The sequence below is a fragment of the Mangifera indica genome, chromosome 11, assembly GCF_011075055.1.
Source record: "Mangifera indica cultivar Alphonso chromosome 11, CATAS_Mindica_2.1, whole genome shotgun sequence".
Lineage (NCBI taxonomy): Eukaryota > Viridiplantae > Streptophyta > Magnoliopsida > Sapindales > Anacardiaceae > Mangifera > Mangifera indica.
Window position 1 is genome coordinate 16,366,454 of NC_058147.1, and position 61,167 is coordinate 16,427,620.

Sequence of the window (61,167 nt, forward strand, 5' to 3'; positions counted from 1 at the left end):
CATATACATCATAACATTTAAATCACAAAATTTTTTTTTCTTTGCTGTCCACACAGTACAGCTAATATTTTTCATTGCTGTCCACACAATACAGCTGATATTTTTCTTTTACTGTCCACACAGTACAGCTGATATTTTTCTTTTCTTTGCTGTCCACACAATACAGCTGGTTGTCCACACAGTACAACCGATTATTTTATTTGTTGTCCACACAGTACAGCTGGCGTGTAAGGATTTTAAGTATGTTTTCTGCTTTCCTGTATCATATGAGTCATTATGAAAGCATGCATGACTTAGAAAATATTTTTCCTCTTTCTTTATTTTTTTCTAAATCATGCATATGTTATGATTCCTCATGTATGCATATATAACCATATTATGAAATATGCGCATTTGTTATTTTCCCTTATTCTTTTCATTCATTCTCAAACATCATATTATTTTCTCATGCATTTATATATCTTATACATTTAATTAATTTCAAATATACAATGTAGGCTTAATATAAGGGTTATTACACATATTATGCATATAATTAAGCAAAATTAACCTATATCACATAAAATGACATTTTGGCCCTTATGGCCAAAATTTACCTTTTTACCCTTATGGCCAAAAATTACATCATGAATCCTAATGAATTTCTTTATCCTTTTAAGCATAAATCACCTTAATTCTAATACCTTACACACTTATATAAGTAAAGGTTATTTAAATAACCTAACTCAAATTTACTTCAAGTATGTAAAGTATGAAATTCTTACCTTTTATTTGCTAAATAGATGATTTAAGCTTATTCACCTTATTTTCTTCTTTCTGGCAACCTTAATCAACCAAAAATATCAGCATCCATCAAAACCCTAAACTTAATATATCTTAAAAATTAAATTTCTTATCTTAGAACTGATCAGAATTGACAGATCTACACTTTTTATAACTGGAGGCACTGGAAATTAGGTGGTTTAGCTAGGTTTTTGGATGAATTTTGGTTAAGGGAAAAAGCTTAGCTAAAACCATGGAGTTCTCGGCAAAAATGAAAGAGAAAATGAATAGCATAAGTTTATAAGCCTTTTGGACCATTTTGCCCTTAATCTTTTCCATAAATTACTATTTTATCCTTAGCCAATTACCAAAAACCCTTAGCACCACCATATAATTTCAAGTGTGCCCTTCAATTTTAATTCCCACTTTGTCCCTTGAATCTTTATAAAATGACCATTTTACCCCCTTTGAAAAATATTGCTCCTTTAGTAGTTTTCTATAATTCTTTTGCAATTTCTTTACACAACAAGTTATAAAATCAACTCTAGGGGTAATTTTGAAAGTGGAGTTTACTGATACACCTGAATTCGGATGTTACACCATCTCTCCCTCTTTTACATTAATAAAAAATAATAGTAAAGAAGTATAAATCAAATCTCAATTTTCATGTGACTTCTAAATCAAGAGAAAATAATACCGACTTTAAAAAAAATGCTCCTCCTTACTTAATGTTTATATGCTCCCCCTCACTCTAATAAGTACTATTACCTAGTTTTAGTATTAAAATAATCCATTTAATAAGATTTTGAAAAAATTTTGGCATAGTCTCCCCTATATTTTTTATAAATCCATTTTTCAAACAATAACAAATATACAAAAAAAAACACTCCAATGTTATTCATTCAAACCATCCAAACTCTTTTCCAAACACCAGATTAATCTCAAGATATCATCTTAACGTCAATTCACAATTAAAACACACAAAAATTTAATCACATCAAATCAAATTGTATCAACTTCAATATTTTCAACTCAAGCTAGTAAACATCACCCATGTAATAGAGCTCAATATCAATATTGCTTATAACACATAAAACATTATTTATTCAACCTTAAATCTATTCATCAATCATGTAATACTCAAATGACTCATAACTCAATATCATCAAACAACTCAATGTCCAAAATTATTATTCCAAAAGCTATTCAATTAACTATTATAGACAAATATATCATCTCGTATCAATGAAGTTCAAAGGATAATATCCTGACTTAGAACATCAATAAGATAATCAATAACAATATTAAAAGAAATGTCAAAAGCATTATCAATAAGTTAGTTCAACTAAGACTAGGTATCTATTCAAAGTTTCAAAATTGATACCTAGACGACAACAACAACAATAAGCAAGATGATTAACAAAATGAACAAAATACCAAGATAAGCATGATTAGTCAAAATAATAAATATGATATTAAGTTTGAGCACAAAAAGAAAAATATGTTTCTTGTAAGCATAAATCAAACTAATTCCAGGATCACAGAAAGCATACCCAGTTGCCTGAATCTGACAATTGATGATGATTCAGTGATTCGATGCACTCCTGAAACTATCCACAACACAATTTGCTGATTATCTCTCGTTTCTGTAAGAATTCTTCCAGAGAATTGATTTGGAAGAGTATTGTAATTCTGTATCTGCTTTGCTTCAGTTTTTGCTTCTGTTTCAGTTACTGTTAACTTCCCAATGGAAGTTACATGTTTTTAAATAAGAGGGGGAGTGACAGTTATTAAAAATAACTGCCAAGGGCAATATTGTAATATCGTTTATCATGGGTTAACCTTATAACCCTAATGGATCGGGTCAACCCATCATGGGTGGACCGGATCCAATATCTCCCACTCACACATGATGGGTGATCCGAATCACAATATTCTTCTACAGAAATCTTACAGAACAAAGCATTTCATACTAGCAAATGTGTCGTGCGACCTTGCGAGCAACCTGCACTTGGGAGCTAATTTACTGTGCATCTGTTAGGAATAACATAGTCGCTTGAACCCAAAATAAAATAAAATGTTAGTCTCGCAGCACCCCAGACTTACTCGATAACACTAGCTCCTTTTAATCCCTCATTTATTATTGTGTTATATTCCTATGTATCCATGATCAAGTCTAATCTCCTATATGAGTGACTTGACCGGTCGACCAATGGACACATGTAATATACAAGTCTTCCTCATCTACTTAGAATTCTCAATTTAAACTTAACTGCTTTTCTAGTCATGTTCCATAGACTGAATCATTCATAGCCATAGGTTTCAAGCTAAGATAGCAACACTAAGAATAAACATCAAATAACAGTAAAGAGTCAAAGGGTACCATCATGAGGTAATCTTTATAAAGTCTCACACAGTGAAGGAGCAGGGATTCATCCTTCCACTACTTCAAGTGGTCGTCTTATTTATGCACACATGGTATGAATCATGTGCTACAATGTGTATCTTTTCAAAATGTCATTACCAACATTGTACAGATCTTAGTTCAATCGCTGCACTCAGCGCCTAACCTGAGTTCTTAATCATTTCTCTAATCTTGTAGGTGTCTTTATCTATTAAGAACTCACATCTGACATTCACAAGTTATTTGGACGTGGGGAATCCAAATCGGTCATTTTCAAATCTATCAAGTCATGACCTCATCTTGATTAATCATCAAGGCGACATATCAAATAATTCATTTCTTGAACAATTCTTATTTTCTAAGTGCGTTCTTCAAGCCACATCAACCTCAAGAAATATGTCTCATATTTGCACACTCTCCTCAGCATCAAAGGCGATTGCTCGTGTGAGAAGGCCAATCAAACTTGTGTGACATTATCATCTTGTTGAGATTTCAAAAATAAACAATGTGTATATCCATAAACACCATGAATTCAAACACATAAAATAAATTCAAACTCTTTGATGTTCTAACGTTGTGTTACAAGTACAATATATACTCAACAAGTCATCTATCATATTCTACGTAAGCCAAGGGACTAACATGTGCAAGATATACATCTTTTGAGATCGGTTTAGTTAGAGGATCAGCAATCATGTTATGCGTAGAAATATATTGTACGATCACTTCCTTCTTCGAAATGATGTCTCTAACAAAGTTATATTTGGTGTCGATATGTTTGGTTCTATTGTGGAATTTGGCATAACTATAGGACCAACTGATGCACCATTACCCAAATTCTCAAAAAATCTTTTCAACCAAACAACTTCTTGCACAGCAGCAAAACATGCTACAAATTGTGCTTCCATTGTGGATAAGGCTATGCACGTTTGTTTCTTACTGCTCCAAGATATAGCGTCATTTTGGAGTAAGAAAGCATAACCTGAAGTTGATTTGCGTTGGTCCAAGTCACCACCACGTCAGCATCCGAATAGCCAACGATACGCAAATCCTTTCCTTGGTAGCATAAACAATAATCCACAGTGCCTTTCAGATATCTTAATATCCTCTTTGCAGCCTTCCAGTGTTCCCTTCCTGGATTTGATTGATATCGACTAACCAATCCGACAGCGAAGCATATATCAGGACGAGTACACATCATCGTGTACATGAGACTTCCAATCGTATTTGAATAAGGTACTAGAGACATTTCATTTCTTTCGTTTTGAGTCTTTGGACACAAGTTTTGGCTCAATGAATCGCCTTTTGACACTGGATTATCTATGGGCTTACAGTTTCCCATATTGAATCTATCTAGAATCTTTTGGATATAATGCTCTTGTGACAAAGCCAAAAGTCTCTTTGAATGATCTCTTTTGATTTTTATACCTAAAATATAATCTGCTTCACCCATATCCTTCATGTCAAAATTTGCAGATAACCAATTTTTAATGATCATCACATATTTCAAATCACTCCCAGCTATCAGCACATCATCCACATAAAGAGATAGAATTACGAATTTGTCATCAGATCTTTTCACATAAACACAATGATCTTGTTCTAACATCTTAAAATTATAATACAATACTGCCTTATGAAATTTTAAGTACTATTGTCTTGATGACTATTTTAGGCCATATATAGATTTTTGGAGCTTGCATACTTTGCGCTCTTGCCCTTTTACCACAAAACCTACAGGCTGATCCATGTAGATTTCTTCGTCAAGCTCTCTATTAAGAAAATCTGTTTTGACATCCATCTGATGCAATTCTAGATCTAAGTGTGCTACTATAGCTATAATGACACGGATTGAAGTAAATCTCACAACGGGCGAAAAGGTTTCTTCATAATCTATACCTTCTTGTTAAGTATATCCTTTTGCCACTAGGCGAGCTTTGTATCTATCTATTGAGCCATCCGCTTTTCGTTTAATTTCGAGAATCCATTTATTCCCAATGGGTTTTCGAACCGACGATAAGTCCACTAGACTCTAAACTTGGTTAAGTTCCATGGATTTCATTTCTTCCTCTAATGCTTTTTGCCACTTTTCCTTATTAAGGGATGATAGAGCTTCTTTGATATTTTTAGGCTCATCGTCTTCCGGAGGAACAGTTATGAAAACTTCATTTTTAATTTCGAAACATCTCTTAGGGATTCGAGAACGTTTGCTCCTATGTAATTGAAGATCTTCGCTCCCACTATCTGAAATAGATTGGAGCATAATCTCATTACTCCCACTATCTGGAACAAGTAGAGACATCGTCTCTTGTGACACAACTAATGGTCGCTGGGACGAACCTTCTCCACATTCCTCTTCTGTTTTATACAGATGAAGACTTTTATCGATATCACCCTTTTCAAGAAATTCATTTTCTATGAACGTCATATCTCGAGATTCTATTTCAGTCATTCTTCCATCAGAGTCCTCTCCTATGAACACATACCCTTTGGAGTGTTCAGAGTATCTTATAAATATACATTTCTTACCTCTTAGACCTAATTTTCTGAATTTATGGAATGTGTCATGGATATATGTAGCAGACCCCTAAGGGCACATCATATTTAATTCAGGTTTCCTTCTTATCCATAACTCATAAGGTGTAGAAATTATTGACTTAGTAGGCACACAGTTAAGTATATAAGTCACAGTCATTAAAGTATCTCCCCAATACGAAATTGGAAGATTTGCTTGCGCCATTATAGACCTAACCATTTCCAACAGTGTTCGATTTCGTCTCTCCGCTACACCATTTTGTTGCGGAGTTCTGGGAATTGTCAATTGCCTCATAATTCTTTTTTCACTACATAATTCCTTAAATTTGGTAGATAAATATTCACGACCTCGATCAGTTCTCGAGGCTTTTATTCTTTTGTCTAACTGATTATCAACCTCATTCATATAATGTCTAAAACAATCTATTGCTTCTGACTTATGGGAGATCAAATAGACATAACCAAAACGTGAATAATCATCTATGAAAGTGATGAAATAGAATGCTCCTTTTCTAGCTCTAACATTCATAGGTCCACAAATATCTGAGTGTATAAGTTGCAGAGGAACTTCAGCTCTAATAGCTTTGCCAAAAGGTTTTCTAGTAGTTTTTCCTGCTAGATAATGCTCACAAATAGGCAAATCTATTTTCGTGACAGGTCCTAATAAACCTTCACGGGCCAATCTGTTCATTCTCCCTTGGCCAGTAAGCCCTAATCTAGCATACCATTTATTTGCATCCACATCTAGACTATTAGGAGTTGCAAATAAAGAAAAACTAACAGTATTATCATTAATACAATTTAAGGTGTCCAACACCATAAAACCTTCAGACATAAATCCACATCCATAAAATATATCGTTATAAAAAAGTTTAACCAAGTTTTCAGAGAAAATAAAACAATATCCTAGTTTTAACAGAACCATTACAGAGACCAGATTTCATCGAATTTCTGGAGCATATAAAATATCATATAGGTACAAGGTTTGACCACTGCGTAAAACTAATTTGCATGTGCCCATTCTTTTTACTTCAACTTTGGTATTATTACCTACATATATCCACCGTGTTTCCCTGGGTATTCGATGAAATTCTACGAAAGTGTCTCTGTCACGAGCTACATGGTCTGTGGCTCCTGAGTCTACAGTCCACATAGGATAAGATTCAGTTAAGAAAACGGTATTGGAAACATAAATCTCACAATTTGAGACAAGATAAAACAATACCTTTTTCGACTCCGTGCATTCACGGGCGAAATGACCCTTGTTACCACAATTATAACAGGTCAGTTTAGACTTATCTCTTTTCCCATAACGCTTGCCTCTTTTACGCTTGAACCGTTTGTTCTTGTTCACAGGTCCTTGGACGATCTCTTTTCCTTTTCTAGATTTTCGCCATTTTCTTTTATAGCCAGAAAACTTCTTCGAACTGGACTCAGCAACATATGCTTGAACATTTAGTCCAGCAGCCTCTAGACACTCAGCTTCCAATTCAAGATGGCGAGCAATATCATCAAAAGTCCTGATATTGTCATTATGGGTCATGTTCACTTTCATGTGCTCCCAACTATCAGGAAGAGATCGTATAATAGCCTGCACTTGCTGTTCATCAGTCAGTTCATGCCCAGCTTTCTTCAGCTCAATTATCATGTTCGACATTTCCCTCAGATGTTGCTTCATTGGCTTATTGGGAACTTTCTTATATGTGTCGAACTTGATGGTCAACTGCCACAGTTTAGAGACGGTCGTTCCTCCAAACTTTTCTGTCAATGCTACCCACATAGCATTTGCAGTTTCAAATTGCTCATACTGATAAGCAATATCATCATTCATTGAGCTTATGAGTATTCCTTTGGCAGTCGAATCTTTCTTTTTCCAAGAATTATAAGCGTTCATATTACGCTTATGTTAGGCATTATTAGGATTTTGCCCCTCAGCCAGTTGGGGCTCATCCATAACCTGATTAACAGCTTCCAAGGCATCCTGTTCATCTAGGATATAGTGCATTCTCATTCTCCATATTTTATAATTGTCTCCATTCAATCTTTCTCCCTTATTCAAATCGGCAATTATGTTTTTCGAAGCCATTTCAATATATAACTATAGAGATTCGCAACACAACACCAACAATAAGATATATACACATTTTATTGTCGTAATTGTGCATTAAAGTTTACTATGTTCCCAATCATCGTCCATGACACAAATGTTTCATATTTTAACAATTAATCCAATCGCGTCAATGTATATTCCAGACGAGAATAATTTAATTCTACCAGTCTCAAAATTCCTACAAATAATCCATAAAACATATATATTATATCAACATTGAAAGTTCCACATAACAATAATTCAAAATTAAACAAATATGCATGAAATAAATATGGACATGAAATTCAATGACTATGACTAACTTTTGAACAATCCTTGGCTTGAGATTTGTGCAATTTAAAACATGGCATCTTGTTAATTAAACGCTCTCCATATTTATAGGGATTTGATCTCCACCAATCAGATTGAGAAAAAATATGGAGTAACTTTATCTAAGATAAAGTTATTATTATGCTTGCGATAGCCTACATGCCTCATACTACGTTGATTTGGGAAAATGGAGAGTGATGTAGATTTTCTTATATTCATTACAATTTTGCGTTCTTCAGCGAGTTGTAATTCATCCACACATTGCCAATAATTCTCGAATTTCTTGCCCCGAACAAGATTAGAAATTATTGAAGTCCAATAATCTGACAATGATCTTAGTAATCCAGATATCCTCTCCTTTTCAGTTAACTTTATGCCCTTCTCTTTTAAATCATTATATCTCTCATACATGACACCAAGGTGAGTGTAAAGATTGTGCACTAGATTCATCTTATAGTTCAGATAGTAGTCCCTAGTCAACATGTTCACCCTATATATATGACCAACAAATGGACAATAATAAATTATACATGCATAACAATATAAACAACACATGTTCACATGTTTAGCAAAGTATAATTCAAAACCATGATCAAAATAACACCAATAAGTGTTTAATTCATGCATAAATAGATCACACATAACTGAATCTAAGCTAATATAAGCTGTTGAGCATTAATAGAAGCATGCACGCGCTTCCACTCGCCAAAATAATGTCTCACACGCTTCCACGCGTTGAACAACTCAACCCACGTGCTGTCACGTGCCTCCACGCATCGAGACCAGATCCTCACGTGCTTCCACGTGCACTCACGCATGGTCAAAGCGCTGACCATTGACTGGTCAATAATTTGACTGTTGACCGATCAAAGTTGACCCCAGTTGACCGTGTTGCCATGGGTTAGGATTCAGGTTGGATCAATCCGGTTGACCAAACGGGTTGAATCGTTACCATCGGGTTTGACCAACCTATTGACCATTCGGGTCGGGCAATTGGGTTTTCCCAACCCGATTACGACCCGCGATGCAGTATGAACCCTAACATTTTGACTACAAAATTGGCCGTCTTCCGGCCATCCTCCGACGACAATTTCATAGGGCTTTTGAAGCTCGTGACACGACGATGAAGATACATCAAAGTTCAGGCGACGAAGTCATCGGATTTTGGCAAATTAAAAGCATGAATGTCACGGTTTTTTGGGTGATGCATAGTCCACTGAATTTCGTCTAATTTCATGCGATTTCGTGCAATTTTTTTCTAATTAATCATGAAACTAATATCCAACATGATTCTAAGCATCAATTTCACAAAATTGCAACAAATCCATCAATAAGCATAATCATCCGTACGCATTATTTAATAAATAAATTACTGTTCACGTAATTCAATCCCTAAACATGCTTCCTAATCATGTTTATATCACCAGCATCATAATTGCACAGATATAAGTAGCTCTGATACCAATGTAAGCATAAATCAAACTAATTCCAGGATCATAGAAAACATACCCGGTTGCCTGAATCTGACAATTGATGATGATTCGGTGATTCGATACACTCCTGAAACTATCCACAACACAATTTGCTGATTATCTCTCGTTTCTGCAAGAATTCTTCTAGAGAATTGATTTGGAAGAGTATTATAATTCTGTATCTGCTTTGCTTCAGTTTTTGCTTTTGTTTCAGTTACTGTTAACTTCCCAATGGAAGTTACATGCTCTTAAATAAGAGGGGGAGTGGCAGTTACTAAAAATAACTGCCAAGGGCAATATTGTAATATTGCCTATCATGGGTTAACCTTATAGCCTTAATGGATCGGGTCAACCCATCATGGGTGGACCGGATCCAATATTTCTTAACATGTTATGATATGCAATGTGAGTAAAAGACAAAATGACATGCATGGAAGGGTGTCATAGATGAGGTGAGGGAAAGTCATCTCTCACTGGATGCCCGATAACTGTAGAAATTCTCTCTTAGACTAGTGAGTTGTCCCTGCATGTCTCTTATTACGTTGTGCATAACAAGTTGGGACTCCTCAATTACCTCAAATCTTGCCTTATGAGAAGACTCCGTAATGTTAAATTTGCCCTCTATATACTGAATCAGTTGATCCACACTACTAGGAGGCATATCCTTATCAATCTCATCAATCCTTGACCTCTTATTCTATCTAGAGCTAGATTTAGGCATTGTGGGAATAATGGGCATAACCAACATCTCTTGTTCTTCCCCAATTTGCTTTTTATCTAACTGCTCATCTCCCAATTGATTTTCTTCATTATTTCCTATAGCCATGATTAAATGCCACCTACCATTTTGATCTTTTTCAATCATCCTTATTTTTTAAAGTGCATTGGTGTTTATCCAATGGTTTACTTTGAATTTCCTTAGGTGTGCTCTATCATTATCCTCAAAAGAAATTTCCAAATTCAAAACAATGAATGTGGCAATCATGGTGAACTGAATCTTTACCTTTTCATCCCGAATCTTAAGTAATTTATAAATTAACCATTTCACAATATCCATTTGTCTTCCATCCATGACAACCTTTAACAAAACCATATCTTGCACCGATACATGTTCGTCTATACTTTTTCTTGCATTCAATGTATGGGTTAACATCCAGTGTAAGATCTTCACCATAGGATAGTTAAACCTTGTCGATTTAGTTATATTCACATGATATGGTCCAATGCCACCAAGATCATGCCACAAAAAATCTAAAGGTTAACCCGACGAAGTGTTCAAAATACTTTTATTATCACAATCCAACCACTTAACAAATTTTCAAGTGTTACCTCATAATTATCACCTTTCATTCTAAAACTCATAATATATCCAATCATATTCCTATTTTCATTCATAGGCATTGACAATAAGCTATAAAATTCATAAACTAAGTCTTCACACACATCTAAATAAACATGTCAATTGGTCAGGTCAGGCTGGGCTAGCTCTGACTCGACCCATTAGGCTCATGGGCTAGGCTAGGTTGGGCCCTAAACCCATACAGTAATGGACCTTTGGGCCAGGTCAAGCTGACTTATGGATTTCTGAAGGCCCAACACATTTAAACTATTTTTTTAATTTTAATTAAAATTTTTAAACACATTATTTTTCAATTATTAAAACTAAGGACAATATCCCGAACATTTTATTTATAATCCCTCACTTGTGGTGAAAGAATATCATGGTTACATGATGAAAAATATTAAAAGTTTATAATATAGTATAAATAAATTAATTTGCATATTTTATAATTACAAACATAAATAAAATATGTATACCATACCATTTATCTACTCATTTTCAACATCCAAATCTCTAAATTCTTCAAAGATATCTTTTGTTAGTCGACTCTATATTTTGAAATCAACTTTGACCCAATCCTTCATATACATTATTCCCTTGACCATGTTTGGGTGTGAGTTGAATTGTCTATCATCTAGCAAGCATCCACCTACACTAAAATCATATTTCGATGCTACAGTTGACACGAAAAGTGTTAGTAGATCTTGGGCCATGGTTGCAAGCACAAGAAAAATTTATGCCTTGTCTTTCCACCATGCCAAAACATCTAGTTCTTTAGTATTGTATCTTTGAACAATTTCTGGATAATGGTAAATATTGATATAATTATAAAATCAACCATAATTTGTACTTTGACTGGCAGGCTACTTATTTTTGTGCAAAAGAGATCATTTGCATAACTTTTTTTGCCTAAACTACTCGAACTTACCTCTAGTATAAAACTTTGTCCACTTCTTCCATATTTCTTTTCATAAATACTATATGTATCAAGTAAAAAATTTGAACATATTCAACAGAATTAACATTGTTATTAATCAACAAATTTCCCTTAATAACATCAAATAAATTTTACAGTCCATTAAGTTTTGCCCTAGAATCTAAAATAGTAGTGACAAAATAAAGTAAAGGAATTTTACTTCAATATTTTTAAATTTTTATTTCATTTACCTAGATATATTTTGGAAAGTATGATAAGAGTCATGAGACCCATGTTCTTTACAAATATCACTTAATTCTATCATACTATATATTATTAAACAAGTTGTTAGATAATACATACTTAAGTAATGGTTTTTGGTTGTCTTCAATGGGTCTAATATGTTCATTAAAGTCATAACTACCTCCCACTATTGATTTGTTAAAAAATAAGGACTCATCGAATCTTTTGGTTGGATATTGAAGTACCGTGTCATAAGAACTTCATACTCTCCATACGCTTTTAACATGACGTATGTTAAATTCCACCTAGTTTTAGTATCTACTTTTAATTTTTTTTCTTCACAACCTTATTGATTTACACAATTGATGATATATTTGTACTCGTGACAGGGATGATAAAATATATGCAATGACATATCTAATTACTTGTATAATTTTTTTAGCCAAGCTCAAGCCTTCTTGAGCTATTAAATTAATAACATTGACATGCACACCTAATATGAAATAATTTCCATTAAATGGGGGAGACAAATGATTATACATATATTTAATAACTTTACCATTATTTTTGGCATTATCAAAAGTAATTGAAAAAATGAAATTATTAATTTTATAATCCTAAAAAATATTTACAAATGCACGATAAATTGTAAAACCATCATGCAAATATTCTAAATTTCTAAATGTAATAATTTTTTTACATAACAGCCAATCAGATTAATATAATAGGTAGTTGCACAAAGATACCCTATATCTTGATTTATAATAGTCCATAAATTAGAAGTTATTAAAATAACACCATTAAAATTACTTAATTCTTCAATAACTTTTAATTTCATTAATCATAATTCTTGGGATATCTAACTTAAAAGTTGACCTAGGAAGGAATTCTTCTAAATGCCGGTTGAATACTATTTTGCATCATCCATTCTAAAATTTCATCTTTTACATAACTAAAAGGTTGATAAAAAACACTACATACCTAATCATATAGTCCCACATCTTCATTTGATCATACATGAAAGTTGACATTTCTCTTCTGGAATCGCTCAAACCTCCTGCTGAATTGACACCAAGACCAATAAAACACGATAGGGTGACACAATTTATTTTTGTCCTCTAAGCTCATATGAAATTTTTTTACAGTAATTAGTAACGTGTCGGTGAAGATGTCTTGTGTCACTTGTACTTGTATATGTCAAATAAGAACCACAATGTTCACGTACTGCTCGACGAATTAATTTTTCTTATATCATTCCTCTATTCTATCGAAGTGTTTTCACACTGTTGACATTTGTTTTCTTTTTCTCTCTGTTGAATGCGAACCTGTACTTGTACCACTTTCACCTGTTGGTATTCCACATATTCTACCTTGTGTATCATCAATAATATCATTAGTGTCAACATGATAATATTCAAATGGATTGAATTCATTTGACATTGGATCCATTTGTAATATTTTGTAATGATAAAATTAAAATGAAAATGAAATTATAAACACAAATAATTATTATTTACAAATTCAGATAGTTTTCAAAAGAGAGTTGATGACGGAAAATGATATTAAGAATATAATGAAAGAATTGGAATTGAGAAATTTGTAAATAAAATTGAAAATAGAAAGAGTTGGATTGGTTTATATAGAGAAAAATAAATAAATTTAAAAAAAAATAAACAACTGACTAGTAGCCATTGAAGGCTTTCGCCTTTACGATAGAAGCCTCAGTTACTTCTACTACAAGTAGAAGCAACTGCAAAGTGAATATCTCTTTTATTTTTATTTTTATTTTTATTTTTATTTTTTTAAACAGTGTCGTGTCAACCCATGGACTTAATATTAAAGTCTATAGCTCGGTCCGACATGCTACAGTGTCACGCCATGCTTAGGCCTCAATTTAGCCCAATCCAATTAATGTGTCTGCATCCAAATGTATGAAAAATAAATGTTCCCATCTTATTCTCTTAATGATTTCCATTAACTCTTTCTCAACACCAATTTCATTCATAATTTCAATATTAAAGCAACAACTATTAAAAGTACCTCTTGATTGGACTTTCCAAAGCTTGTTTCTTTGAGCCATATCCATTGTTCGCTAAGCAACCTCTTTTATCCTTGGAGGCATTTCCAATTTTTAGATTAAAGGCAAATTTGAGCAATGGAGGATTGAAGATGATGAACTGATGTTAGTAAAGGAATTATAGATAACTATTGATGCTCATGGTTACTAGAAACGTGAAGGTCGATGATGCTTTCATTGGAAAACAACTGGAGTCAAGATGTCCTTGAGTGGAGTTTGAAGAATTAAGGCTTTTGAGGATGACTGAAGCTTAAAGTCACTAGACATATGTTAGTCGGCATTGATTTAGCTAGAAAAGGGCTATTGGAGTTGAGGGAGGTTGGACATGTCGATGGCTAGGGGTTTATGCTTTATATGAAAATAAGATGAAAAGTGCATAATTTTGTTTAAAAATTGCGACACACAGGTGTGTGTTTGCAGAAATTTAAAAATTAACTTTACCAAAAGCATACAGGGGTATACATGTAAATTCTTAAATTAAAAAAGGTTAGAATTTTGCATAAGATGATGGACCAAAACTCATGAATAAACATTTGTGTAAAGAGGCACATGATTTTTCAAGAATTTTGAAGTTAAAAAATAGGCAATAAAATACATTATTGATGCATCAAATCAAAACACGTCAAGATACAAATCTTGAATATCTTGATCCATTTTAAAGAGAATTTATGTATCAATTTTGAACACAAGTTCGCATCAATTCAACTCGATTTTGCAATAAGCATTGAACACATTTAGACACTCAAACTTATATCAAACATGGGATATGCAAGCAAATTCACACAATATTCACAAATTCATATACCTTTGAAACATGTCAATCATGGGATATGCAAGCATGTAAAATATATCCACTTCATCACATGTTAATCAAAATACCATGAAATCATTCAATTAATTCAATCAAAATACCATGAAATCATTCAATTAATTCAAATGCATCATCTAAATATTATTCCAATCATGTTCAAGCATATTCAACAAAAAATATATTAAAGAATAAACATTTATATGAAAATGTCAATTTCCCAATACCATATACAAATTCAAAACATCCCAAACATATATCAATTTTGGCATATTCACACAATTTTCATGAAGGATATCAGACAAATATCAAGAGAATGTATTAAAAAACAAACTTGAGAGCAATATTCACTCAAGCATTTAATTTCACTCAATCAACCATGCTTAAATACACAAATTCAAATAACCAACTAACTCAACAATAAAAAAACATATGGTTATTGAATTTAAAGAAAAGCTTAGGTATTTGATATCCTAAGCTTTCAACTTGAAGAATTTTAGCATTTAAAATGCCTTGTTTCTCTCATCTCTATTATCTGGATATGTACCTTCCATAGCCATTCATTTTGCAACACTTTGGTTCCAATGCTATAAGACATATCTACAAACAATTTCAAGTTTTCTTTGGTACCCAAATGGTTTTGGATCCATCAAGATTAGTCTTTAATGTCTTTATAGGAATCCAGACCTTTCTTACTCTAAATGATTTTTCATTTTTAATTGGACATTTTCTAATATTATAACCATCAAAAGCATAGAACTTGCATTTTGAATGCAATGAATGATCATTCCTTAATGGCCTATATGATTTAACAAAGGGATTATTTCCATTATACCCTAGGCTTTCTTTGTTTAATGCACATCTTTGAGATGCAAGCATCTCATCTAATCTTTTTGTACCTATTTTGAATTTTTCTAAAATCTCATTTGAGTTAGTCATTTTCTCAATCAATGCATTATTTTCACATCTAAGTTTTTCTAACTCATTTGATGGTAAAATCTTTTCATTGTTGATTATTCATGCTCATTTAAAAGATTTTCATAAGCATTTTGATTCATGTCAATTGTTTTCTTAATGATTTATTTTTAGCACACATGCATTTGTATTCATCCATGAGACAATCAAATGCTTCTTGTAATTCACTAAAAGAGCAAGAGTTAGAGTTGTTACCCTATTCTTCCGATTCTCTCATAGCCATGAAGCATAGATTGGTTATTTTGTATTATGACTTACTTTCTTCACTTGAATTATCACTTCTACTCCAAGTAGCCACAAACACCTTCTTTTTGAATTTCTTCTCCTTTTTCTTCTTCATGAGTTGAGGGCATTCTTTTGAGAAGCAACCAAGCTTCTTGCATTCGTAGCATATCACTTCATCATCACTATCCTTCTTGTACTTTGATTTGGAGAATTTCTTGTCTTTCTTTCTTAAAAGGAATTTGTTGAATTTCCTGTAAGAAGACTCACATCTTTCTCATCCATTGATGAATCATCACCATCATTTTTGACTTTCAAAGCAATGTTCTTCTTAGGCTTGGTCTCCTCCTCCTTGGGTTTTTTTTTTCATCTCAAATGTTAATAGGCTTCCAATAAGCTCATCCATGCCTATTTTGCTTAAGTTTTTTTATTCTTTGATGGTGATCACCTTTTATGCTTCATAATTCCAAGATGAACAAAGAATCTTCTTCACAAGCTTAATCTCAAACTTCTTTTCAAGTCCTCTAAGATCATTTACCAAGTTTGAGAACCTCCTGCACATGTTGTTTACATTCTCTTTTGATCTTATTTTGAATAACTCATACTCCTAGAAGAGAAGCTCGATTTTAAACTCTTTCACTTGACTTTTACCTTTATGAGTGGTTTGAAGGGTAGTTTATATCTTTTAGGCTAAATCACATAAGGAAATACGATTAAATTCAGTTTAGTCTAATGCACAAAACAACATATTCATAACCCCTTGAATTTAAATGCATTAATTTTTCATCATCCTTACCAAAATTATCTTCATTTTTAGGTAAATTTGTTCTAGGTAGGCACAAAATTATCATTTTCAATGATTTTCCATAACTTATAATCAATGGATTGAATGTGAAGTCTCATCATAATTTTCTATTGATTGTAGTTTGACCCTTAAAACAATGGTAGTCTTGTAATGCTATATTCTTCACCAAAAACGAGGTAAGATGCACTAGTCATTTTAAAAACAATCTTAAACTCTAAAAATCGTTAGATTTTACAATCTAGAGTTCAGGCTTTGATACCAATTGAAAAACCACAAATGACTAATAATCCTAAAGGGAGGTGAATAGGATTATTTAAAAAATTTTGGCAAATAAAAACTATTAAGCAAGTTTATAAATAAACTCAACCAAACATATAAATGTAAAATTTTTCAAAAATATATTTGACCAAAACAATCACTTATGCAATCTTAACAAGGATAATCAAATAAAATCAATATTCAACAAATTATCACAACACACATATATAAAATTTAAAGTAAACAAAAATAGATAGAAATGCTCAATAGTTTATAGTGGTTCAGAGCTTTCTCTTCTAAGCCTCTTATGTCCATTTCTTCAAGCAACCCGCTTAAAGTTCCACTCATAAAGATATCGTCACTTTATAATAGTTCTTTAAAATTTCACCCACATACACTAATTCATTGAGATTATGCCCACCATAATAGTTTATCTAGGATTTATAACGCCCACAAGTATATCTCAAGAGTAAATTAGTCTTTTACATGAATTGGTATGAGAGAAAAGTCAAACATTGACTTTAGGATGGCATACGACTGTGTGTAGGGAAGGCCACGTCGGTGTGTCCCTGCCACGTCAATCGGACAAGCTAATTCAGCGTAATATTAATTTATAAGTGATGCACAATCGTGTGTGTCCCGACACACATCGGTGTGTCTAGGTGCAAAATTGGTTATAAATTGGTTATAAATTGATGAATCGTAGTGTTTTAGGGTACATAATTTAGAACCCTAAATCATCTGAAACCCTAGAAAAATGAGAAATCAAGAGAGTTTGATATCCCAACCATCACGTAGCATCTCTGATAAGCTTTCTTCAGTGATGTGGTGGGGAGGAAACTAGAGAAAAACTAGGAAATCAAGAAATGCTATTATTCTTGATAATACATTTTAATGGATGTTGTTTCTGAATATGCATGTGGATTACTATGGATTGGTAACCTAGGGTGAAACCTCTGGATTTTTTTATGACTAATATGATATCAATGTGAAACCAAATTAGAATTGTGTAGTTTGTTATTAAAGAATCGATCTTAACATGTGAACCCTAGGAAGGTTTTTAGTTGGTTTCCTTAATGAGTTTATGTTTGTTATGTTTGTGAATCATGTGAGAGTGAAATATGATATGTTGTTAATACTTGAATATGCCTAAGAGTCAAAAAAGTTTCATAGAAACTCAGCTAGGGTGTGTTTCCAGGCCTATTCTTGAATCTTGGAAGTCAACACACGGTCGTGTGGTATGGGACACATGGTCATGTGCATAACCTTCAAACTTTGGGGCAAGTTCTCATGGTGTCTCGATAACCAATGGATGTTGTTGACTGGACAACGGTCATCTAAGGCATATGGTCAAACTGTAAGTATCTTTAGCATGACTAAATGAGAAATGAAGTTATTAAACTACCATTGCAAAGATATGTGGTCAAGTTAGGATTAGGAAGAAAGATTTAGAGTATTTTAGCTAAAGGATACACAGGGGTGTAAAGGGGGGATACACGCCCATGTGCCCACGAATAATATCATATAAGTTATGGCCTCAGGGAAAGGAACAATGAGCATAAACAATAACTACACACACGGTCATGTGCAAGTAGCACACACGTCCATGTATAAATGGTAGAAATGTACCTTAACTTAGAAACTAGGCTAGAAAGAGAAAGGTCATCCCTAGAGATAAATTAAGCCTTAAGGTACGTAATAGTACCTCACGTGCTAACTAGTAAAAGTATTTAGAGGCACAAACTTGTAGTAGAATGGAAGCTAAAGCATACTAGTCATTCTAGGATCGTTACAAGAGGGTACCATGAGAAATTATTCCTAATGTTGGACCCATAGTAGGGTAATGCTCGTAGTAGAGCCCAATTAAAGTATAATTGAGTTGGAAAGTAATAACTCACATGACCGAGCTATTGAATCCCTGTATTCAATTCAGACTAATTGACATAGTTACAGTTAGCTTTCAGATTCAAAGTTTCTTCCATAATTAGTATTATCATACTGGATCGAAATTTAGGGGAGCGATTTCTTAATGACCAGTTGGGACATAATTCAGTCTTAAGATAAGATAAATGGTCTAGATCCTAGAAACAAAATGTGAGCACTAGTTCAGCAATCAAGACCCATCATCATTTAGTAAAGAGTTAAATACCAATTCCAGATGACAGAGTTTCAAGTCAAGTGCATTTTAAAGAATTCAGAGTTTTATAAGGATTGGAGGCTCCTACTAATTAGGTGTTTAACACTTATCCTCTTACTTTAATATGTGTAGACACAGGTGATTGTGACGGTTGTGGGACGTGTGGCTGTTAGAGGGTGCAAAGTTGGAGGGTGTTTTCATCAATTTATATACTTGATTGCATAATTAGTTTTGTTTTAGTTTTATGATGGACTTTTGCTAGTAATTGATAAACATCTTTTGTTTCACTTTTAGTTAATTTTATATGGATATTTTGGCATTTTAATAAAAGTATTTTACTTCGATTATAATTACTATTATCACGTTCTATGTTTTTATTTAAATTGAATACTCTAGTGACATATTTAGTAGCACTTTCCTTCGAAGGATAGTATCCTATTAAAGTAAGTATTACAAGTTGGTATCAAAGCATAATTTTGGGATCCCCAAAAGATGTTTTTGAAGATAAAATATGTTTTCTGAAAACTATATCATAGTCTACTAAACATGAATGTAAATTCCTTATACCACACTGATCGCACCCGCAATCGATCACTGCAAGTATACTTATGTATACCTACTAAGTTTATTATAGGGACTAATAAAGTGAGTTTTTAGAAAAAATGAGAACTATAACAAACGCCAAGAATACATAAGCTAAAAACCCCCAGAGAAGCTAAAGTGAGAAGGTAGTACCCCTAACTCCCCATCTAGTTATGAGTGCGCAAGATGTTGGAAACGTCTTTAATGAGATATATAAGGAACAAAGAGGTGTTCTAGCTCAGGTCAGCGAGTTAGCACCAATACCCTCACCACAAGCATAGGGATTAGTGAAGATGACCTCAACACTTATAGTACTAGTAGTAGTAACCTCAACCAAGACCCAATTGCATCCTATTTTTAACCTACCCACTATGCACTGGCCTAAAAAATTTAATGGTGTTAAAAATTTGATGGTAACTGAAGAGTGACTTAACTTAGTTGAGAATGTTATGGCTTTGTTCGATATGACTAATCAAGGAGGGTTAGATATGTCATATACTTCTTGAAGTCTAGTGTTACGACTTGATGGAACTTGGTCAAACAAACTACCTCAACCTCAAAGATGTCCTTGTTACAGTTCAAGATGAGATTTAAGGCAGAATACAGAGGAGTATATGTGACCTATGACCTAGGGCACAAACACAGTAAAAAAGTACTCGACCAAATTTAATCATTTGGCGAGGTATGTCCCAGAGATACCCAGCACCTAGAGGGGACGAGTTGATCTAGTTATAGCTTAAGATGTCATGATAGGATCATAGCTACCCCAAACATATAGTGGGGCTCTAAGTAGAGCATTAAGGGTAGAGGTCTTCATCAAGAGGATGTATGGTTAGAATTCCACCTAGGCAATGCCCCCATTATCCCTAATTCTATCACCCGTGCCATTGCAATAGGTGAGTAGTAGCAATACCCCTATCCAGAGGGGTCATTCTTTAGAGAAAAAGGGGAAAAGACCTTTTTAGGCCAAAGCTAGCAAGAAGGGCTAGAGAAGTAATAAGAAACAAAGTTCCAAAGATTCTAGTATACCAAATATGCAACAGACATTATAGATAGAATGTTTGACAAGACAGGGAGTTTGTTACCATTGTCATCAACCAAGACACATGGCCAAATCATGTCCAGTAGCCCCAACCCAAGTGGAGCAACTAGCTAGTAGGGTTTTCAACATCACTAAGAGGCTAACTCGATAATAGTCATCGATTAGATTTCTTTCCTTAATACTGCTATTTACATTTTAATTAATTATAGTGTTACACATTGTTTCGTAGTTAGGAGTTTGGTAGACAAACTAAGAGTATAACCAGTTTAGGTGACAAGAGAGTTAAAATAGAGTTACTAGATGAGGGAACAGTAATCAGTGAGGAAATGATATTAAAGCGAACCATTGACATCTAAAGTAGACAACTCCTCATAGACTTGATAGTGTTCAAGATGTCAGACTTCGACATGATCCTTGGGATGAACTTTTTAAGGAGGAATGGAGCTGAAATAGATTGCCAACATAAAAAGGTCCAATTTAACCTAGGAAATAGATATTAGTTTGAGTTTGACGAAGGGCATGTCAAAAGCTTATTGGTTAGTGCCATAAAAGCAAGACAGATGATAAGTAAGGGATGCACAAGCTTTATAGCTCATGTAATCAGTAAAACAAAATCAACCCCAAGTATAGAGTAGATGCTAGTGGTTTAGGACTTCCCAGATGTTTTTCTAGAAGGGTTACCCAGTCTAGCCCTTGAATAAGAGGTTGAATTCAACACCTATTTTTAAGACACTTTATAGAATGACCCTAATCAAGCTATAAGAGTTAAAGAAGTAGCTTTATTAATTGTTAGAGAATGGGTTCATTCGATTGAGTCATTCTCCTTGGTGAGCTTCCATCTTATTTATTAAAAAGAATGAGGGGTCCATAAGAATGTGCATTAACTATTGAAAGCTTAGCAAGGTAACCATTAAGAATAAATATCTATTACCCAGAATTGACGACTTGTTCAACTAGCTAAGAGGCTCAATGGTGTTCTCAAAGATGGACTTGAGATCTGGCTACCACTAGGTAAGAGTACCTAAGCAAGATATTCCTAAAACAGCCTTTTAGACAGGTATAAACATTTCAAGTTTGTTGTAATGTCGTTCGGACAAAAAAATGTCTTCATAGTGTTTATGGATTTGATAAATAGAGTATTCCATGATTACTTAGATAAGTTTATAGTGGTCTTCATAGACGACATCTTGGTGTGTTCTAGAGTCATAAGGAAAATGACTAACACTTAAGGCTTACACTACAAAGGTTAAAAGAGAAATAGTTGTATGCTAAATTCACTAAGTATGAATTTTGGCTCAATAGAGTAACCTTCTTAAGACATGTAGTATCAGCAAAGGGGATATCAATAGACCTAAGTAAGATCAATGCAGTAATAGATTGGCAAAGGCCAATGACAGTCAAAGAGGTTTATAGATTTCTAAGCTTAGTAGGATACTATCAGTGATTTGTTGAAAGATTTGCCAAGTTAGCTAACCCCACAAAGAAAGAAACTCAGTTCCAGCAGACAGATTCGTGTGAGAAAAGTTTTTAGGAGATGAAAAAAAGGTTAACTTTCGCTATAGTATTGGTCTTTCATGATAACAGAGTGGAGTATGACCTCTACACTTATACGTCTCATGGCGGACTAAGAGCATTTACGATGCAAAAAAGCAAGGTGATAACATATGCCTAAGATAGTTAAAGGACTTCGAGACTAGATACCCTACAGATGACTTGACCTTGGTAGTGGTAATATTCATTTTGAAGATTTGGAGACACTACTTACTTATATAGGGTAAGATGTAATATGTACACCAATCATAAAAGCCTCAGGTACTTCTTTACTCCAAAAAAGTTTAATATGCGACAAAAAAAGATGGTTCAAGTTCACGAAGGATTATGATTGTGACATTAAGCACCACTCGGGCAAAGTGAACGCAATTGTAGACACCCTTAATAGAAAAGTGTTTTTGTCACAATTGACAATTTAAAGGGAGATTCAGATAGACCTGGATGAAGAAAAGATTGAATTAGTCACTAGGCTCTTGCACGACTAGAAATTAATTCCACTTTAATGGAATATATCGAGGCAGCTCAGGATCAAGATTACTGATGTAAGAACAAAGTTTAAAGAGTCTTAAATGGTATTGAGCTAGAATTTAGAGTGATTGATAGTGTCATCAGGTTCAGAGATTAAGTATATATGTCTTCAAGAAGTGAACTCCGATAAAAAATTCTAGTAGAAGCTCACAACTCCCTTACACGATCCATCTTGGAGGTGTAAAGATGTATTAAGATTTAAGAAGGAGTTTCCAGTGACCTAGAAATTCTTGACAACCATCTAATGTTTTTCAGCTAGATCAGATTGATATCTACTGTAAAACTCTTAAGATGTATGAGACATCAATTCTCATACATAGCATGGTGTACATGATTAAACCTATAGTCAAGGTGTATGGGATCCTACTCATTTTATCCTTTCAGATTGTGTAGAGGGACACATTTCTTTCGAAAGATACACATTGTCGGATAAAAAATCTCATCAACACCTTATCTATGTAAGTGCTTGGACTCAGGTCTAACAGTCTACACTCTTTATCTTTGTAAATTTTAATCCCAAGAACGTAAGTTATTTCTCCTAAGTCTTTCATAGAGAAACATTTGGATAATCAAGCCTTTACCGACTGCAAGTTCAGTATATTATTTCCAATAATCAAGATGTCATTAACATATAATACTAGAAATGTAATCGTGTTCCCATTGACCTTCTTATACACACATGACTCAATTTCATTTTTTATATAATTAAACTCTCGTACAACTTCATCAAAACAAATATTCCAACTTTTGGAAGCCTGCGTAAGCCTATAAATAGACTTTTATAGCTTGCATACTTTATTTGTCTGTCTAGCAAGAATAAAACCATCAGGTTACGCCATATAAACGTCCTTTACAAGGTTACCATTTAGGAATATAGTTTTGACATCCATCTAAAAGATTTTATAGTCATGGTATGCAACAATAGCAAGTATAATCCTAATAGACTTAAGCATAACAACTAGTGAAAAAGTTTCATTATAGTCAATGTCATGTTTTTGTGTGAAACCTTTGGCAACCGGTCGTGTCTTATAGATATGCACATTACCTTCCATGTTAGTTTTCTTTCTAAAAACCATTTTCCCCCTACGGGTTTTACTCATTCAAGTGCATCCACCAAAGTCCATACTTGGTTTTGGTACATAAAGTCTACTTTAGATTTCATGGCATCCACCCACTTATCAGAATCTAAACTTGAGATAGTGTCATCGTAAGTCTTAGGTTTTTCATTAGAGATGATCAGTACGTCATTGTGTTGGGTTATAAGAAAACCAAATCTTTCTGGCTTGCAATGTACTTGTGTAGAGTTACGTAGCTCTTGTATGCTTTTAAATTGTTCCTCTCGGGTTAAAGGAATTTTCTCATCATGATCGGCTATTTCTGATGGCATATTATCTTGTTTAATATCTATGATATCCTGTGGAACAAAAACTTCATTAAGTTCCACCCTACTCCCACTAGTTCTCTTAAGAACAGATTCCTCCTCAAGGAATACTACGGTTCAAGCAACAAAGACTTTTTACTCCTTTGGGTGATAGAAGTAGTATCCCTTAGTTACCTTTAGGTACCCTATAAAGATACATTTTTCAGACTTAGAACTCAATTTGTTCAAAGTCAATTTCTTGACATAAACTTCACAATCTCAAATCCTTAAGTAATCTAGATTGGGTTTTCGCTTAGTCCACAACTCATATGGAGGTTTATTCATAGATTTAAATAGGACATGATTCAATGTATAAGTAGTAATCTCTAGGGCATGATCCCAGAAAGATATGGGTAGATCAGTAAAACTCATTATGAACTTGTCATTTCCATCAAGGTCCTATTCCTCTGTTCAGATACACCATTATATTTTGGTGTCTTAGAATGAGTAAGTTGAGAGACTGTCCTATATTTCTTTAAGTATCTTCTGAATTCAGCACTCAGGTATTTACCTTCATGATTACTGTGAAGGATTTAATTTGTTTCTCAAGTTGCTTTTGTACCTCATTATTGAATTCTTTGAATTTATCAAAGCATTAAGACTTGTGTTTCATCAAAAACACATAGCCATGTTTATAAAAGTCATCAGCAAATATGACAAAGTAAGTTTCCCTACATTGACTATATACTATCATCGGCCCATACACATTACTGTGAATGATCCCAATAGTTCAACCACCCTTTTCAATAGGTCTAGTAAAGGGTGTTTTTTCTATCTTATCCAATACGCATGATTCGCATTTATCATAAGACTAGAAGTCAAATGATTGGAAGACTTTTTATTCAAGAAGTCTTGATATACATTTTGGTCTTATGTGGCCTAGCCTGTAATGCCACAAATATGTGAAATTTAGTTCATTTGATCTTAATCATTTATTACTTTGCACATTGAGAATTTCATTATCTAGTTTTAAAATATATAAACTATTATGTAATTCAACTATTTTATAGAGAATATTATCCAAGCTAATGGTTATAGTACCACTAGCAATCAAAAATGAATATTTCTCATTGTCTAAAATAGACACGAGAACTAAGTTTCCAGAAATAGAAGGAACAGAATAACAATTAACTAATTCTAAAACTAGTCCAGTTGGCAACCTAAGATAATAAACCCCTACAACTAATGCAAGAATACATGTTCTATTTCCAATATATAGGGCAACCTCTCATTTGACAAGTAATCTACTCTGTCATAGTCTCTACATATCAGAACCAATATGAGAACCACATCCTATGTTTACAACCCAAGATGAACAAGGAGAATAATTTATCTCAATGACAAATATACTTGAAGTAGAAGCTTCAACTACCTTCTTCTTCTTGTTTTCTATGAAGGTCTTGCAATATCTCTTCTAGTGACTAGTTTTGCCATAATAGAAATAGACAACCTTTCTTTTCCCCGCACCACTTGTTAGCTAAGTAGTAGTATTTGGTTGCTTCTTTGCTTTGGGCTTGGGCTTTGCCTTTGCCTTTAGCCTTGGATCTAAGTGCATAGGCTTCAACAATAAGCACATTAGTTGAAGCTACTTTTCGTACCGTTTGTTTAGCCTGTCTAAGCATATATAGCAACTCCTCAAAAGTTTTCACCTTTTCGTTCAAATTAAAGTTCATGATGAAATTAGCCCAAGATTTAGGAAAGGATTTCAACACCAAATCAATGGCAAGCTCATTGCCTATGATGAAATCTAAGCTTGCCAACCGCTGAATGTAGTCAATCATTTTAACCATATGAGGGCTAACTAGTCCTTTATTAGAGAGTTTGTAATCAAACAGTGCACTTAACACCTTATATTGTTTAGCCCTCGCATAAGTGGCATATGACTCTTGAAGGAGTGCAAGTATGAATGGCACATCCATTTTCTCATGTTGTTTTTGAAGCTTAGGTGACATGGAAGTCAGTATGAGGCATTGGACTTTCACAAAGTCATCAAGATGCTTACTAAAAGTATTTTTTTTCCTCATAAGTGCCATCGAGACCAAGCTCACAGGGTAACAAGCCCTCAAGGATGTACAACCTCGTCTATCGACATAAAATAATCCGAAGATTTCTATATTAATCAGTAAAGTTGTTTCTAAGGAGTTGAAAGGAACAGAGTAATTAGGAAATGCAAAAAAATAAAATGCAAAATTTCCTAAAAAGTAATGAAATAGAAGATAAAATCAGAACAAAAAATGTAAAAACTAATCCTAAAAAGACATTGTCCTCAATATTTACTCAAAATTTAATAATAAAATGGCAAAATATCAACATGAACAAGTTAGAAAACTCCCTGGATTTTTTAGATGATGGTATTGTTGATCAAGACATTCCAAATATCAATTAGAAAACTTTCTGGATTTTGCAGATGATGGTATTGTTGATCATGACATTCCAAATATCAGTAGGATAATTCAATTTTTGTTCAGTATCCAAAAATAATGAAAATATCTAACAACAAATATCATCAATGAAAATTTAAATAGACACATCAACAAAATATCAATTTGTCAGCTTAATATGAATAAATTTGCCCCAAAAAAATTTATCTATAAACACAACAAAATTAACATCAAAACAATAGATCAACAATTTCTCCAACTTTACATTTTATCCACCGACACAAACGAAAAATCTGCATAAAATTATCAACAAGCACAACGAAATCATCATTAAAACAATAAAATCTTATAATAAATCAGCATTAACTACAACTCCAAAAATCTAACAACTTAATAATTCATCTAAGTCAACAATTTTTTAGCAATACAACACAAAAAATCTGAACCCTTAATAAAAAACATTTCAATAAATCAACATAAATTCTCCACATGCATTCAATGAGGCAACATAAATTTTTGCTCAACAAATCTCACAATAAGCCACTCAAACATATTTTAAGTATCAAAGAGCTCAGTGATAAAATAATGCAATCCAATCAAAATAACTATCCAATAACTCATCAATCTATTCCATTCAAATCACTATCCAATAAAGTCAATCCATTTATCAAAATAAAACCATACAAATCAGCTCAAACAAGAAATATGTGTTTAACTCTAACCCATTCTGAATAAGTTGAGCCAGAGCAAGAGAGGCTGGCTGTTTTGTTTTTGTGAAAAGAAAGCACAAAATTTGGAAAAGCACAAGAATTGACAGATGCGTGGCTATAGGTGAAATAGGAGGGACGTGGCTGGCCGTGGTGCTTTGTAGAAATGGAGTGAAGCGCTACTACGTCGCTTTTGTTATGTTTGGAGCACATGGCTTGTGGTGATAGAGTGAAGACCATTGTGCTGGGAGAAATAAGAAGGACATATGGCTGTGGTTGGGAGAATTTCGTTCTACAGAAGCAGTATGTGCTGATGAAAATTGAGCTTGACGCATCTGGAGGGGATACAATTAGGGCCCTGGATTGTTGGAGAAATTGGGAGGTGGCAGGGTGTTGTTGTGTAGAAGAACAGGGGATGTGTGGCATGTGGCAAGAAGGAAGGAGCCAGCTATGTGAAGAAGTGCACGTTGGAGTGGGGGAAACAAGGGTGGTGGACACATCTCTGTGGTGGAAAAAAGAGGAAAGCGGCGTGCTGGAGCAGGAAAGTGGGGAGCTGTGATGAAACAAAATGAAAGGGGTAAGGGTTTCGCACTAAGGGAGTGTTTGGTTTGGGTAATATTTTATTACTAAAATAGAAATATTATTGTGAAGATAGATTATTTAGAAGATTACTGTATATAAATAATTACTATATTTGATAAAATTTGATATGTATAAATAATTATTGTGTTTGGTTAAAGGTAATAAAAGTTATTAGTAAATTATTTTATTTAAATACCCTTGAATATAATTATTTTTAAATATTTTTTATATTATTTGTCATATGAATTAAAAATAAATTTATTTTTATCTCAAAAAATTAATAAATAATAATATAATTATAATAAAATTAAGATTACCTTGGTAATCTTTAAATACCTAAGGTGAAGGTGGTAATCAGATTACTACCTATATTACCTATCACTAGGGATGGCAACGGGGAGAGTCGGGAGGGGATATCAATCCCCGTCCCCGTTACGGGGATAACAAAGAATCCCCGTCCCCTCCCTTCCCTGCGAAGGAAAATCCTCTCCCCGTCCCCTCTCCGTCCCTGTGGGGAAAAATCTCCTCCCCATCCCCTCTCCGTCCCCGCGGGGAAAAATCCCCTTCCCATACCCGTAAATATAAATTTTAATTTCTTCCTATATTTCAATAAATAAAATAAATCATATTTTTCCAAAATATCACTTGCTACAAGGTTACAAAATATTCATTGTTATTTTAGTTCAAATACAAAGTTTTCACAAAATTTAACAATATGTAATAATCAATCTCTTCATTAGTAGTTCTTCATGTTGATATCATCATTAAGTCTTCATGTTGATATAAAGCAACATTTTAAAAACTAACCTGCAATAATCAATTTTAAAAGCAAAATTAATTTAAAAGCAACTTACATAGGAAATATTAACGAATTTGTAATTAAAAATATTAAACTAATTAGAATATACTAGAAATTATTATATTAATATATTAGATTTAGGGGAGGGGAAGGGGAGGGGACGGGGCAGGGCGGGGCGGGGCGGGGACATATGTATCCCCGTCCCTGATTACGGGGATTTTTTTCATCCCCATCCCGCCCATTTCCCCGTTTTTATCAAGGAATCCCCTCTCTGTTAGGGTCGGGGAAGGTCGAGGCCCTAAAGTCGGGTTCAAATTGTCATTCCTACCTGTTACGTTAGTAATGGTAATAAAAAATTATTATAATATTCTATTATTGACAAACTAAACAAGGAAATAAAAGATAGATTACCAAGGTAATCTTCAAAAACTGAAACCAAACAACCTCTAAATATATATATATATATATATATAAAACAAAAATTAAAATAAAAAAATTGAAATAAAATAGCCAACTCCATTTCATTCCAGAAGCTAAGCATCTCTAATTGCTGCTCCCAAAAGCTCAAAAAAGTCAAAATCCCTCATATTCCCTTGACAATTTCAACACCATAAAGGAATCAATCAATTTAATTAATGCAATCAATGATATCAATGATAAAAACACAAAATATACATAAATGACAACCAATGAAAACATCAATTTAAATATGATTTAAATGTACCCTTTATAGTTGAATGCTATAGTAAAAAGCAAGTAAAATTTCCAAATTTTGCAGCAAATTCAACATAATTCAATAGCATACCATCACATCCTCACTTCATTAATTTTAAAAATATGCTAAATTTAATCCAAAACACCCTCATTCAAGCATTCAACACTCAAAATTAAATTTTTACCCCTTTTTGTAATTCCAAAGTTGCTTGCTCTTCTAATATATATAGCTCAAGTGTCCAAATCTCCCTTCCTCACATAAAATCAACAAAAAGGACAATAAATGTTTCATGTGTAGGAAAAATTATTATAAACAAAATTTAAAAAATAACAAGAAAAATAGAGAAAAACGTTTGGGATGCCTCCCAAAACACTAATCTAAAGTCTTTAGCTTGACCCCTTATTTATAAAAATCAAGCTGGGCGATCATATAATGGGCGAGAGACATCGATGTCAACATGTTCACCACTAAGATAAGACTTCTATCTCCACCCGTTTACTTTGAAAGATCTTGACTTATCATCCCATCCCTCGACAAAGCTAATTTGGGAATGCTTAGTATTTTCATAAGCATTTAGTTTAAATTCGTCCAATTCATCCAGTCGGAGAAGATGCTTCTCATCCTTTATCGTAGTCTCATGTACGATCAATGCTTCAAGTAGGTCCTCTGGATATTTTTTGTTAGATACCTCTTTTATACACTAATCCGTAATCTCGACCTTATAATAAGAATTCACAATATTAGGCTACTTAGATGTTTGGAAAATATCAAATTCAACTTTTTTATCACCACTATCAAATGTCAGTTTTCTATTTTTAACATCAATTATAGCACCATTCGTTGCTAGGAATGGGCTTCCTAGAATAGGAAGAACTTGAACATCTTCTCCCATCTCCAAAACAAAAAAATCCATAGGTACATAAAACTTTTCAACTTTTATTGGAATATTCTCCTTAATCCCCGTAGGATACTTTATGGATTGATCTACTAATTGCAAGGTGACTATTGTAGGTTTCAACTCTCCAAGCTCAAGTCTCCTACAAATAGACAAAGGCATTGGACTTATAGATGCGCCAAGATCACAAAAAGCTTTATTAAATTTGTAGTTCACATAACTCACTTACTCACTTGAAGATTCTTGTGAAAATTGACCGCCTATTTGGCACTCATATCTATTGTGGCCTCCTTTACATATATCACAAATAGATGTGAATACAACTTTCACATCCATGCTTTCTAGTCTCTTAGACAACACTTTCAATTTAGCGTTTACCATAGAAATTCCATTCAGCTCATATACTTCTAAAGCTCTCTTACGATTAATTCTCTGATTAGACCATCGAAAACTACTAAATGTCATTTCTTCAATCAATTGTTTGGCTTCATCTGATGTCTTTTTGAATAATGAACCGTTAGAAGTTGCATCCAAAATATTTCTCAAAGAATCTTGAAGCCTATTATAAAAAGTTTGTTGAAACAACCAATTGGGCAACCTATGGTAAGGACACTGTCTTTGCAATTCTTTGAACCTCTCCCAAACTTCATACAATGTCTTATCATCTCTCTAGTAAAAAGTATTTATCTCATTTCTCGGTTTCACTACCTTGCTAGGAGGAAAGTATTGAGTAAGGAATGCTTGCGAAAGTGTCTGCCAAGTGGTAAAACTATCTGCTGGTCTAGAATCTAACCAAGTTGTGGCTCTATCCTATAGAGAAAATGGAAATAATCTCAGCTTCACTACATCTTCAAAAACCCCATTCATCTTAAAGTTATCACAAATTTGACAAAACCATGATAAATGCATATGAGGATTCTCATCCAAACTGATTATGTTGTATCATCTGTACAATGGAAGGCTTAATCTCAAAATTCTTAGCATCCACTGATAGCCTCAACACTTGAAATACCATCTTGAACTGTTGGTATAACATATTCCCAAAGAGCTCTCTAATTGTTTTTTGCCCTTTTTAATCTTTCTTTTTCTTCTTTTCTCTCCCTTCTAAGTCTTATAAATGTTCTTTTTATCTTTGGATCAAACTCTAATAATTCAGAATCTTGAGATTCGAACATCAACCAAACAACCCTTGCAAAATGAACAAAAACACAAAGAAATCAAATAAAACAGAAAAAATAAAAGAAATAAACTATAGTCTGGCTAAACTACAAATTTTACTAATATTAATAAGACATCAATCCCCGGCAACAACACCAAAAATTGTTGCCTATAGCTCACAAGTACACGAGTCAATTAAGTAATATAGTAAGATGTTGGTCCCATAGGGATTGGTTGTTAAGTACTAGTTTATTTCACAATTCGAATTAGCTAGAGAAACCAAATATTTCATCCAAAAAATCAAAATAAGTGCAGCAAAATAATTACAATTAAACAAAGAAATTAATAAAACGTAAAATTAAAAGACTAGTTATCAAACAAACTTGTCCAAGATTTAAAATTTCACTATGAATCATTTATAATTGCTACCGGATCAAATCTAAAGCAATAAATTGAGTAGAACTTCATGGCTAATCATCCTAAATGATTTAATTCTTCTTTCGAAATTGAGTATGTAAAGATTAAGAAATTATTTGCTTTCGTGGTCAAGTATTAATCAAAACCTATTAAAAACCTCTATGATGATCACAAATCCACAAAGAACCCAAATTTATTTCTAAATAAAAATTCTAGGCTCAGAAATTGGATAAACTAATTGATTATCCATCTTTCGATGGTATAAAATCAATCTACTAGATGTTGAGCCCAAAACACCACGCAAGAAATAAGCTCACAATCACTAAATCAAAGTTTTATCAACATTCAATTAAATTAAAAACCCATCAACAATCACAACACTAAATCAAATTTTTATCAACATTCAATTAAATTGAAAACCCATCAACAATCACAAAGATTCATAGATCCATCATATGCCCTAGGAAGGAAATTTAGCTACTTATATCCATCACAATAAACCCATGAAAATCAATTAAAGAAAGAATCATCGTGTTCAAATCGGAGAAGAAATGGTTATCAAGATGAAAACATTAGAGAAAACTCTTGGTTCTTCAAGCTTGATAAGGTAAATCCTCTCCAAGTTGATTTTTGAGCTTGAATCTTGAATCTTCCTCTTGCATCTTGTGGTTTTTCTTTGAAATTTTCCTTTCCAAGGTGTTATCATCGTTCCCCCTTCTAAAGGGATATATATTTCTTTCTCTTATAATAGTAGCCAACACCGCCCTAATTTATTTCTTTTTTTTTTTTTAAATTTTCGTCATCAATTATGTGCATAACTGAATTGATTATGGCCATAATTGACTTCTACATTACTTTAACAGTTTACGCCCTTTTCTTATTCTAATTCTTTCATTCTTGTCTTGATCAAGCCCAAACCTTGTCAAATCACCTAAAAATATTATTCAAAGTGTCAAACAAGATTAAACCTTACAAGAGAACTAAAATTAAGCAAATTAATTAAATTAAATCAAAATTTGCCTAGAACGAACTAACTAAAAGTCATTAATGTGTGTATAAAATACACACATCATCAAGAGAACCCTATAAAAAAATTAATAATAAATTGTTCGATAACATTTCATATAAAATGTCATAACAAATCATTATTAACCTCAGCTAGGGGAGGTGATGGAATCACGATGTGTATAGGCGAGGGCCTACCAACACTATCGCGAGAACCTTGTACGAATATATACGTGTTAGACTAACGGGTAAAAAGGATTTTAATAACGTATAAATAAACATGAATATATGTATGTGACATTTTCACTTGAACGACTATATATGGTTGGATTTGTGTCATGATGTCCTTCAAACGACTCATCCAAGCCTCCAAACAAGACATCTGACCAAACATCTCTTTTTATAATAGAGACATCTTGTCCAATATAAGATTGCCTCATTTCATCAATGCAACATCAAAAGTGGACACCATGGGGGCCACGCCAACGGGCGCAGGTGAAAGGCGCACTATCATAGGGGCCACATCGATAGGCGATAGTGCTTCATCATGGGGAGCATACCTATGTCACTAATAGTAGTTGGCTCAACAACAGGGAGCTCAACCAATAGAGAAATAAGTATGGGCTCAATGACTAGAGAAATATGAGCAGACTCAAACAAGTGACACGAGAGGAATGAGATCAATGGGTGGAGATGCACCGTCTATAGGAGTCGATGATGATGATGCTGATGTTGATGTCAGTTGAGAGAAAAGATGTGGATCCACTAGTCTAGAGTAGCCAATGACATCGATATGTCATCACAATTGCTTCTCGTTTGAAGAAGTATCCAAGGGGAAATTTACATCATCCTACTCATTAAAATATAACAATTAGTATCTTGTAAATCAATTCAAAGTTACTAACCTTATTTCCATTGAATATATATCATGTATCACCCCATAACATGTGCAAAAAGGCAAAACAATCTACCAGATCCACTAACTCAAACATAAAATCTAGAGTCTCGTATATCTAAAACTCTAATATAAAAATAAAATTTTATATTTCATCAATTTACTCACAATAAAAAAAGTATTTACATGGCAAAGAACTATTTCCCACCCAAGTTTTAGCTCAATCTAAAGGATACATCCGTGACAGATAAAAAACCCAAACACCCATCCATTCCTAAAATGTCGTTAAATTTTTTGTTAAATACAAGGATAAAACCATCATTTAACAATAATATAAAAAGAATATAAAATTTTATCTTATTTTTTCCTTCAGGTTTTAAAAACTAATATTTAACCCCCATATATGAACTTTGAAAAGTGACTTTGCCCCATTCACATCCCTAATTTTTTCTTCACTCTTTCCTCCTGCCATCGGTGACTGACATAGTTGGTTGTTAGACGACACTCAATGTCCCACTTTAGTTTACCCCATGGGTAAGCATTGAATCTATCAAGGTGATCAACTAACTAGAGAAATTGCATATCAACCTTTTTTCGCTCGTTGTTCCCTAATAACAACATATGAAGACAATATAACAGAGCCAGTTTAATCGCATCCTCATCATCTCCCCCTCATGGCCTCACAGTAAATGCCCTCTCAATATCACCATGGTTCACGGATCTGATAGGGCTGAAATATGTGTCTCTAATCTTATTTCTGGCATCCCATGGCATAAACACCACAATGTCAGGGAACGTGGAGAAATGAAGGCTAGTAATAAAAGTAAACTCATATAGGTTGAACCTTACATTAACCCATTGATCTGGAACCATAACTGATCTCTCATGTCACGTCTGATAAACTCTCCCATTGTAAATAAGTGAACCAAAATTGAGCTAAATCTTATGTCTGTTAACTACATAAAATATCCAAAACAAGTCCTCTCAAATGTTTTTGACTACCTCTGGGTTAAGATAGACACCGTCAGGGTCATGGGTTTTCATTTTACCTAGGTTATTATCTTCATCGAAAAGTATATACTCTCATCAGAAATCTCAATTTCCCCTTGATGCTCCTTATGTTTTCTTTTTTTTTTTTGAATTTTTCTGTCAAACAATAAAAAAACGGTTATTATGACAATTTTCATAATATTACCAGAATAATTTGAAAAAAAAAAAGAATTGGAAATTCAAAATCTACACATAAAAAAAAACTTTAATATGAAATGTACATATCTACTCTAAATGTATAATTTATCAATTATCACTATTATCAATTATCTACACATAAAAAACTGGACTAGAAATTTGAAAACTACACGTCGAAAAACTCTAAGATAGCAAAAATTCTAATTTGCCCTCTATAATAGTGATAACTTTTAATTAGTCCCCTCTAATCCATAACAATTTTAATTTGCTCCCTCATAAACCTTATAATTCAAAAAAATCGACTGAAATTTCAAAAAATACATGCCCAAAAACCTTAATAAGAAATGTACATATTCCTTAAATAATATCAGTTATCACAATAATTCAAAGAAACAGACTGGAAATTTCAAAATTACACATTGAAAAACCTTGTGATAGCAAAAATTTCAATTGACCCCTTATAATCATGACAAATTTCAGTTTTCCCCTCTAATCCATAACAATTTTCAGTTTGCCCCTCATAAACCTCATAATTTGAAAAAATTGATTGAATATTCATTGCTAAATGGTGTCGCTGCCACATCTTTCAATCCAATATGCATTTTTTTACTCTCATTTCAACACCAAACAAATCTATGTATACTATAAAACAAAAGCCTTTAAGAAATTAATTTAAAACATGCAAAAATCGACCCAAAAAATAGATTGTTCATACTAAAAACCCTAACTCTAAAATGTGAAAAATGCTCATCCAATCAGCAAAATATCAATACCAAAATGATTAAAAGTTGATAAGAAATTATTTACTAAGCTCATTAGTCATTTTAGTCACCGAAAATCTACAAAAACTCACTGAAAATTGTTGGTCTCGCAATGGCTCGTAATACTATACAGTGAGTTTGTGAATCGCAAAATTCAATTTGAAAGTGCACAATGAATTCGTGAAATTTTGTTGCTCGTTTTAATTGAATATATAAAAGGCATTTTGATCATCTCATGTTTTTGGGGCCTTTTTGCTTAATGAGCAAAACTATGGGATTTTTGCTTAGTTTTGTATGTAATAGGATATTTAATTTAATATCTCTTTAATAAAATCCAAAGAAAACTATACCAATTTTTATTTTTTATGTTTATCTAAGGTTGGAGTCAAACTAACTCGAATAAGTCCAAAATGAGTTCGATTTGAAAGAGTTCAAGCCTAAAAGTTTTATATTATCAATTTTGAGCTTGAGTTTAGGGATAATCGGCTCACCAATCTAGTGAGTCTAAAAAAAATCGATTCGAATCAATTAAAACAACATCGTTTTGACTAATATATATAAAAAATACGTCATTTTGGTTAAGCTTAACTTAAACTCGACTCAGCAGTTTAGTCATACTTGAATTCAATTCTCAAACCCAATCAAACTCGAGCTGTTTTAGAGGGAATTCAACTTTTTCAAGCTAAGTTGATCTGAAATTGGCCCAAACTTGAACACGACATGGCTCGAATCTACCTTTATGCATATCAAAATTGGTAAATTTTTTGTTTTCATATATCTTTAAGGCACAACAAGTTGTAAAAAAAACTAAACCAAATCAAGTAGTTCTTGGTTCAAGTTTAACTCAATTACATATATATAAATGTCGAACTCAAGCTCATCGAATCGAGAAGATCTCAATTCGAGCTTGAACTCAAGACAAAAGTGGTTGACTCGAGCTCAGTTCAAAAAATTATATTTTAACCCTTTAATTTAAAAAAAATTATTTTAACCTAGTAACTTAGTATTTATCCACCATCCTTATTCAAAGTTAAAGAAATAAGATTTTCAAGGTATAAATATAAGATTTAAGAATTTTAGGGACTTATTTATGTTTTACTCAAACCAAGCTATGAACTTGCGAATTCACCAAACCATTCAATATTAAGCTCAAACTCAATTGGAGAGTCGAACTTGAATGACTTGCACTCGAGCTCAATTTGGCACAACTAAACCGAACCACGAGCTATTTCCCTCAATCAAGCCAAGCAACGAGTTACTCGCAAGTGACTCCTTTGAAGGCCTAATTTATCATTGCAAAGTTAAGACAACCTTTTTTCTTTTCCTCAACAATACCCTATTAACTCACTCTTGAATTTACAAGGGAAGAATTGAGCTCAACTCAAATTTGAATCAAAATTTGAGCTCAATTCGCTACTAAAACAACATTATTTTAGTTGATTCATATTAAATTTTTTTAAGTGCTCAAGCTTTACGAGCTGAAACCCTTAAAGTTTGAGCCCAAGCTTGTTTTAGGTTTACTTGAACTAAGTTTGAACTCAAACAAACTCGATTCAAATTTAACGTTAATATAAATAATATAATATTAATGCATTAATATCAACATGTTAAACACAAACTTTGCATATCTACTATTGTAAATTTAGAAAACACATTTACCTTCGAAGTTCGACAAAATAATATAGATCATTTAAATATTTTAAATAAAAAATAGAGTTAAATGAATTATTTAAACTGATAATATTATTAATTTATAAATATTTATCAATTTATCTAGTACAATATATTTTAAGTCTATGGATGAATTCTCACTGAATTTCTCTTAAGACAAGTTAAGTTTAGGTTGTTTTTTGCAACCTCGTTTTGAGGTCTAGATTATTGTTTTGTTTATAATACTTCTTATTTACCAAATAAAAAAATGAATTCAAATTAAACTAAATCAGCTCAAACCCTTCTTAACTCAAATTAACTAAATTTATGTTAAAGCTTCAACCTGACAACTTGGCTCAACCACTTTAGTTCAACACAATTATCTCTTTGATGATATTATTCATTATATTAACAATATTATTTAACCCTCTATTGGCACTGTTCAACCCACTAACAACACTACTTATTCGTCACCTTCCAAGGACCCTGTACACAGACTTGAACTAATATACAATATCATTAAAAGGTTGTCAGTTTATAAATATGTATAGGTTTATTCTTGAACTATTTATTTAAACAATTACATTTATTATATTTATTATTTCAATATCTCATCTTAAGTTGGCTCAACTCGTGTCAAACCAATCTCGACTCAACATTTATTTAGTCAAACTCAAACCTTCAAATCAAGCTCAAGAATGTTATTGGTCATCTCAACAAGCTAACAAAACCTCTAACAATTTAAAATATTACACTTTCATTTTTTAACTTTTATTCATTTACTTTGAATATAAAAAATAACTCGCATACAATAAGCTATTTGAATACCAATAATAATGTAATACTGTATAATTGAATGACTTTAAGGTAAAAATAAAATAACATTTAATCATATATTAATACATCATCATTTTTAATCACATAATGACATATCATCATTATTAGCTAAATTGATACTCATTTTAAAGTTTATGAGATATAAATATAATTTTTTTGAACTAAACTTTTCTATCTAAAGCTTGAGTTAAAAACTTTTCAACTCAACAAGTTCAAACTTTGTTCATTGAAACTTTATCTCAGACCAATCTCAAACTTCAAGCGAGCAAGAAATTAATAAATGGGCTTTCGTGGGCTTAACATGCTAAGTGCAAAATCAAGCCCTGATATCATAACTAGTACAGAGATGAATCCACGGGAACAAATTATTATACAGAGCCTGAAAGTTTGAATACCACAACCCTGGGAAGTAGAACAAATTTTAGTTAATAAAAACGTCACAAAAAAGTACATTGTTTAGCAGGCCCATGTACTTTGAATAGATCATCAACTAGGAAAAGTGTCGACATTGAGTTCACCGATCCCATTCTAATTCAAGTGATTCTGTGTTCACCTTTGATGAACTCCTGTTGCTAGCCACCGGCAGCTGATTAGTTAACCGATCCCAGCCCATGAGATGGGGCAATGCAAACTGCATAGAAAAATAAGAACGAGTTGGCGGAACTAAATAATGCCTAGACAAACATGAAGTGATGTGCACGTACACGTGACAATATTTTATATCATGTCAAGCCATAATTACAGCTATAAGCAGTTGAAGATTAATCAACACACTGAGTGAAATATTAAATACCAAAACAAACAATATAGGCTGATAAAAATTCCAGAAGTTGAGATCATACACTGCAAGCAGTCTTCATCACAGTGAATTCGGCAGTTGTCACAGGAACAGTGAAGCGTTCAGTAGTTTTCAAAAGGTTATTGACGACATCTGCAAAGCAATCGTATTGGTAATAATTACAATCCTATTACTGACTCCAAAATGGAAAGGGGAAGAGTGGTAGGCCTACCAATACTTTGAAACCCCTATTTGCAAGCTATATAATATTCCAAATTATCATCATACGAACAAGAATAAAATTCTTAAGCAGATCAACAAGAAGGAAACTTGATTTGATGGATACAAAATATAAGTTTACCCAAAGTATATATACAATACAACTTTTCAGAGGAAAAGAAATACAGTACTTGTTGAGAAAAAGATCCAATGAAGAAAGAAAATCATATAAATTCTTCCATTTTCCCCTTCTAAATTTCAATCTCAATTTGCTAAATGGGCAGTTCAATTGAATGTTAATTATTTAGGTTGCATCAAATCATATTTATTTCCTGTCTTTATGAACAAACTTAATGATAAGCAGGAAATATCTTCATAATTAAAAAATTGCTCATCCGTTTATTCGACTGAAAACATTGTTATTGAGACCATAGCATAACACCACAATCACATGAGGTAAACTAAACCATTACCACACAAATCCCCATATTATATTACGTGTTCCTATATAAAAGGAAAAAAACTCAAGTAAGACACAGTTAAAAACAAAAACTTGTGTAAGAGAAGAAAATGCAAATTTTTTAATTTCGTATCATCTGCTAGTTTGGACAGATAAGAGTGCTTACTCAGAGAAACAAAATAGCCACTGCCATCTGCATGTGCCTTAACTGATAAGGTCTTCCTCACTTGACCAGCATTGCTGCAGCAGGGATTGATAGTCAAAAACACTTGAGGCATTCAGAAATTAGAAAAAAACAATCAAACACTAATATTTTTTTAATCACAATGTTATTATTCTTCCTAAGTGAAAATTCAAACCATAAAGTCGTCCCAGAGATGAAATTGCCTCCCCTATTGCCTACCCAACAAAAATAAAATAATTTATGAGATAAAAATGACATAATAGAATATGAACCTCGATAACATTGAAGGATCATGGAAGAACTCAGAAGAATCTTTGGGACCCATGCTAATCAAAGACCCAACTTCTGTCGGTGACAAACCAAAACACTACAAAAAATCAAATAAAGCAGTTAGTGAGGCCACATTATGAGAGAAAACAAGAGAAAGAACTTGAATTAATAAACAAGAAAATCCTCAGTTATCACTTCTCGGTGCTATTATAGTTAAAAGGTACAAAAATCTATCTATAATTCATTTCAGTACAGAAGAGGTAGTTTGTGTGGCTCAAATATTGATTGATGAATGGATGTAATAAGATTTACAATGCAATTTTGAAAATTACCTGCCTCTTTGCCCAGTCATACTTGCGCTCACCACTAGCAGGCCAAAAAGTCAAGAGAATGACACCTTTGCGCTGAACTCTTAAATCCCCGGACTGCTAAACATGAATGATAAATGAAATGCATTGCGAAAACAGTAATGCGCATAAAATAACTTATAACAAAGAAAAAAATCAACCATACATCCAATTTAGAAAAAGTTGGAAGAATAGGATCAACAGAAAATGCAGCCTTGCCCTTGTAAATAGCATAAGGAGCATATACACGACCTGCAGAATTCCTTACAAAGTTTAAGGCACAGAAAAACAACGGATGGAAACATAGTCACTACTAACACTATGAAAAGTCTAAAATTTCTTAAACAATTCTCCAATGTTTCCTATTAAATCATTAAATACCTTTAGCATCAAAATTATGTCTTGCAGTTGACAAGCCAGCTAGGGATGAATAAGACTGTGACCATATAGCATCTCTTACATCATCAGCTTTCACAGCAAACCATTTATCAGAAGCCAGATTCCTGCTTCAGCAAAGAAAATCAATAGTAAATTTCAGAATGGTAGAAATGGATCACAAATCCGTATAAGACTTCATAGGATAGTGGCTGTTGTCACTCCCATATACAAGTGTAGCTATCTGTATTGCAACACACAAAATTAACAAGGAAATGTGCAAAACTAGACCATAGTATATTCCCTTTACATCACAAAGAATTAAAAAAAACTAGGCAAAAATCAAATTCGTAAAATAAGGAGGCTCCCTAAGTACTATATTTTGAACTTTGAGGTTACTCTGAGGTCATCAAAGGAAATGAATAGAACCATAGAACCTGTAACTTTCTTAACATCTACTTAAGGCTTCCAACAATCATGAATTAGGTTTATGCCATTAGCAATTAAAAGAAGGCAGCACTCTCACAAGCAGATATGATCAACTCTACAAAAAGAATCACTTCAAGTACGTGGCAACGTACCCACTTAGGATACCCGAAGAACCAGTTTATATATATATATATATATATATATATATATATATATATATATAAAAGGCTGTAGAAGTCTTAGCATTGAGTCCCAAATCTGTTTTTGAAAACATTTGAACTCAACACCGCAAATGTGTTTTTAAAAATGTCGTATTTATAAAATTTCTCGCATCCTTGATTTTGAAAATAAAAAAAAAAAAACTCATTTCATATCTATATCAAACAAATTCTCAAAGTGTTTTTAAATTTCTCTCTTCACTATCCCTCACTTTCTCTTTATATTCCCCGAAAAAAAGCCTGTTTGACTATGATAGACCAGTGAAGATCCTTAATAAGCGTCTAAACAAGCATCAAAATTATCAAATTTTTATTTTGTTCCAGCGAAATGCAATTATTTACTCCGAAAAATTTTTAAAACGAAATTAAATTTAAATTTTAATATCAATTTTTACATTTTCCAACCTATTTCCTACGGTTTCTCGGCAACCAAACAAGAAACAAAAACACTTTCTCGAGGAAAGAGGAAAAAGTTTCGTCGATTAGGCTATATTTCGAGGTTGAACGAAAGATACCTGGAGCGAAGCATAGAGCGAGAAAGATTCATCATTTTTAGAGAGAGAGGGGGCTAGGGTATTAGAGAGAGAGAGTACAACTCAGAGGTTTAGGAGCAGTGTCATATAAAGGAAAATTGGAAGGGACAAGGTGCACAGATACTCGGTGGAGTTGTGCCGAATAAGTGACACGTGCTGAGTGAGTTATCCTTTTTGGTTTTTAATTATTTAGAATTATCGATAAACGGAGGGAAAGGGAGTAATCTGCTATGTACCTTCCTATGTTTGGAAGATAATCAAGATCGTCAAATAATTTAATGTTTGTATTGATATTAGTTAGATGACAAAAATCTTGTTTTTTAAAACCAATCAGTTCAGAATGGGATCATTATGAATTCATCTTTAGTGCGGGAAATTGTACCAACAAAAAAGAAGCAAAATTAGAGGTGTGATTTCATGCATGGAATGAAAAATGAATGGAACTGATTTTGTAATAGTGTTTAAAAAGATGATTCAATCACATTACTCAAACACTTATGTCCAATATTACATTATAGAGGATTCCAATCAACAAATGATAGAATAAGTGTAAATGAATACAAGAGACTTTTCGGAAGAGTCTTTTCTAATCTTTTCTCAGATTTATGTACAATCTTTCATTTATATGACTAAGTTAAAGAAAATACCTAAAATAAAGAAAAATATCTAAAATATATGTTCGAAATCTTATTACATCAAATTTAGTGTTCTATAAGAAATTTGTCAAAGAGTCTTGCATTCTATGTTGAGTATGTGATATGAATAGATTCAGTGGTAGAAAGTAGTCAATTAACCTAACCCTAATCTAATGACTAAATAAACAAAGGGGTGAGAGTAGACCTGGCCACAGGCCGGTTTGGCCCGTAAACTGGACCAAAATCGGCCCAAAAAAACCTGGAACCGGAACCGACAAACCTGGAACTAGAATGAACCAGAACCGAAACCGGATTTTAGCGGTTCGGTTCCAATTTACATAATTTTGAACCGTGAACCACCGGTTCACACCCGGTTTATGAACCGACATGTAAACCGTTGATTTACTGTGTTGAACCAAAAAATTTTGAAATTTTTTTGAATTTTTTTAAAATTTTTTAAGCAGCCAACGGTTCCCTGCGCAAGGAACCGTTGGCTTGCAAAAGGGAAATTGTAGGGGACCAATTTTCAGAGAAATCCCCTGTAATTTTTAAAATCGCAATTCACCCCCCTATTTTTTAATTTTTTTAAAAAAATTTTCCTATATATATACTCATTCAAATTTCAATCTCTCCACTCTCTCACTCAATCTTCAAACTCTCATTCTCATTCTTTCAACTCTTAATACTCTCTCAATCTTTCAATTCAATCAAATTCTCTTAAATTTAATTAAATTCTTTCTTAATTTTTTATTAATTCCAATTTCTATTTTTATTATACAATTCATAATTAATTATAGAATTTATTTTTATAATTAATTTTATTTATTATTTTTTATTATCTTTCATAATTAATCATATAATTTATTTATATAATTAATTTTATTTATTTATTTATTATCTTTTATAATTAATCATATAATTTATTTATATAATTAATTTTATTTATTATCAAAAAATGACAAGTAGTGGAAATTCTTCCTGTAATAGGAGATTTGGTCAATATTCACATATATCAAATGTGAATAAAAATTAATTTATAGATAATTTTTCAACATAAGAAAATGAAAGTCAATATGAAGAGGTGGAGCAACAACAGATAGAGATGGAACAACACTCTCAAAAAATTCCTACATCCGATATTTTCAAGATTCATTTCAAAAAAATACAAAAAGAAGATGGTAATTTCGATGTTGCTTGCAATTATTATAGACAAATTTATAAATTCAAACAAGGAGGTGGATACGGGACATCCGACGATTTCGAACCGTCGGTTCCGAACCATGGATGAACTATCCTATTACGGTTTCGGTTCAGGGTCCTTATTTTTTTGAAACGTGAACTGACGGTTTCGAACCGAAACCGCTGGTTCATGAACCATGGCCAGGACTAGGTGAGAGAGAGGATGAAACTCTTTGGAAGTACAGAGAGAGAGAGAGAGAGATTTATTAAAAACCTATTAAAAATTACAATATTTACCTCTTATATACTTGAGTGGTAAAGTTTCACATTAGTCCCTTAGGTTTCATTAACAAGATACTAAACTATCACATTTACAAAGAATAACCTCTCGGTCTAGTAAGTTTTTAAGACTCCCAACCTCATCCATATATACTAACATCCCCCCTTAAGCTGGACTCTCTCCAAGTCTTATTACTATCTTCCATTAGTACTCTTTCACTATACCAAAGTGCACCTCAGTTCGTAAATTGGTAATTTGGGGAAACTCTAGGCAATGTCACTTCCAACTTTTCTTCAGAGTAGACATTAAGTCTATAGCAACATATGTTTATGCACAATCATCAAGGCACCATGGAATTCTACAGAAACCCCATAGACAAATGACTATTGAGCTTTGGCTAGCCTTACTCATGTTTTTGAAGAAGATATTGTGCATCTTAGAGAGACGATTTATCATACCTACACCCTATTCTAGAATTTAGGGTAATAACAGCTGAGTCATACTCAAAGTCTAGACTATCCAGAGTATGATTGAAGACTTCATCATCTATAATACTATGACCACTAGATAGTAGGATCTCAACATACTCCTTCATTTTTTTGAGGTACTCATTGATACTAATATAGTTCTTTTTGGTACTCTGAATTAGGTTCTTGACATGCAACAGTTGGGATTTGGACTTAGATAAGAACTCATTATCAAGGGTGACCAAAAGTTCATGAGCATGTTGACATTTGAAGATAACTCTAAGCATGCTTGTAGAAATAGAAGACAACAACCAACCCATTAGTTGTTTGTCAAACTTCTACTAGGGAGTGTACTCAAGATTGGATTTCTTTATGATAAGTTGGTTTTCAATTTGAAGTTGAATGTAAGGAGGGGGATAACTAGAGAAACTTAAGAGGTGGTTATCCAACCCATGGGCCGCAATTGTAAACAGCATATGAGATGTCCAAAAATTGAATTTGGTTCTATCAAGTTTGGGACTAATGGATTGAAGATGAAATGAGTAACTAAAGGATCCTAGGCTAGTAGGGTTGCCTTTAGCAGTAGAATTGGTAGTTTGGGTGGATGACTCCATGAGACAAGATTGGGGAGACATAAATGCTAGGACTAAAGAAATTTGAGAGAGGGTAAGGCATAAAGACTGCTCGAAAAACACCTTAATAGCTTGTTACTCCTCAGGTCATGTTCTCTGATACCATGTCGGGGAATATATTATGCCTATAAGGGGGCGTTTGGTTGGAAGATTGCAAGATTACCTTGGTAATCTATCTTTTATTTCCTTGTTTGGTTTGTCAGTAATAAAATATTACAGTAATCTTCTATTACCAATGCTGACGTGGCAAGTAATATAGGTGGTAATCTGATTACTACTTTTACCTTAGGTATTTAAAGATTACTGAGGTAATCTTGAGTTTATTATAATTATATTATTATTTATTAATTTTTTTAGATAAAAATAAATTTATTTTTAATTAATATGACAAATAATATAAAAAATATATAAAAATAATTATATTTAAGGGCATTTCAGTAAAATAATTTACTAGTAATCTTTTATTACCTTTAACCAAACACAATAATTATTTATACCTATCAAATTTTATCAAACATAGTAATCATTTATACCCAGTAATCTTTTAAACAATTTATCTTCAAGGTAATCTTTCTATTTTGGTAATAAAACATTACCCAAACCAAACGCCCCCTAAGTGTAAAGGTCGAGACCCATATTACACAAAACCAATTGACTTTTATTAAGGTTCAATCTCCTACACTTATATACCACTTACTTGTATTGTATTTATTAGATGTGAGACTTTAGTCTTCAACACCCTCCCTCAAGTGCAACTATCATAGGCTATTAGGTCTGTATTTGACTAAGTTTGTTTTTAGATGGATGTGTTGCCACTTGTATCTAGAAATACTTTAGGCTGTTAGGCCTGCTATTTGACTTGTGCTCTAATACCATGTAGAAACATGTAATACCCTCAGGTATATTCCAGGGGTAATTATGTCTTTTGACCCTGTTTTGAGATTTTTCTCATTTTAAATATATATATGTAGGGGTGTGCTTTATATATATATATATATATGCATAAATAAATAAATATATATATAAATGCAAAAAAGGGCAAAAAGGGAAAAGAGAAAAAGAGAAAGGGATAAGGCTTTAGATATAAAGAGAAAGAGAAGACTTTTCCATCATTTACATCTTCTCCCGTAAAAAAACTCCAGCAGCCTCCTTTCATGTTCTTTTCTTTGCTTTCTTGAAGCCAAAGGAAGAAGTTGAAGGAATATTAGAAGATAAAATAAGAAGAAAGGAAAAGGAAGCACTTGGAAGCTTTGGTAACCAAAGATCTCCTTCCTTCTTCTTTCATCTATTTTATATGCATGTTATGTGAATATGTTAGAGTGTTTTGGTATTGATTTAAAGTTGTCTTGATGATAAAGGAAGCAAAACAAAGAGGAGAAAACCAACTTGCAAAGGTTTGACTTGAAATAAGGTAAGGGGTACCCTCCTTGATATGTGATATGTTTTAGGGTTTTGGTTCCTTAGATCTATATTATATATGTTGATTTTGATGTTGAGGAATGTTGTTTTGCCATTTGGGATGTCTATGCATGTGATTTTGTTCATGGCAGAAAGTTACAGAATATTTACAGTTTTTGCCACTGAGTTCGTCCCATGTTTTGGCTGTCTTATTGAATGAATTATGAGTGCTATTATATCTTGTTGGAAAGATCTTTGAATCCTCTTTCCAATGATATATAGCTTGTATGAATTAGAGATCATTTGGACTGTTAAAGATTGTATAAACCGAAAGGACTGTTTTACTAAAGAAAAACAGGGGAGGCAGTTTTTGCCACTGAATTTATCTGCTGTTTTGACTGCCTGATTGAATGAATTATGAGTGCTATTATAGCTTGTTGGAAAGATCTTTGAATCTTCTTTTCAACGATATATAGTTTGTATGAATTAGAAACCATTTGGGCTGTTAAATTGTATAAAAAGTATGCCGCCCTGCTAAATGTCTGTTCTGTGAACAGTATTTCGTAATTTTATCACTGAGTTTAGCTCACGTTTTGACTGCCTTATCTATTGAATTATGAGTGCTATTATAGGTCGTTGGAAAGATCTTTGAATCTTCTTTTCAACGATATATAGCTTGTATGAGTTAGAAACCGTTTGGGATGTTAAATTGTATGAAAAAGAAGGTTGCCCTGTTAAATGACTGTTCTGTGAACAGTGTTTCGCAATTCTGGGCAGGAAAGAAAGAAAGAAAGAAAGAAAAGGAAGAAGAAAGGAAAGAAAGGAAAGAAAAGAAGGAAAGAAAAAGAAAGAAAAAATAAGAAAAAGAATTTGGGACTCAAGATTTAGGGGTCGTCCTAAGAGTAATGTCTGGTGAGTTATGAATAAAATTAAATGGAAGCAAATTTAGTAAAATATAAGACCCGTATGTATGCTATAAACTATGAGGGGGCACTTTACACTACACCGCCCGCAGTAGGGCACGTCCGCAGTAGGACACGTCCGTAGTAGGACATAGACCCCTAGTAGGGTCTGCTCGCAGTAGAGCATGCTCGCAGCAGAGCTCAATTCAGATTCAGAAACAGTGTAGTGAAAGAAAAAAAAGAGCTTGAGCTTAGAAAAGTGCCAAATCCCTATAGTTAGCTTCCAGAAAGTATTAAATAGACACCAGATGGGACAAAGTATGACCCAAATAGTAAAGAGTGAACTAAATTACCCCTTCAATCTCTTATAGAGATTAGGATGTGAGGTTGAGTCCCAAAAGTGAGTTAGAACAGGAAAAAGGGATAGTTTACTTAATTTTTCCCCTTACTGAGTGTTCTTATCACTCACTCCCTTTTCTTTCCTGATTGCAGGTACAGGTGATCGAGGTAGCTGCGAGGCAGGGTCAGGTCAGCGTAGGTAGATCCGGCTGGAACAGGTTATCTCTGGTTTATATTACATGCATACAGTGGCATGTTTTTATCGACTTTTGACTTTTTGAGATTATGGTACAGTTGCATATGATTACTCCTTGTTTTCAGATGCTTTCAGATGAGTTTTCATATGAGTATATACATCTTTTGTTCGCTTCCAGATTTTCAGTTTTCTTAGAATACTTTCTAAACACTTTTAATGATGCATTTATTTTAAAGTATTTTAAAAAAAAAGAAAAAAAAATGATGCTACGAATATTAATTCGTAACATTTCTCCTTCGATGGATAGTACTTCTAGGGAGGGATGTTACAAAACACAATTGAATATGTGATGAATAGATTTAGTGATAAAAAATAATCAATTAACCTAACCTTAATCTAAAGGCTAAATACACGAAGGGGTGAGAGAGAGAGATTATTTTATTAAAAACCTATTAAAAATTACAATAGTTGCCACTTATATACTTTAGTGGTAAAGTTTCATATTAGTCCTTCAGGTTTCATTAACAAGAGAATAAGCTATCACATTTGCAAAGAATAACCTCTCAATCCAATAAGTTTTTAAAACTCGCAACCTCATCCATATATACTAAGATGGGTATAAGGGAGAACGAAGATCTCTGATAGCATACAACTTCTAATGAAGACTTATATATAGTATGTATAAAGTGGGTTAATGAATATGATTACCTTCTTTTTTCTATGGTTCCAATGTCAAATATTTTCTTTAATTTAAAGGTTAAGGTTGGAAAATCTCCTTTATTGAGTGAGCAAAAGAGACTAGTCTAGGATGAATAGCACGCATGTGGGCTTGAAGTCAAAGAAAGAAGCTTGGAGTGGACCTTAGTTCTATGGTAGCTGTTTATCCAGGAATAAGGCTAAATAAAAAGGCAAATCTATTTTTGTAACACCCTATTCCAAAAGTACTATCATATAGAAGAAGATGTCACTAAATAGGTCATTTGAGCATGCATACATTTGTAAACTATAAATAAATCATATAAAACTTGAATAAAACATTATTCATAAATCAGGTTAAAGTTACAAAAAAACCCTTTTTAAAAACATAATAGTTGGAAGCGTCACAAAAGTTATCTTCAACATAAAAACAATATCAACATAATATGTGTAGCAAAAACCTAAAGACAAACTGTAACACTCACAAGTAAGTCTAAAGGCATTTTAATTTTTTCCCTTACTTTAATTAAGTTTATTAATATTTCCAGAAGGATGCATGCTTGTGTAGGTGAGTATACACGACTATGCATTATCACAAAGTTTGAATTTAAAATAAGATAAAAATTGCGGCAAAATGGGATGATGCCTTAGGTTGGCATCACAACACACGCCCATGTATAGTAGTTTACACACCTCTGTGTCACGTCTAGGAGGCAAAATAAAAAGAGGTGTTTAACCTAATTTCTCATTCTCTATTAACTCCAACCGCATGAACTAAGAGGGGAGAGAGAGTTGAGACTTAGGACACTAGAAAAGATCCACCGATTGTCAGAATTCTTGTAGCCACACAAAGAGTTTGCTTTAACACTAAAAGACAAGTAAGTTGGTGCTTCTTTTGACTAAACCAAGTATGATTTTGATGAGTTCATGCTTTGTGCTTAAAAATTATAATGTTTGGATAGTTCCTGTGTAGGATTTTAAGGCATCATTTTTTGGCAGTACAACAGAATTAAAAATTTTAAAAATTATTAAAGATCTTAAAACCCATCCAGGATACATGTTTTAATGCATAGATTCATGAATAAGTTAAACACATATAGGGTGTTTAGAAATTATACCTGCGTTGTTGGCTCCTCTAAGACTTTATATAGCTATGTAAAGATCGTTATCCAACCTTTTTGAGATAGTGCTCTAGTATCCATGTAGAGCACGAATAAAAGGCACCAAGAAAGAAGACTACTAGGGCTTCTATTGAAAGGTCACGACAATGGAAGTTTGTGTCAACAAGGTTCTTGGCATGAAGATCTATGTTTAGGATGTATGTGTTTTCTTGTTGTAAAACTTTTACTCAAACTAAACACCTTTATTTATAAGATATGCATGAATCCTAAGTTACTTAGGATTCTAACTACTTAGGTAATAAGGTGTCCAAGAGTTCATATTAAATTAAAACTCTTAATTTATTAAAAGTTTTAATGTATAGGAATCCTAATGAAATTAGAATTCCAACTCAACCTAAATTTTCTATCAAACAAAGACTCTAAAGAATCTTTATTTAACTAAAACACCTTACCCACGAGTTAACTCAACCAATTGACTCGCATCCATCAGTTAGCCTTGCTTGGTTGGACTCTTAAGTGGGTCCAGTCAAAACCATGTAGTGCATTTGCACAATGTCACATGACACTATACACACCAAATAATTCCAATTAAAACACATCTATACATTTCTCTCTTTTAATGATCCCAAGATTGTCGTCAAATGATTGTTGCCTCTTGGTTAGTATCAACCCCTTAATGCGTGTGACTTTCAAGCTTTTCATCGAACTAGTAGTATCTAAATTCGAGTCAAATTTAAACACAAACCAAGATTAGTCTCTAATATATCTTTCTCCTCCATTTTGAAACCCAAAACATATATTTATAATAGAAACTGACCACTGGATTGAGTACAAGTGTCCTAATCCTAATAGAGACACATGAGTCTGTCCCTTTGATATTCCACCCCTCATGGACACATTTCTATTTTTATTTTTTTGTTATGGCCTTCTATACCCTTATTAGAGCAATAGTCTCATTTAATAAAAGAAGTTATATCTGCACTCAAATATGATCAAATTCCATATTTAGCCTAATAAGAAAGTCGTAGATTCAATCCTTCTCAAAAAAATTTATTAGGACAGATGCATCATCATTGCACATTTTTTTGTATATTTTGATATAGATCTATCCCCTGCCTCAACCCCTTCAATAATTTGCATACTCTGTGACAGTACAAGTACCTTGTTTTGTGCTTGACATCTTTGTTTTGATCTTATAAATTTATACAACATCATTTACCTTTGAATAAGTCTCATGAATGCAATCCCAAAATTCCTTGGTTGTGTCAAGAAACATAAAGATGTCTTTGGACTTTGGATCCCTGTTGTTCCACAACCAAGACATCATCATTGAATCCTCTTTATCCCATGCCTTGAATTTAGGGTCCTTTGGATCTAGTCTAGTCCCACTCAAATAATTCAGTTTGCCCCTTTTAAGAAAGTACGAACCAATTGAGACTATTTTAAATAATTTTTATCATACAGTTGATATACAACCTGGATGTTTGGCAAATCACCCATAGAATGATTTGGTGTCTGTTTTGTTATGTTTTTTTCATATACACTTATTACTTCAGTAGTTTCTGACATCCTCTATGAAGAGAATATAATGGAAGGAATGAAAAAAAATTAATGGATTTCTAGAGCAACATAGACCAATCAAAAGAAAAAAGAAGGAATCCTAGAGAGCCGAAGGCTATGATACCATGACAACTTTAAGAGACAATTTTTTTTATGATATTATTCCTTGAAAAAAATGGCAAGAGTATACAACATATATATACATAGCTAATTACAAAACTAGGAAAGTAAGAAACCAGTCAACTACTGCAATTTAGGAATAAACAGATTCCTATAAATCACAAATATAGAGGCTACCAAATCTCCTATAAATTAGGAATATGCAGGCTACCAAATCTCCTAAATATATTCTAATCATACAACTGTGCACAGTTAAACACCTATAAAAAATGACAGTTTCCTAAAGATTTGAATTAATGAAATCTGTGTTATGGAGAAAGGAGAGTGATGTTGGGATATGTCCTGTGTATGAAAGAAATGTTTCACTCTTTATGAATCTCACATTCATTGTTGGCAAATGAGGTTCCATGGTTTTAATCATTTTTTCATTTCAGGAAATTGATCAACCTAAACTGATTCCGCATATAGCTGAAGCCAGCTCCTTAAAGTATCCGTATGAAGTCCTTTTCCAGAGCTTACACAAGCTGCTTATGGATACTGCAACTTCTGAGTACTTTTCTGCTCTTCTTCTTGATTTTGTTTGCTAGATGCAAGTGAATGTCAATTCTCTTGTTTATTTTTCACTCTTTCCTTCACTAATTCCGCAGGTATCTTTTCTGTGATGAGTTTTCTGGGGAAGAATCCATATTTTATGAACTTTTCGCAGGTAAAATTTTATAAATAATTAGATTGAGATATGCACCAGAAGTGGTTGAACCTAAGAACACTCTAGTTTCCCCCGCACCCAAAAAAACAAAAAAACAAAAAAAGAAAAAAACACAGAGGGAGAGAAAAGTATTATTGAAATGCAATTGATACTGATTTGTTTGCCTTTGATAACCCATTGTACTAAAAGGATTTTTATTCACATTTATTAAGAAATCCAAGGGTTGGGCATAGTGGTAAAATTCCTTAATATCTGAAGCTGTAAATCATTTATATCACTGATGGACTGAGGACATAATCTCTGCCTCGTAGAGTGGAAATGGAAGTGGGCATACTGATTTGGAAATATTTTTTTTTTCTTTTTTGTAAGAGATATTATAATAGCTTCTCATATCATCTTTGATATCATCAGGCCCATTTGTTGTCATTGATGAGCACCTCAACTCAATACTACCGAATTGTTATGATGCTATTGGGTTAATGCTTATGATTCGTATAATACACCAGCACCGGTTGATTTACAAGCTCTTCTGATTGCATTATTCATGTGTTAATAGAGTTTTTTATCCAACTTTCTAATTGTTGAAGAGTCAGCATATTTTTGCAGTGTCCCTTTTCAAATGTGCACTTTTAGGATAGAGCCAGTGGAGTTGTCTTTGCAGTGTCCTTTTCCAAATGTGCACTTTTTCAAACTTGTCTCTAATGTTTTTTTTTCTTTATCATTTTCTGTTACAGCTCATCATGTCTCGGCGCCGGATCCCATGCTTGGATTTATATTTAGACAAGGTCTGTAATGTTCCATACCTTCCTTAAATGCAAAAGTTATCCCATCATAGACTAATTTTTTTACTGAATATTAGCAGGTCAATATTTTGCTGTGGCCTCGTTTTAAGATGGTTTTTGACTTGCATCTTGGTAGTTTGCGTAATGCAAATGTGAGAACATTGTGGGAGGATGACATTCATCCTCATTATGTAATGAGGCGTTATGCTGAATTTTCAGCATCTCTTATTCACCTCAATGTTGAATATGGAGATGGCCAGGTGAGATGCTTTGGAGAAACTTAACTCAGAAACTGTTAGCTTGTTCGATTGATTCAATAAGAGTACTTAAATATATGCTGCCTTCTGAATCTACAGCTTGAATTGAATATGGAACGGTTGAGAATGGCTGTTGATGAGTTGCTTATGAAGCTGGCAAAAATGCTTCCAAGACCAAAATTACAGATTGTGTTTTTGATAAATAACTATGATATGACAATTGCTGTACTGAAGGTGAGCATTATGATAATTCATTCTGCATAGTTCAAAATTTTCCCATGCACAGGGGTGGAGATCCTGCAGGTTGCAATTTTGTAGAATTTTCTTGACTTAGGTTGTCATACCTTTTATAAGGAATGCATTTGCTTCCGTCATGCAGAAACATTAATATTATTATGCCTTCAGCGGCTCTCTGATTTTAATTAAATGGTCGTTTGGATGCCAGGAAGCTAGCCCTGAAGGTGGAAAAATTTAAATGCACTTTGAGGAATCGTTGAAGAGCAACACAGCTTTATTTGTGGTGAGCAACCGCTAACTGGAAGTTTCTAGATTTTTCTTGTATGCAAAATTAAATTTTATTGTTGATAATGAAATTGAATAATGGCATGTAAGCATTGACCGGAAGTTTTCTATTTCACTGCTTGTGTTCACAACTAGAACATAAATCAAAGCAAAAGGAGCGGAACCGTCTGTTGTTAACTTGAAGCTTTTGGGCAACAATTATACTTGATAAGTAGAATACAATGGTTGTATGAAACCTGCATTTAAAGAGTTGTGATAACAATTGCATACCTCCTGGTTAAGAGCCTCTTGTTGCAGTGGCAAAAAGTGTTGTTATCATATTGAGTGTAATTTCATAATGTTGTGTGGTGCCGTTGAAGGGAAGAATAAGAATTGTTTTTTTTTGGAAAGAGGGGATGGGGGTTGTTGGGGGATGAAATGATCAGTTGTCTTCATCATATATGTCATTAATTTCTTATGCCTCTCTCGAGAATTCATTTCCCAGTTTGCCTTAGTGTGATTTCCTTTATCTGCAGGAACAACTGCTTCTAGAGCATTTTAGCAATTTAATCAAGTTTGTGAAGACTCAAGCCTGTAAGTTCTAATCCATTTGTTATACTGACACGGTCATGGTTGTAATCTTTTGGAAATAATCTTATTGGCACGTTCTCTTTTCAGCGGAGGACCCAAGTTCTAGTTCAGACAAACCCATAACTGTCGCTGAAGTTGAACCACTCATCAAGGACTTTGCGAGCAGATGGAAAGCTGCAATCGAGCTGATGCACAAAGACGTCATCACTTCTTTCAGCAACTTCTTGTGCGGTATGGAGATCTTGAGGGCTGCGTGGACCCAGCTGCTGCTATATTACACCAGACTCTCTGACTGCATAAAGAGGATAGTTGGTGGATCTGCACTGAACAAGGATCTCGTCTCCACATCATCAATCATGTACGAAATCAAGAAATACTCGGGACGTTCTAAAATCACCATCATCAAGCAAAACCAAAGCACTCCTCAGAGACTAACCTGATTTTAGATCAATGGAGGAGTTCTTTTCAAAGAAACACCAAGTTCCTTGCAGCCAGTCGTTGAACCGACAGAGAGTGCCGATCATAAATTTATAAAAGAAAGTGTACTTTGAAAAACACAGAAATGAAGTTTGAAAGTAGTAAAAAAATTTGATGGATTTTGGTAATCTATTGCAATATACGGGAGACTGGGGAGGGAAATTAAATAATTACCCCTTTTTTTGGGGCACTATAAAAGTTACCCCAAATTTTGGGTTTAAGCAAAAATACCCTTATATTAAAGTATTTAAACAAAAATGACCCAAATATCCCCTTAAATATCAAAACTACCATTTTTAATTAAATTATTATTTTTTAAGGATAATAAACAAATTTACCCTTAATGTTGGGGTTTAAACCAAAATACCCTTAATTTAAGGCTTTTAAACAAAAATGTCCCAAAATAATATTAAAACTATCCTTTATTTATTTCTATATAAACCACATATCTTTCTTCATTTTTAACATATCTGAGAGAGATTTTTAAAAAGAGAAAAGAAGTTTGTGTTCAGAATTTTGGACGAGAAGAGAAAAGTTTATCATTTCGAGATATTTATTCCTGTTATTACTTCAATCGTTATTATTTTATTAATAATTCAATTATATGTGATATTTTATATAATAAATTATAGTTGTGTGTAATAAGTAAAATAATAAAAATTAGACAGACTATGTTGTAAATATTATAGTAGTATAAGATAAAATGATATTACTTCAATCGTTATTATTTTATTAATAATATAATTATATGTGATATTTTATATAATAAAATATAGTTATGTGTAATAAGTAAAATAATAAAAATTGTAAATATTATAGTAGTATAGGATAAAATGATATTTGTTAATAAAGGGTGTTAGAGGATAGTTTTGAATAGATAATATATTAGAAGGTAAAATGATATTTTACAATGAAGGGTGTTAGAGATATGTTAGATAAGATTTAGGAAAACCTGATATTATAAAATGTAAAGGTAAAGTGATATTTCCACAAATTAGTATAACATTAATTAAAATATTTAAATAGTCACAATATATAATTGAATTATGGAATATGTATGATTGTGCAATAGACATCTGTAAATAGTATTTTCAGTCATATTATTTATGTTGATTATATATTTTATTGTAGGATTAATCTAAATGGCTAGATATACTTCAATTAGATATAGGGGAAATGGATAGAAAATGGTGACAATGTTATAAAATATATTGGAGGTAATAAGAAATTGATTAAAATTCCAAAACACACATCATTCGAAGAATTAATCCAAATAGTGACAACAAGTGTAATATAGATTGAAGGATATTTAACATTCAATTAAGCATGAAACCAAAGCATCTCGATGACGACATTTCGGTAGAAGTTTCGAATGATGAAGATGTTGAGGTTCTTAACGGTCTATCTAATCTCTTCAAAGAGTGTGTTCCATTTTTTGTTATAACTACAATTAATGATGATAGTTATGAGGCTCAACAAGTAGATGAAGATTTACAAGGTAGTGAGCCAAGTAGTTATCCAGAAAATCAAACTATTGGTATAGAAGAGATTCAAAATATCGAGATCAATCCAAAACAATAATTTTTAGAGGAAGATCTTGCATATATAAATGAAGTTGATGTTGATGCATTGTATCGTGCAGAAGAATTTCTTAATGGCTACGAAGAAACTTTTCCAGAGTGGAGTGAATTTGATGGAAAGGTTGTACATGATATTCCAATCGAGGAATCAGAGGTTGAAGAGAAGGCCTACATTAATAAAGATATCGGAGGTACAAGTAGTTTTTTGAAAACAAATCCTACTAGTGGGAATGTTCGTACTGATGCATTTTATTGGTTACCACCTTTTCCTGATCAACCATCTATATCCCGAAGCTCAAAAGTATCGATCGATAGTGATTCTCCAAAAGTTGGTACATTATTACCAAGTAAACAACATGTCATTAATGCGATATATCAAGACGCGCTTCGTAGGGGATATCAATTTTTAGTGAACAAATCAGACACGTTTAGATGGGTGGTTAAATGTCGTAACGAAGAATGTAAATGGCGTGCACGGGCAGTTAGGGTGGGAGAAAGTGATAGTTTTGAATTACGTCATTTGGATAGTTGTCACACATGTTGCAGAGATCAGATATTAACTTATGGTAGGCAAGCAGGTGCCCGAGCTTTAAGAAAAATTTTGAAGACCAAATTCATATTAGTTGATCATGTTTATCGAACAAAGGAGATCATTGCTGATATCGCTGACCAATATAAAATTGATATATCATATGCACAAGCATGGTGGGCGAGAAATTGGGCGCTTCAATCATTGAAGGGGACACCAGAAGAGTCGTTTATGTTGCTGCCAGAGTATTGCTTCAATTTAGAACATTGTAATCTAGGAACTGTGACACATACACTAATGGATGAGCATGATTGATTTAAATACTTTTACATGGCATTCGGTTGTAGTATCCATGCATTCCAGCAACATATTCGACTAGTTATTTGTATTAATGCTGCGTTCTTAAAGAGTAGATATCTGGGTAAACTATTTATTGTTGTTGAATTTGATGGGAATAATTAGATATATCCACTTGCTTTGGGGATTGGTCATAGGGAAGATTATGACACATGGTGTTGGTTTTAACAAAGTTGAGGGATTATATTGGTGAGGTACCTCATTTAGCCATTATTTCAAATCGACATGTTAGTATATTTTCTGCAATGGCTAAAGTATTCCCTAGTATGCACCACGGTTATTGTTGTTATCACCTCCATTGTAACATGCGGTCCAAGTACAAAAAGAATGCCAAAGTCGCATGGATGTATTGGAAAACAGCTAAGGCGTACACAAAGTATAATTCCAACAGGTAATGAAGTCATTGACCCGTTTGCACCCTGATGCAGCTGCATGCCTGTGTGAGGTGGGTTTCGATTGATGGGCACGGGCATATTTTCTAGGGCATAGGTATAATATAATGACTACCAATATTGTTGAGTCATTTAATGCCTTGGTCAGACATGCTCGAAACTTACCTATTACGATGCTAATCGAGTTCATCAAAGGTACATTGCAACGATGGTTTTATGAAAGAAGAAATCATGCCAGTAAGTTCATATTCAATGTTATAATATGTTATAAATGTGTGTCAGTAAACTTATACTTGATTACTCACCAGATCTGTTTACATTTATATGATTTACAGATTCTTGTACCAGCCTAGTCATAACTTGGGTTGAAGATAAGATCACCAAACGTGTGCGCAAGTCTTTAAACTTAGAGGTGCATCCTATAACATCTTAACGATACCAAGTCCTTGGTAGTGGCCAATATGATGCCCTGGTCAACTTGACGGAGTGAACATGTACCTGTAAAAAATTTCAATTATCATAGATTCCCTGCATGCATGTTATTATTGTAGCCAGATATATGAAGCTCACCACCTACATTCAATAGGTGTATCCATACTACAACACAACTTTTTATTGTAGCCAAGCAGTCCATCCATTAGGAGATCAATCAGAGTGGATTCATCCAGAGGAGGCAAGTGTTATCCACCCATCATTTGTGCATCGTCGTCGTGCGGGCGGTCCAACAAATAAAAACAGACATCCTTCACAAGGAGAGATTATTGAACAACTTATCTGTAGCCGATATCACAAACTTGGACATACAAGACAAAATTGCAAGACTCCTATTCCAATACCTAGTTCTGTACCATCAAGTTCAGGAAAAAAAAGAAGGATGAAAAATAACTGCACTTGTTGATTGTACTTGTTAATTTTAATATAGATGTTGTCTTTGTACTTGTTTTTGTAACTCTAATGTTTGTGATTGTTAATTTTAATTTAAATGTTGTCTTTGTACTTGTTTTTGTAACTCTAATGTTTGTGATTGTTACAGTGGACAGTTTCTGATTATAAAATGTTATCTTTTTATATTGTTTTTTTCCATTATATTTGTCGCTTATGGTAACTATATAAAAGACAAATATAAATTAATCAATATATGGATAAATATATATACATATGAATAAATAAACATATATACAAATACAAATAACATATAATATAATCATCAATCAATGTCCTGAAAAAATAGTTGCATGCCTAAATGTGTGTTTAGGCATACCGAGTCCTCCCCCTCAAAAGATAACAATCAATGAAGTGCTAAACACTCGATGTATTGTAACATGAACACACCACAGTCACCTGATAGGGGCGCCTGCTGTGGTATATCCACTACCCTATGCAATGCGAATAGATTGTCCCATGGACTCTGGCTCGTGTGAGATCAAAATGATGTCGCAGCTAGCAAATATGGTATCATCGATGTATATCCCAACATCTTTTGCCTAAATAGCTTTAGGTCAGTAGTGAAACTCTGTAAGCAGTCATAAACTGTAATTTTCCACTCCTTCAAATCCAACACCCTTGCTACCCAATGTGCATTATCGAAGTTTATTGGGATATAAACCTGCACATATTGATATAATACATATATTAGATCTTACTTCAGTATTCTTCGAAAGGTACTTGAGATTCGAATACTAACCTCATCGATCACACCCCAGGGTTGCAAATGTAACTCAGGTGGATAATCTACATCCACCATGCGTGTAAAAAGCGGAGGGAACTGATAGTTATACTGATCTCTTATCTAGGCGGCATGCTCATAAGGGATGTATCCAACAAAGCAACTCAAAACTGTCGTCCAGTTCTATTGAACATTCGTAGTATCATCATGTTGTCGTCGACGTAATAATCTCAAAAATGAATCTACATGTTAAAAAAACAGGAAAAAAACGTTATCATGCCATGGAACGATTATCTAAGCAAAAAACGAAATTAATTTGTTACAATGAACTCACCTCATTAGACAACCATTTGGATATGTCCATGAGTGTACCCCAAAATGCAATTTTGGTCCTCTCACCTATACCATATACATGACGTTTCTCAAATAGGTTCGACTCTACATACCACTTCTTGAAAATTTTCTCACGCTTGGTGCTCGATAACTGCACAGGTGGTTTCGTTCGATGGCTTCGTGGTTTCAAGGGATTCGTGTATGGGCTACGAATGAGGGGTCCCTTCTTGACAATCCTACCGAGAAATGTGTGAAAATACTACACCAAAACAAATAATACGTTAGTTAAAATGAATAATAAATCAAACCAATTGAACTTATTAAATTTTTTAAAACTTATTCACCCTCTTCTAGGTTCCTTTTAGCTATTCAAAAGGTTTTTCAATTGGTATCAAAACTTGGGCTCTAGTTTTTGATAAAATCAAATGATTTTTAGAGTTAAAAAACTTTTTAAAATGGCTAGTACTTCCACACTCATTTTTGTCAAAGGTCAATGCACTACTAAGCCCCTATTATTTAATGGAACCAAATTTACAAAATGAAAAATTAAAATGAGACTTCATATTTGGTCTATTGATTTTAAATTATGGAAAATCATTGAGCATGGAGACCTAGTACCAATGGACCCTAGAACCTATGAGCCAAAAAATGAAATGGATTTTAAAGATGAAGATGAGAAAATGATGAGTTTAAATGTAAAAGCAATTAATACTTTGTTTTATGCTTTTGATGCTACAGAGTTCAATTGTGTCTCAGCTTGCGAATCGACAAAGGATGTATGGACCATATTTCAAGCTACCCATGAGGGAACAAACCAAGAAAGGTAGTCTAAGATTGAAGTTCTATTATGTGAGTACAAACTTTTCTAGATGAAATCAGGAGAGAACATCACAAATATGTATAAGAGAATTTTCAACCTTGTAAATGATCTCAAAGGGCTTGGAAAAAAATTTGAAACAATTGAATTGGTTAAAAAGATATTGAGATTATTATCAGCCTCATGGACTATAAAAGAAAAGACAATTGAAAAGTCCAAAGACCTTAGCAAGATGAGTATGAATGAACTCATAAGAAGCCTTCTCACCTATGAGATGAAGAGAAAACCAAAAGAGGAGGAAGTTAAGGCAAAGAGGGATATTGCCTTAAAGGTTATCGATGAGAAGAAAGAGG

The 61,167-nt window shown here is 33.1% G+C and overlaps 2 protein-coding genes, 1 non-coding gene and 1 pseudogene across 5 annotated transcripts; 2 read left to right on the plus strand and 2 right to left on the minus strand.

Moving 5' to 3' along the window:
• Positions 1-30,427: 30,427 nt before the first annotated feature.
• LOC123228792 lies at positions 30,428-31,042 on the minus strand. Its single transcript, XM_044654241.1, has 2 exons — positions 30,807-31,042; positions 30,428-30,719 (listed from the first exon to the last, which is right to left on the minus strand). Exons 1-2 carry the CDS (start codon positions 31,040-31,042, stop codon positions 30,428-30,430), a joined length of 528 nt encoding a protein of 175 aa, XP_044510176.1.
• A 130-nt stretch (positions 31,043-31,172) lies between these two features.
• Positions 31,173-31,278, plus strand: LOC123230249. Its single transcript, XR_006505060.1, has one exon. It is a non-coding gene; the product is annotated as a small nucleolar RNA R71 (small nucleolar RNA).
• A 7,483-nt stretch (positions 31,279-38,761) lies between these two features.
• LOC123228915 (single-stranded DNA-binding protein WHY2, mitochondrial) lies at positions 38,762-42,437 on the minus strand. Of its 3 annotated transcripts, XM_044654411.1 has the most exons (9): positions 42,284-42,437; positions 41,128-41,249; positions 40,913-40,998; positions 40,732-40,827; positions 40,402-40,496; positions 40,112-40,185; positions 39,331-39,419; positions 38,979-39,119; positions 38,762-38,890 (listed from the first exon to the last, which is right to left on the minus strand). In XM_044654411.1, exons 1-8 carry the CDS (start codon positions 42,316-42,318, stop codon positions 39,003-39,005), a joined length of 714 nt encoding a protein of 237 aa, XP_044510346.1. In that variant the 5' UTR covers positions 42,319-42,437; the 3' UTR covers positions 38,762-38,890; positions 38,979-39,002. The 3 variants fall into 3 exon arrangements, with proteins under 3 accessions (XP_044510346.1, XP_044510347.1, XP_044510345.1); XM_044654412.1 differs by having other exon boundaries at positions 38,762-39,119; positions 40,732-40,824; XM_044654410.1 differs by having other exon boundaries at positions 38,762-39,119.
• A 9,726-nt stretch (positions 42,438-52,163) lies between these two features.
• LOC123228793 lies at positions 52,164-55,191 on the plus strand (annotated as a pseudogene).
• The last annotated feature ends 5,976 nt before the right edge of the window (positions 55,192-61,167 follow it).

Coding starts and splice junctions, on each gene's coding strand:
- LOC123228792 (XM_044654241.1), bottom strand. CDS start 31,042: ATGACATTTAGTAGTTTTCGATGGTCTAATCAGAGAATTAATCGTAAG. Junction 30,720..30,806: donor TCACAAGAATCTTCAAGTGA/GTAAGTGAGTTA, acceptor GTCTATTTGTAG/GAGACTTGAGCTTGGAGAGT.
- LOC123228915 (XM_044654411.1), bottom strand. CDS start 42,318: ATGATGAATCTTTCTCGCTCTATGCTTCGCTCCAG. Junction 39,420..40,111: donor TGGCTATTTTGTTTCTCTGA/GTAAGCACTCTT, acceptor ATTGCTTTGCAG/ATGTCGTCAATAACCTTTTG. Junction 39,120..39,330: donor TGATGAAGACTGCTTGCAGT/GTATGATCTCAA, acceptor TTTTCTATGCAG/TTTGCATTGCCCCATCTCAT.